This window comes from Chrysemys picta, chromosome 2 (genome assembly GCF_011386835.1).
Source record: "Chrysemys picta bellii isolate R12L10 chromosome 2, ASM1138683v2, whole genome shotgun sequence".
Classification (NCBI taxonomy): Eukaryota; Metazoa; Chordata; order Testudines; family Emydidae; genus Chrysemys; species Chrysemys picta.
In genome coordinates, this window is record NC_088792.1 from 195,353,121 (window position 1) to 195,425,209 (window position 72,089).

The 72,089-nt window shown below is 40.8% G+C and overlaps 1 protein-coding gene across 12 annotated transcripts; it reads right to left on the reverse strand.

The window, feature by feature from the left end:
• Positions 1-2,434: 2,434 nt before the first annotated feature.
• SOCS6 (suppressor of cytokine signaling 6) lies at positions 2,435-46,926 on the reverse strand. 12 transcript variants are annotated; one of them, XM_065585175.1, is made up of 5 exons: positions 46,282-46,420; positions 45,025-45,177; positions 41,332-41,406; positions 11,638-11,767; positions 2,435-8,250 (listed from the first exon to the last, which is right to left on the reverse strand). In XM_065585175.1, exon 5 carries the CDS (start codon positions 8,123-8,125, stop codon positions 6,521-6,523), a length of 1,605 nt encoding a protein of 534 aa, XP_065441247.1. In that variant the 5' UTR covers positions 8,126-8,250; positions 11,638-11,767; positions 41,332-41,406; positions 45,025-45,177; positions 46,282-46,420; the 3' UTR covers positions 2,435-6,520. The 12 variants fall into 12 exon arrangements, with proteins under 12 accessions (XP_065441247.1, XP_042716342.1, XP_005281534.1 ...); XM_042860408.2 differs by lacking the exon at positions 46,282-46,420 and adding an exon at positions 45,920-46,059; XM_005281477.5 differs by lacking the exon at positions 41,332-41,406.
• Between the last annotated feature and the right edge of the window lie 25,163 nt (positions 46,927-72,089).

The following is a 72,089-nucleotide window of genomic DNA, read 5'->3' on the forward strand; positions in this document are numbered from 1 at the left end:
CACAGCACAATGCCTCCTGAATTTTCTGGGGCAAAGCCTAACACTATTCTTGTCATAGCTCTTCCTCCTCTCTTTCCCACCCACTCCCTTTTGGATTGTGACCCCACTCTCCTCAGTCCATGGGTGGAAAGACAGCACTTTGACTACAGGATCAGCAACTGGCTCTTGCACAGGGTGGAGAATCCTTGCACAACCTGTTCACACTGGACTATTGTGAGCTGAGAGCAGGAAGTCTTATTTGCATGTCCTTCCTGATGTCAGCCAAGCAAAGCTGTGTCTGCCTCTTCTTACCCATTTTGGAAGGTATTTCTTGAATTTACTGCCTTTGCAAACAACCATAAGAAGAGGGCCAGTTAAGCAGCCAAGGAGGACCCCAGTGCTGCATTAGTACTTTAGGCGATTCAGTAAAGGTAACTGGCAAGTTGGCTAGCTGGAGTCACATGCTTCATGTTGAAGGTGCAGAATACGTAGTGTTTCTGAATCATCCTCCCTTCTTCAAGAAAATATTTAACTTATTTTCCCTACATAATCCCATTCTAACTCTGAATGGCTTTTGATGAGAGGAAACAGCAGAATCAATTTCCTAATGTATGACACACTTAGAAGACAAAGATACAAGTGCTACTGTGGACAATAGGAGTTTGATTTAAAATAAAAAACACAAAACATATTCAAGAAAGCATCCTCATTCAGGACAGAACTTAAGACTATGCTTATGTTCCCTTTAAGTCTATGGGACTTAAACTCTGTCCTGAACAGGGATGTATTTAAACACAGGCTTAAGTGCTTTGCTAAAAGAGAACCCAAAATTTAAGAAGTGAAAAACTGTTAGTGATAAGGCAAAGTGTATTAAAGAAAAACAAAAAAGTTACATGTATAGAACTAAAAACTACTATTACCATATACAAAAGAAACAGATTAAGTGAGACATATACCTCAAATGAGAGGAGAAGACCTCATGAGTGACAAAGCCACAGATCTCTTAGAAATCTTTAATACTTATGGGAGAAACAGCATTCAAAGTTAAAGCTTTATTCCTTTGGTACAAACACCATGTTTCATTTGATGAGGCATCTACACCTGAGGGTAGGCTTTCTTCATCCATTCTCCCATTTGTAAAACAGATGCTACATAATATGGACAAGACTGGGAGCATGAGCATCTCAATTATAAACATTTCAATCTTTTACAGTCATCTTCAAATTTATAATTGCACTAATAACAATCCCAACCCCATCCCTTACCCACATTTAAACACAAGTTTATCGACAAGCTGAGGCAGTTGTGATCTTATTGGACTAAATTCACCCCAGTGTAAGTGGAAATAAGTTCACTGGCTTCAGTGGAACTGAGCATGCTTAATGTTTATATTGGAGCTAAATTTGACCTGGTATTTTTAAAAGCAAAGTGTAAAGGACTTGATGTAGATAGACAACACAATCATATATCACACTATACCTTTAAAATCAACTAGAACACGTGAACAAAAACAGCAGCTGACTTAGCAGACAGGCAGAAATATGCAACTATATTTGTCAATATATAATCAAATCCCAAACGATTCTTGCAATAGCAGTGGCTAAATAGGAATTTTAAGTTCCAACCACCTTTGACCTCAACAAAGGGAAAGTTTCTTCAACCCTGCCCCACACCTGCTCAGAGATTGACAGTATTAGCTGCTACAATAATGTATTTTCTTTTAAATGGAATTTTAATAACAACAGAGAAAAAGCCATTGAAACATATATTAAAGCTATGGTTTTGGGAAACTGAGTATCAAGTCTATAGGGAGAAAACAAAAAAAAATGAAAACTTGTTATGTATATCATTTTTATAAACATACAAATTATTTATATAAAACAAATTGTTAATGCTGTAATATTTCTGGAATTATGTACGTATTCCCTGACTTGAAAACATCCTACTACCTTAATTTAACCAAAATAGCACCCAATAAACTAGTGATTATGTATTTTGTACATTTTTAACTTCAATTTTGGAGCTCACACTCCAACTACTTGATGGCTTTCCTGAAAATTATGAACTCTCACTTTTTTTAGAAAGAAAAAAAAAGGCATAGCACCTTTCAAGGCAGGCTTTTTTGGAGTGTTTATGCTAAAACATAAAAAGCAGCACAACTACAGGAAACAGTGATAGCAAAAGCGATCTAAAGTGTGCGTGTGTGAATGCTCAATAGACAGCACATTTTAATTATATACTGGCAACATTCTGGAAAGCAAAAATGATAGCCAGAGATACAAGCACTTTGTTAGGAGAGTTAGTAGCAGGAAAAATTGCAGCTATATTCTGATGGCAAGCAAATGATACATCAGTATCAGTGAGATGTTGAGCTAAGTCAGCTATCACCCCCCCCCTCCCCAATTCAATATTTGCTTCAGGATTTCATTTTGTTAATTGAATACTCCACAGATTCTTTTGTGAATGAAATTTTTATTTACACACTGTATCTAGAAGCAGATACATAAATCCTTATACAATTATTTTTCAAAAATGTGCAAGAAATTACTATAATTTTGTTTACAAACCAAAACACATTAAAATCAATGGACTTTGGATAATTCATTCTGTGGTGTGCTTAGTACAAATAACGCACACCTAGCTTGAAACATACAGAAAAATGTAAACTACAGCAATCTGGATTGCAAGTATTAATTTCATGGCACTCCATCACCACTATAAAATTCTTTAACCCAACATGTATTAATACAAAATTCTGTAAGAATTTTTTTCATTATCCGTGTGTAGGGTTTAGAACACTTTCCAGATACAGCAAACTCCATAATATTTTGTGATATTATGAGCTATTAACTATCCCATGTCTATTAATAAAGAATGGTTTTTAATATTTTTCTTTGTAGAATTTTAAAAAGTATTAAAAGAAATAAGATTGGCAATCAATATTGTACCCATCATTAAGCTTAGAATTTAAAAATTATGTAACTGAGAACCATTCCTTACTGGAATCACAGGCAATATATTGCTGGTATTATGATTTAATTTACATATCCATAATTCACTCATTATGAAATGCAGAAAAGAAAAATGGATCATATTTTGATTAGCCCAGCAGTCAATGTTCATATAAAAGCACCTCTTAGCATGATCAGAATATGAAATGTATATATTTGAAAATAAAATTTCTAATTAATAATAGCATTTCTAAGGCTACTAATGGTGGAAGCCATCTTGATAAAAAAGATGGTATTGATTTATGTCATCAGCAGCATAAGGGACCTGCAACCTGACCAAAGAATATAAATAAACTTCAATTTTGCTGTTCAATTAACTTCAATTAACACAGTTGTAAGAATCAGAAAAAAAACTTTCTGACATAGTATCAAAATACAAGCTGTAGTTTTATTCTTCTAATTAGTTAACCAGCCAGTGTCACCAATAACTTCCATCATCATCTTGTAGCTTCAGAAATCAATTTTATTTCAAAGTTTCATCCTCAAATACATTTTCCAATAATTCAGTTGCAACTCTGACTGTTGTGCTGAATAAAATAAACACTGTTTTACTTTAAAGGAACAGAATTAAGTTGTTTTTATTTTATTTTTATTTAATCTTTATCTTCTTTTAAAGGCCTGAAAATAACTTTTTTCAATCTACCATTTTTGTTTTCTTCCATTTGGCAAACACAGATTTTGTTCCTCTATTTGTTATGGAGCACAAACGAAGACCGTCTTTCCTGACTACAGTTGTTGCCCTTTAATAATTTTCAGTTGCCTTGTAACTAAACAACATTACTGTCGCGGTCACAGTAATCATTATAATAAGCAACTATAAGTCAATGTTGTCAAAACAGGGTTTCTTAATTTGTGCTCCTTCTATTAACTGGAAGACTGCTTCAGTATCAAACAGAGAGATTCTGAATCCAGCAGCATTTAAAAAAATCTGTCTTTACAGAATGGTGGATTTCAAAATATTTGAAATTTAGGACATTACAGCATCAGATTACAAAAAAATTGTAGGCAGGTCTTCTCTTAGGTCTAAATTACTTGTCAGGATCCTTTTAATCAAACCTATGGAAAGCTCATCAAAAAGAGGCAATTAGAACTGGGCCTTTTACTAAGTTTACAATTAAAGTACATAGCAAGGAAGGCAACTCAAAATGGACTGGATGAATTTAACCAAAAGTAGTATTTCAGAAGTGACCAACTCTGATAGGTGACCAAACAAATAAATGAAGACATGGAAAAGAAACTTAGCACACAAGTTCATATACATTTTCTGAATACAGCAATGAAATTGGGATATTAGAGTTTCACATGTTTAAGCCCTTATGCAAGGTCCATTAAATACTTATGCACACAGCATATTTTAAATGCATCTTTAAGTTTGTTAAACACTGGGATATATTTCACTAATTTTATATCATTGCCTAATGTACTACACCATTCTAGAGACTTTGTACAATGTACAGTCCCTCTGGATTGTGTGGGAGAAGAACTTTTAAAGTGAAAAAAATGTGAGAGGTTTCATTCCTAACAAGTATGTTTCATATTCCATAAAAATGATTTCCTCTGTCCTCCCCTCAGATAGAATCAGACCACTGTACCATGCTATAAGATTATTGTGCCTTTTTTAATAAAGTTTGTAGCCCTGATTCAAAGAAGAAGAAAAAACCTCCAGAAGAGAGAAATCTGGATTCAAGCTTGCATAAATATATATGAATGGCAAAAACAACAAATTAAACATATATACTTTGCTGAGAATATTTTTTTAAGTTTAAAAATATTATTGGACAAAAGAAGAAATCATCATCCTCTATCCCTCAGAACAGACAGGCTTTATCTGCCTTTGATTTTTTTATTTTTTTTAAATACTGTGGTCCAAAAAATAAATTAAAAAAATATATAAATTTAGCATATCAATTCAGGCAACACAAGATGTAGTGCTACTGTAGCACTTTGCAGCAATAGTGTATCCAATGCTACAAACTCATTTCAGGGGGCAAAAAAGCTAGATATAATAAGCAGAAGAAAATGATCCAAAAAGGATTTATCCCAGCCTTTTTCTATGTTGGTCTTTACTAAATTGCAACTTCTACCAACTGCTGATGGAGAAGGTGACATGCTAAAAAATATAACATTGATTTAAAAACAAAACAAAAAAACAAATTTAGTCATGGTCATCTTTAAAATTGAAAGCACAAATGTAATATAGCTATAAAGTGAAAAACCAATATGATGAATATTGCACAAGGAAAACTTTGCAATCTAGGACCCAGTCTCCCAATTCAGAAATCTCTTTTAGAAGGTCAGGCTCCCCATAGACTTTTTAAATGCCACTATCCTTGTCAGATGTTAGAAATATTTACTAAATTGATATGATACCTTTATGTCAAAACAGACAATTTTCATGACAGCGCCTGAGACTGTTAATAACAAAGCCCTTTTCTGTGGCCACTGTATTAAACCAAAACCCCTTCTCTTACTAATTTCAAATATACAAAGGTTAAAAAAAATGCAGCCTTAGGGATCATTTGTTTAAGCCCTCCCCTACTCCCCAAAAAATCCCAGAATCAAATACTAAATATCAAAATGCAAGAGGAAAAAGGGGGAGTGGAACCCAAAAACCAACTGTAGTGTAGAAATTGGTTTTCAGAAGTCTTGTCACATTACCACTTTAATTGATAGTTCCTACAATTAGGGAGATTTGTAAAAAAAAATTTCAACAATATCATCATTAGTAATCCATGTTTAGCATAATTTTAAATACTACAATTTCCATATTGATGCTCTGTACTGTTTTTCAAAACTGTTTTTAAAGGCTGTTTTTAAAAGGAGAAGAAAAAATTATAAGGAAATTCCAAGAAAAAGAAAATTCAACCCAATTTCTCAAAGGCAAAATAGCGAGTACAAACTATGAAATCATTTAGGAGAAAGGAGGTTTCCAAAGATATGCTGCATAACTATATTCCATCACACAGCTACATCAATTAATAAGTTTTAAATTAGGGCAGTTCTATGGAGATGTTTATTTAGCATGCTGGAAAATCATTTTCACTGTATACCTAAATTCTGTAATTTATCTACCTGTATGTTTTGTCCACAATTATCTTTATAAAATAGGCCATTTTAAGATGACAAAAATTCCATTCTACGAGTTTCATTTCACTTTTACTTATGGTTGAATACACATGAAATGCACTCAATGCATAAAAATCACAGTGGATAGCAGCACTTGGGGAAATTAAGGAGAATTTGATCATTCACATTGTGATTATTTTCTGCACATTGATGAAAGATAGCTATTTCACACTTCTAAAAACCTTGTGATCATTCTTTTTAAAAAAAAAAAAAAAAAGCCCCCTCAAACAAACAAAAAACACCAAACATAAACAAACAAAAAAGATGCATTACCCTTCTTTACACACAAAAATGAAACATTGTTATGGCAGCAAAAGATTTTGATAGCAATGAAAATTTGTAAACTGTATTTCAATCTTTTTTTTTTGTTCCCAAAGTGCAAGATGCAAGATTCCCATAAGCTTTCAGTAGTGCTTTTCTTGTAAATAATCCTTCATTTTGTTTGGCAAAGGCAGTTTCTGGATCAGGTCTATTCTCGTATACTGACGTATAACAAAACGACACAAGTACTGTAAGGAACGCACCTGCATAAACCGAGATACTGGGTTTGTCAATCTCACCGGGTAAGTTGCAGATCCAGGCAATCGAGACCTTGAATAGCAAAAAGCTCCATTTTCAGAGTCCCTGATTGAATGTTCAATTAGATCAACAATAGAAGTATGTCCCTCCACATCTGGTTGTTCATAAAAGCTAAACCTACCATTTGAATGTTCAATTCTAGTATGAAGAGTTTTACCATGGGAGCGAAAACTCAGGCTTAAAAGATAACGGTCATCAGAGCTATCTCGAACAAGAAATGAACCATCGGGCACATTCGCCAGCTTTCCCTCTGCCTCCCAACGTGTGATAGGACCCCAGTACCATCCTTGTTTTGCAAGTTTTTTCAGTTCCTCTGTGAGGCTCGTCACAACCATAGGACCACTATTTTGTACAGAGTCATAAACTCTTCCAACTCCTGGGGCAGAGTTAGGATCAAAATTCAAATGGCAGCGCATACTTTCAGCCACATGGGCATCTGTGCCATTCAGTCCATTAAAGTTCCTTTGGATTTGACTATTCTGCATTGGAGGTAGCAATGGTGAGAGTGGAGGGACATCACTGTGATTAACTCTTGGGCTTTGCAACATGACTCCTGTGGTACCAATCAACAAACCATTCACTGCCTGGTCCACAAAGATATCTGGAGCAACAACTACATCTTGATCCACCTGACCCTCATCTTCATGAAAAGCATTTCCGCTCACTTGAGAAGAAACAGTTGAAACTTCCATGGGTGAGGAACTATCCAGACAGTAACTACGTGATCCTTCCAAAGGATACATTCCCTCATCTAAAGGCACAGTATACTGAATGTAGTCCTGAGGCATTAGTCCAATAACTACAGGCACATGTTCATCAATATGAAGATGTAGGTCCCCATTCTGGGATTCTGTACTTTTTAATGTATTGTTTTGTTCTTGAAACACACTATCTGACTGCAAGTCATGGAAGTCCTTTCGAACACCATTCAGTGCTGGGCTTGGGTTAGAGGAGTGGACCAAGGCCTTGACTTTCACTTCCATTTTGATACAAGTCTCTTCTGAGTTTGTCGATCGAAGGGGCCATGGTGTTGGACTGTAATGGTGGTTACGGAGGGATGTGGACCTTAGAGGTCTTTGAGCTCTCACATCTTTAAAGGTTATTGGAGCAGATGAGGAAGAAAAGGTATCGTCATCAGCAGAGCTTACAGATGGCGTGCTGCCTTTCCCTTTCTGCTTTTGTTTTGCTGAAAGCCTTCTTTTTAAAGTACCCATTAGGCTTTCACTTTTTGATCTATTTTTGCCACCTTTTTCATCTTCACTGTTAACTTCACAGCTAGCCAAATCTTTACCGTAGCAGCTGCCAAACAAGGAGTCATCTTTTCCAAATTCACTTAATGATGGCTGCTGAACCACTACAAAGTCACTTTCTTCTTTGCTTTTATTTAAGTTAAAGGACTTGCGAATTGTTTTGAGACTAATTTTCTTCATTATGACAAGCTACCAAGTCTGGCTGATCAAAAACTCTTCTGGTATTTTAGCCTTAACACATGTAGAGCAGCCTCTGCTTCATGTATATATTTTATCCAGTCTCATTTAACTTCAAGAGCCATTTCCTGGAAACAAATAAAAAGACATTTAACTTCACAAAAGAAACATTTTAAATGAAAACTACAGTATTTAAGAGATGGGCACCAAATGAATGCAAAGCTGTACTTAGACAATCCAGTCAAGTTCAAGAAATGACTTAAAAGTACAACATCTGCTTTTGAGTTGCCTGCCAGTTGTTCTGGTTTTAAAATCAATTTTTAGTTTTATATATAATTTTCCTCTCTCCTTTGCTATGTGAAAGACCAACCCAAACACAGGGGAAGCTGACTAATTGTTGAGGATGATAATGGGTACAACAAGCTTCCTACTCCAGGGCTAGATTGTGACTGGTCCTAACATGGCCATGAAGAAATTTTCCTGTGTAGACAAGCCCTAAGAGACCTTCACCCACTCTGTGCGCTCAGCCTCTTTGGTTCCCACATCCCAGGTCCAGGCATGGGGGGTGGAGAGCAGAGAGAGCAAGGTGTGCCTGCTCAATACTACCCCTTATTCTCTCCTTCTTTCCCCACCCCAAGAGTATGTAGGCAGAGAGGAGTGGGGAGTAGGTGGAGCCTTGACTCCATTCCCTCTCCCACTACCCCCAACTGAGATGAAATGGTACAAGGGGCGGCACCAGGTATAGGGCTACAATAAGTTACTTCCCCCCTACTCCCTACCCAAAGAATTCTTTCCCAGGGCTCCTCCTCAAGCAGCACAGCTACATGCCTCTCTTTATATGTCTTTATAATTTGTGTACCACAATTATAGTCACTCAGTTACTAACAACCAATCTTAATTTTTTGGTATAAATGATTACAAATGGAGCTGCAGGATCATGCCCAAACATTAATTTCAGGATTTCTGTCACACTTCAAAATGCCTTTTAATTTAAAGAACACTAAGAAAAACCAGGTGGCTACAAGAAGAGATAACCATGAAAAACATTTTCTTGTTATTAAGGAGCAGTAGTTAAGAGTGAAATGAGAGTTTCATTCACAGAATTGAACTTATAAGTTATAATAAGACAATATTAATAACAATAACAAAACAGTCTCCTTCACATCTTATTACAAGGTAACTTTTTTTTATTTTATTTATTTATTTTTTTTTAAGGCAAATCAAACAAGGAAATTCAGAGAGATGGGCATTTCAAAAAATTCCTTTCATTCACTTTTCAAAGGTTCTCACAACTCCCTTTTGGGTCATTTCTTTAAAACAGGTGCATCCAGCAACATCAAATTTCACTTCTTTGAGAGACAATGTTAAGAAGGAGCTTTCACAGGTCTGAGGGAGTGCATGTAGGAATTATAGAGATATTTAAAGGTGTTGTCGTGAAAATACCTATATATTTATATGAGTAAAATACATAATGATATGGCATGGTATCATTTTTATTAGAATGAGTTTGTCATAGCAGAATTACTCATTGAGTGGCAAAGTAGGGAGTAGCAATAGAAAACTACATTGGGGCCATGGGAGAGGGAAAGCTGTATATAGAATAAAAGGCCAACGTGGGGAATAGGAAGGAGGTAGCCACTTATGGAAGTGGGAGGCTGTCTGGTCCAGTTTACATTCCAACAGGGCTTGGATCTATGACTGGCTTCCAAGGTTTACAAGTACTTCTACTACTGAGCAATTCTTAAACATTTTTTTTAAATCTAAGGAAATACTCAAGCAAAAAAACACAATGAATCTATCATTTACAGCATTTACACATTAAGTTTCTGGATTTCTTAATTCTCCTTGCCTCCTCCACTGTCAAACATTAAGAATGTTTGTAAAATGTTTGTAAATTGTAAGTTAAGGTTCTACTTTACAAAAATCAAACATATTTTAAATTATGCATATGCAGAGTACGATAACCCAAACTACCTTAACTTTGACCCCCGTGGAGCACCGTGAGAGCAGGCAATACACATCCACAAAAACTTTGTGATAAAGTTTCACTAAGTTTAAGAATAAAGTATTAATTTTGAAGCCTTTAATTAAAGGAATCGGTGGGAAGAGAGGAAAAGGTCGTCTCTGAATTTTTCTTGGTTCTGAGTGCCACTGTGGGAGCAGAGTAGTTCTTGTTTGGATTGATTTAAACTGTGCATTAGCATACTCCTGATTATTTGAGGATTTTTGCAAAATGGAACCTTACCTTGGAATTTCAGGCTAACATATCTTGAGAAAACTACAACATTATCAAATAAAACTAAAGTAACTACCGTATTGTAAAGCAGGGATCGGCAACCTTTGGCACGCGGCCCGTCAGGGAAATCCGCTGGCGGGCCGGGCCGGTTTGTTTACTTGCAGCGTCTGCAGGTTCGGCTGATCGCAGTTCCCACTGGCCGCGGTTTGCCGTTCCAGGCCAATGGGGACTTTGGGAAGCGGCGTGGGCTGAGGGATGTGCAGGGCCACTTCCCGCAGCCCCCATTGGTCTGGAACGGCAAACCGTGGCCAGTGGGAACTGCGATCAGCCGAACCTGCAGACGCTGCAGGAAAACAAACCGTCCCGGCCCGCCAGCAGATTTCCCTGACGGGCCGTGGGCCAAAGGTTGCCGATCCCTGTTGTAAAGAATACAAGAGAACTGTGTCACAAAATGACACTGCTATATTTTAAAATGCTGTAGCTGCCAATATTCTCTCATGCTAGTCCAGAAAGAAAGATCTGCCATTGCAACTGTGAACCCTATGTTTTAGCACAGAAACCTTCTGGATTATAGGTCTACAACTTTTGGTAGTGAATATATTTATCAGATTAATAAAGCATATCATGAGAATGATGGTCATGTCTTGAAGTTATAAAAACTTATGCAGTCATGTGCAGGATTAACCTTGGTATGTCCCAGGGCACTAGTTTATTCACCCATGAACAAGCAACATGATCAGATGAACTATGGTCCTGGCCTGAAGCCCACTGAATTAAACTGAAATATTGAATTTAACTGAAATTGATTTCAATGGGCTTTTTATTAAGTCCTATTACATACTGGACCATCTGCATTGAGAAGTCCAGTGACTTGGTTTAAGTTAAAAATTATATTGACCTAGCTACATCGCAGCGCTGTGAAAAATTTGGCACCCTCAACACCGCAGTTAGGTTGATCTAACGACAGTATAGATGCAACTAGGTTAATGGATGAATTCTTCTGTCAACCTAGCTACCACTTCTCAGAGAGGTGGATTTAAAAATTTTATTAAAATGATGTTAAAAAAAAAATAGTGAACAGAGTTTGAGCATAGAAGTTTCTGGTTATCAGGGAATAACATACAGATAGAAAGATCCTTTCTGTCATTGTAGGAAGCATTTACACTGCAGCACTAGAGTGGCATTCCTGCATAACCAATAGCTGTTCCTCTGTAGTGTAGACACACCCTTACCCTCTCTGTCTCAATTCTTCCAGATGTAAACTGCTAATAATGCTTACCTCTGAGAAGTAGGTAGGCCTTATATTGAGGGCTGTTAGTAAAGAACTGTACAGACATCATACAGATGTGCAAGGAATGAAGCATTTAGGAACTCATTGGGACACTTCTGCGTGCACAGATTTTTCCCACCTAGGGATGACAAAAATTAGTATATGTATTATTTCATGGAATGCATCTTGACGTAGCGTTTGTTATAAAAGTAGCAGTTAACACCAGCAGGACAACTTCATTTGGAACTCTGTAAGAATTATAGTACTGCTGAGTCCCTGTACAGAAGTGCTTTCTCAGTAGTACCTCCTGCATAGTCAATTTTAATAAGATCTCTAGAAAAGTCTGCTGCAGATATCTGCTGCTGTGAATATGCAGTAAATTATGCAGTGGTGTTCCAAAAAGTCTAGTGGACAATATAAATATTTTAGGAATACTTTGAGATCAAAGGAAGTAGAAAGCTAGACAGACAAAATGAAATTAGAGTGGAGACAGCCAGGGACCAAAGAAAGAAAGAAAAAGAAACACATAGTCTAAAAACTTTTATTTTAAAATCAGATTTTTACCAAACATAATTTAGAAGACGACATAGATAGTCAGTGTAAACAAAATGTCTCACAGCCCACCAGCAGATTACTCTGACGGGCCACAGGTTGCCCACCACTGATCTAACCTGACCTGTATAAAACGAGCCATAGGAATTCCCTGCTGTTTGAACGAGATCATGTATTTTAGAAAAACATACAATCTTGATTTAAAAATTGTTAAATTGTTCCAAGGTTAAATTACTGTCACTTAAAAAAAAAAACCTGCAACTTTTTCGAGCCTGAATTTGTCTAGTTTCAACTTTCAGCCATTGGATCTTGTTATACCTTTGTTTGCTAGACTGAGTAGCCCATTATCAATTTTTTTTCCCCATGCAGGTATTTATAAACTGTGAACAAGTCACTAGAACTATCTCTTTGTTAAATGGACTAGATGGCACTCGTTGGGTCTTACCACTGCAAGGCATGTTTTCCAATCATTTAATCATTCTCAGGGCTCTTTGCTGAACCCTATCGAATTTATCAACATCCTTCTTGAATTGAGGACCCCAAAATTGGACAAAGTATTCCAGCAGTGGTTGCACCAATGCCAAACACAGAGGTGATATAACTGCCTTACTCCTACTTGAGATTCCTCCGCTAATACATCTATGGACTGAATTAGGTCTTTTGGTCACAGCATCACACCCATGTTCAGCATATTATCCACCATGACCCCCAAGTCTGTATTGGAATCACTACTTCCTGGGAGAGAGTCCCCCATCTTGTAAGCATGACCTACACTGTTTGTTCTTACATGTGTTTCTTTAAAAGTGGCTGTATTAAAAGGCACATTGGTTGCTTAAACAAAGTTCTCCAAGTGATCCAGACCAGTGGTTCTCAAAGTAGGGCCACTGCTTGTTCCGGGAAAGCCCCTGGCGGCAGCGCCGTATTATTGCCTAGGCCGACAAGGCCTAGGCCTAGGGTGGCAAATTTGCAGGGGCGGAAGCTCTCCTCCGCGCCCCGCCCCCCTGCTCCAGCTCACCTCCGCCTCCTCTGTAAGCGTGCCGCCGCGTCCTGTTTCTCTCCCCTCCCAGTGCTTGCGCCGCAAAACAGCTGTTTCGCGGAGCAGGGAAGGAGGGGTGAGGAGGGGGAACGCCTCGCGCTGGGGGAAGAGGCGGGGCCGGGGGCAGGGATTTGGGGAAGAGATCCAATAGGGGAAGGGAGGGGGTGGAGTTGGGGCGGGGGCTGGAATGGGGGCGGGAAAAGGGTGGAGTCAGGGCGGGGCCAGGGCGGCAATTATTTCCCGGCCTAGGGGCAGCAAAATTATTAATCCGCCACTGTCTGGCGGGCTGGGCCGGGCCAGTTTGTTTACCTGCCGCGTCCGCAGGTTCGGCTGATCACAGCTCCCACTGGCCGCGGTTTGCCGCTCCAGGCCAATGGGGGCTGCAGGAAGGACGGCCAGCACGTCACTCGGCCCGTTCCGCAGCAAACCACGGCCAGTGGGAGCCACGATCGGCCGAACCTGCGGATGCGGCAGGTAAACAAACCGGCCCGGCCCACCAGGGGCTTTCCCAGAACAAGCGGCGGCCCTACTTTGAGAACCACTGATCCAGACCGCTCTGAATCAGCAACCTATCCTCTTCATTATTTACCACGCCCATAGTTTTTGTGTCATCTGCAAACTTTATCAATGGTGGTTTTCTGTATTCTTCTAGGTCACTGATAAAAATGTTAAATAAGATAGGGCCAAGAACCAATCCCTGCAGGAATCCGCTAGAAACACACTTGTTTGATGATAAAGCCCTGCTTACAATTACATTTCATGACCTGACAGTTAGCCATCTTTAAATACATTTAATGTGTGCCATGTTAATCTGTATGGGTGTAGTTTAAAATTAAAAAGTCACGTGGTACCAAGTCAAATGCCTTAGAGATGTCTAAGTATAATATATTAACACTACTGCCTTTTTCAACCAGTCTTGTAATCTTATAAAAAAACAGATATTAAGTTAGTTTGACAGGATCTATTTTCCAGAAACACGTTGATTGGAGTCGTTATGGTTATGCTGTATTTAAAATATACCATGAAAGCTAAAGAATTCATAGAATCATAGAATATCAGGGTTGGAAGGGACCTCAGGATGTCATCTAGTCCTACCTCCTGCTCAAAGCAAGACTAACACCAACTAAATCATCCCAGACAGGGTTTTGGCAAGCCTGACCTTAAAAACCTCTAAGGAAGGAGATTCCACCACTTCCCTAGGTAACATATTTCAGTGCTTCATCACCCTCCTAGTTAAAAACTTTTTTCTTAATATCCAACCTAAACCTCCCCTACTGCAACCTGAAACCATTACTCCTTGTTCTATCATCTGGTACCACGGAGAACAGTCTAGATCCATCCTCTTTGGAATCCCCTTTCAGGTAGTTGAAAGCAGCTATCAAATCCCCCCTCATTCTTCTCGTCTGCAGACTAAATAATCCCAGTTCCCTCAGCCTCTCTTCAAACTGGAACGGGTACAGAGAAAGGCCACTAGGATGATCAGAGGAATGGAAAACCTGTCGTATGAAAGGAGACCCGAGGAGCTCGGTTTGTTTACCCTAACCAAAAGAAGGTTGAGGGGGGATATGATTGCTCTCTTTAAATATATCAGAGGGATAAATACCAGGGAGGGAGAGGAATTATTTCAGCTCAGTACTAATGTGGACACGAGAACGAATGGATATAAACTGGCGGTGGGGAAGTTTAGGCTTGAAATTAGACGAAGGTTTCTAACCATCAGAGGGGTGAAATTTTGGAACAGCCTTCCGAGGGAAACAGTGGGGGCGAAAGACCTCTCTGGCTTTAAGATTAAGCTTGATAAGTTTATGGAGGGAATGGTTTGATGGGATAACGTGATTTTAGTATATTAATCAACAGCGTGCCATCGCCGGTAAATAGTATCAATGGTCAATGAGGGTCTGGCTGGAGAATCTTGCCTGCATGCTCGGGGTTCTACTGATCGCCATATTTGGGGTCGGGAAGGAATTTTCCTCCAGGGTAGATTGGCAGAGGCCCTGGAGGTTTTTCGCCTTCCTCCGCAGCATGGGGCGGGGGTCGCTAGCTGGAGGATTCTCTGCGACTTGAAGTCTTTAAATCACAGGATTTGGGGACTTCAACAGCTGAGTCAAGGGAAAGGGGGTGGGTCAGCTTTTGTGGCCTGCATCATGCGGGAGGTCAGACTAGATGATCATACTGGTCCCTTCTGACCTTAAGGTCTATGAGTCTATGAGTAAGTCATGTGCTCCAGCCCCCTAGTCATTTTTGTTGCCCTCCGCTGGACTTTTTCCAATTTTTCCACATCCTTCTTGTAATGTGGGGCCCAAAACTGGACATAGTACTCCAGATGAGGCCTCACCAATGTCGAATAGAGGGGAATGATCATGTCCCCCGATCTGCTGGGGGGACATGATCATTATACAGCCCAAAATGCCATAAGCCTTCTTGGCAGCAAGGGCACACTGTTGACTCATATCTAGCTTCTCGTCCACCGTAACCCCTAGGTCCTTTTCTGCAGAACTGCTGCCTAGACACTCGGTCCCTAGTCTGTAGCAGCGCATGGGATTCTTCCGTCCTAATCTGCATTTGTCCGTGTTGAACCTCATCAGATTTCTTTTGGCCCAATCCTCTAATTTGTCTAGGTCCCTCTGTATCCTATCCCTACCCTCCAGCGTATCTACCACTCCTCCCAGTTTAGTGTCATCTGAAAACTTGCTGAGAGTGCAATCCACACCATCCTCCAGATCATTAACGAAGATATTGAACAAAACCGGCCCCTGGACCTACCCTTGCGGCACTCTGCTTGATACCGACTGCCAACTAGGCATGGAGCCATTGATCACTACCTGTTGAGCCTGACGATCTAGCCAACTTTCTATCCACCTTACAGTCCATGCATCCAGCCCATACTACTTTAATTGCCGGCAAGAATACTGTGGGAGACCGTATCAAAAGCTTTGCTAAAGTCAAGGAATAACACATCCACTGCTTTCCCCTCATCCACAGACCAGTTATCGCCTCATAGAAGGCAATTAGGTTAGTCAGGCATGACTTGCCCTTGGTGAATCTATGCTGACTGTTCCTGATCACTTTCCTCTCCTCTAAGTGCATCAGAATTGATTCCTTGAGGACCTGCTCCATGATTTTTCCAGGGACTGAGGTGAGGCTGACTGGCCTGTAGTTCCCCAGATCCTCCTTCTTCCCTTTTTTAAAGATGGGCACTACATTAGCCTTTTTCCAGTCTTCCGGGACCTCCCCCCGATCGCCACGAGTTTTCAAAGATAATGTCCAATGGCTCTGCAATCACATCCACTAACTCCTTTAGCACCCTCGGATGCAGTGCATCTGGCCCCATGGATTTGTGCTCGTCCAGCTTTTCTAAATAGTACTGAACCACTTCTTCTACACAGAGGGCTGGCCACCTCCTCCCCATACTGTGCTGCCCAGTGCAGTAGTTTGGGAGCTGACCTTGTTAATGAAGACAGAGGCGAAAAGCACTGAGTACATTAGCTTTTTCCACATCCTCTGTTACTAGGTTGCCTCCCCCATTCAACAAGGGGCCCACACTTTCCTTGACTTTCTTCTTGTTGCTAACATACCTGTAGAAACCCTCCTTGTTACTCTTAACATCCCTTGCTAGCTGTAACTCCAAGTGTGATTTGGCCTTCCTGATTTCATTTCTGCGTGTCTGAGCAATATTTTTATACTCCTCCCTGGTCATTTGTCCAATCTTCCACTTCTTGTAAGCTTCTTTTTTGGTGCGCGTTTGATTGTTTGAAAAGTGTGAATTGGGAGTGTTTTGTTTTGTACGTGTTTGAACAAGCATGACATACACTTGCTTATTTAAAATATTTCAGAGCAGTTTCAATTAAATCATTATGTGTCAAAATGGTTTAAATAGGACATCTGCAGGGCCGGTGCTACCATTAAGGCGAACTAGGCGGTTGCCTAGGGCGCCAAGATTTGGGGGTGCCAAAAAGCAGTGCCCACAATTCCCCCCCCCCGCAGCAGCTCTCCCCCTCCCCCGGCCAGGGGAGCCGTGCGGCAGCTCCCCACCCCAGCTCACCTCTGCTCCGCCTCCTCCCCAAGCACGCCGCACCCGCTCTAATTCTCCTCCCCTCCCAGGCTTGCAGTGCCAAACAGCTGATTAGCGCCGCAAGCCTGGGAGGCGGGAGAAGTGGAGCAGCAACGGTGCGCTTGGGGAGGGGGCGTAGCAGAGGTGAGCTGGGGTGGAGAGCTGCCGCACGGCTCCCCGGGCGGGGGGCTGGGGGGAAGCTGCCACGGGGGAGTGGGCACCTCAGGGCGGGGGTGGGGGGGGCGCAAGGTGGAAGTTTCACCTAGGGCGCGATACTTCCTTTCACTGGTCCTGGACATCTGGCACGTCTGTCATAATGGTTTATGTGTGGGACTGTGTCAACAGAAAGTTTGTGTATTTGTATTATAGAGCTTTTATTCATTTTACCTATTTCATCTTGGTTAACTATAGCCATTTCCTGAGATAAACACTATTTACAGTGCTGCCAGAAGCCATTACCGTGTAACAGGCCAACTTTGGAAATTAGACACACACTTTTTCTCCTTAAAAAAGTTAATACAAAAAGCAGACACACCCATATGTGGCCAAACTTGAACAATTACAATTCAAATGATAATTCTGAAGTACTGAATAGAAACAAAAATAGAATCAGAAATTGACACAGAGCCATTCTTTAACATGTATTTATAGAATTTACGCTTTCCTATAATTTGGGCTGCAAGTCTGTCACAGAGGTGAAAGAACTCACGGATACTGTGTCTTCTCTGTTTGTCCATGTGGGAAGGCACTAGGTGGTTTGCCCCACCAGCCCAGTGGTGAGGGTGGCACTGAGGGGAGGGACAGTGACGTGTTGGAGAGCCAGACTGCTCTGCACCCACTCCACAGTGGCAGCTCCTGTGTCTCACAGGACTGGGCCCAGCTCCCCACTCCGTGTTGCACCCTGGCACACAGGGTTGCTCAGCTGCCCTTCCATCATGACAAGGTTGCAGCCTGGCCAAATTTGAATGAGTGGCACTGTAACCTGGTGAGTGTGGAGTGGGTTTGCTCTCAATGCTCAGGCACAGCCTCACAGGACCCACTGCTGCCCGGAGGGAGCCTGGGGTAGACTCTCTCTTAACCCTTGGACCCAGCCCCACAGGATGGGAGTCACTGCTGCAGGCTGAGTGCAGGGCAGGCTCACTCTCCAGCTGCCTCCCCCTGCCTAGGTTGGAATCAGGGTTTCAGTGACTGTGCAGAGCGTGCTGTTGCAGGTCATTGGTGCCCCCCAGGCAGGGGAGGAAGAGGAAGCAGTGGTTGCAGAGGAGGAGAAGGATGCTGGTCTACTATGATTTTGAAGAGGTAGGGTTCAATTTCATTTATCGGTTGCCCTTCCTATAATTAGATGTTTTAATTAATTAACTTGTCCATTTATTTCCATCAAATGGAACATGAAAACATTTAACTTGATTTTTAAACTCACAACTGCACTATTGCTGCACTTATAGTATGCTATAGGTCTCAATTTAGAAATACAAAATCTCAGCTATAACGAGTTATTAGATTTATTATAGTTTAGCATAAAGTATAAGAAGGCTTATCTACAAAGTTTACAACATAGCAGAAGCACATCCTGTTTCAGAGTATTCAGCACAACTGTGCGCAGAGATAAACTGAACAGAACGATATAGACAATACCCACAATCACCACTTAATGCATGGTTCTGGAGATTTAAAAAAGGAATTTGTTTGCTTTTTTTTTTTTAGGGGGGGGGGGGAAACGTTTCTGAAACATTTGATTAAAGCCTAATACTGAAAATTGGGAAGTACATAGTTAGCCTTGGATCTAAAAGCATCTTAATACAAATGCATAGTTACCTAAAGTAGTGTATTAATTATGATAGGTAACATGCCACTGATTTTTAATGCCAAATGTGCTATTGATTTGAAAAGGAAATTATGTTTATAGAAGAAACTGACATGACATACCCCCAATTTACTAATAAATATATACATTTAAACTTTGCACTACACATTAAAGCCACAGCCACTTAATTTCTTTTTATTCTGTATGGGATTCACACCAAATTTCCAATACATCGTTTAAATTTTTTTAATCCTAAACAATATATTAAAAGCCTTCACCTAACTGAGTCACATTTCTTTATTGATGAGGCACAACCACCGTCAGGTTTCAATGCCCTGAAAGATTCACAATAGTTTAAATATTTGCATAATTCAGATTTCTTTTCAAATTGAGTACTCAAAATTTACCTTAAAATGAATACCTCTGTGATCTAAGAAGCCGTGTCAAAGTATTATGGAATACATGAAGAAGGCTAGGGCAAATAGGAAGTACAGTTATTTTTATACATATCAATTGTTAAGAAACAGTTCTTTAAAAGCGAACATCACTTATTTTACTTAACACCTCATAACTTCCGTTGGTAAGTTGCACCTTCAGCAATATGTTAAGAGACTATGCTGTCTAATGAGTTTTTCCCACCATCCACTCTGAACACTTCAAACAGTACTGTAACAGGGCCTCCTCAGTCCTGCTTCTGTCTCAGTCGACAAACCACACAGAGACCCTTGTGCTGGTTCAACACCCTGTGCAGTTTATTTATAATTGAGTCCCACCACACCTAGCATCTTAACAAGCAGGGGGAGAGCAATCTCTCTCTCCCCCTCACTGCCATTGATTGGGAACAGCAAACCGCAGCCACTGGGAGCTGCGGGGCAGCCGTGCCTGCGGATGGTCAATGTAAAGAAACTGTCTCACGGCCCGCCAGCGGATTACCCTGGCGGGCTGTGTGCGGCCTGCAGGTTGCCCATCACTGGGCTAATGGCTTATTTAGCCTTTCTGCCCTGCCCCACCCACAAATTAGGCACAGGTCTGCCTCCTCAACTCCAATCTGCTACCCTGTTTCCCCGAAAATAAGACATCCTCCGAAAATAAGGCCTACTTACAGTTTTGCCTCTCGTTGTAATATAAGGCATCCCCCCGATAATAAGACCTCCCCGATAATAAGGCAAAAAAATGTGTACCGTATTCTTCTTCATTGAAAAATAAGACATCCCCTGAAAATAAGACCTAGCGCATCTTTGGGAGCAAAAATTAATATAAGACACTGTCTTATTTTCGGGGAAACAGGGTATGCCTGATTGGAGCTGCTGTGACCAGAGTGCTGACTCAGGGTTTCATACTTAGCACTCTGTAACAAGTACTTAAAATGTTTAATGTAGAGAGTAATGTCCATGTGCACACTAGAGACTACAAAATAAAAAATTCCAGGTGGGGAAGATTATAAACTGCACAGCAATCTTCAGTTTTTTCACTGTGTCACAAGCACATTGGAGATGCTGCCATGTTTTCTTTTTACTAAACTTGGACTACATTCCTGGGTCAAAGGTGAAAAATTCTGCTTTCAATTAAGCCATTTTAATCTGAATACTTCTTTATGTTGATGCTCTGAAGCCTTCTGAAAACAAAGAAACACAACAGACCTGTTTGGGACTGGCCTCAGCACTATTTTAAATTGTGCCAGAGCCCATCCTCTCTCCTTGCTTTTCTTTGGAGCTCCGTTGCTCAGCATGGGCCTTGTAGATCAGCATAAGAAGTGCACAAACACTCTTTCATATGCGAGATAGAGAGAGGTAAAAGCAGTTCTGAGGCCCTTATGGACTTGGTGATACAGATAATTCACCACATCTTACACTTTCACCGTTTAACAGTAATTCAGGCCCTTTCTTGTCTAACAAACAATAAATAAATAAAGACCTACCTATGCCCTGAACTTTCATTATTATGCACCAAGCATTTAAACCTTCAAAACTTTTATAAAATAACTAACAAAGGAAAAAAGTTTTCTCACATGGGTCTAACAAAGTCCCTTTTCCCAATGGCAAACAAACCACATTCAGGTACAGCATACTCTTCTCTAACTTCAAACACAAAATAGCTAGTCACATCTGTTCTACAATTCTTTTTAACAGAGATGTATAAAGCATAAGTGGAAAAACTGCCTATCAGTAATAATGCTTTATCAGCACATACAGCAAATCTGGTAACCATTATCAATCCTTAGAATAGCAGAAGTAAGGTTCATCTTTGCTAATAGAAAAGTAGGAGGAAAACCACATTAATAAAAAAAACCCTTGTGTATGAAAAGTTTCTGCATCACTAACAGCGCAATCAGTTGTACACAAAATGACAACAGAATGCAAAACCATTTAAGCTGATGCCAGAGTGCAGAGTTGGGACCTGATGATTGGCCCTACCCTCAGGCAGCATCACATTGCTTGCTAGTCTTTAGCCTCCTATAAGGAGGCCACTCTATAGCCAGACCCAACACTTCTACCACGCAACTGGTTGGCCAGCAGACAGCTGAAAATGCAAACCTGCAATGGGCTGAAACAGGCACTTTCCCTAATTCACCCACCACTGCCTGCAGGGACTCCCATATCTTTCCACATCTGTCTGGTTACAGTTCAAAGTAATACCTAGGTATCTTTTTTCTTTGTATGTGAAGTTTTGAGTTTTTTCACACAGCTACATTAGCTGAGTTGTTTAGGTATTCTTCTTCTTTCGGATGGCTTGGGTAGGTAGCAATGACTACAAATTTATATCTAAGTTTGATAGCACATTGCCGCAGCAGTGAGCTGGTGAATATCCTTCAGCCCCCTGGCAAAAGAACGAAGGGGCACTCAGATATGATGTTGTTTGTTTGTGCCTGGTATGGACTTTTAGGTATGAGTCAGATTCCATTTTGATTTCTTATTGTTTCACAGAACTGCAACTTGGGGCAGTATGTCCTAGCAGCAAGGATTAAACTTTAGCATCCTAGGTGATGATTAGATTTATAGGGAGGTGGTGTTTGGGAAAGATTAGGCTTTAATCCACCTTCCCATCCAGATGAGGATTTTAGATACAGGAATTTGAGTTCTCCTTGCATGTGGCGCTCTAATACAGTAACATACAAGACACTGTGTTTAAGACTGGAATTCTTCAGTTCTATTGAGCCCTTGGACAGTTGGGATGCTCAAAATATAAGAAGAAGTTGGGAAGTTCTAAGATTCTGTTGCTCCCCTCCCCTTTTTTTACTGCTGTTAGGACAATGTTTCCTTTAGGTATTATCTTATTAAAGCTGTTTTAATAAAAGTTACAGACACTTGGCTAGAATTACTTAACATGGTGTCTGTCTTCATAGCTAAGGGCAGGAAGCAATGTACTTTTAAAATATATTTTATCACAATGAAATAAAGGGTCTTCAGCTGGGAGACAGTTTCTAAAACTATTTATTTGGGGAGCAATAAGTCTACTACAAATGTATGTAATGAAAATGAAAGGGAGAATAGGAAAGATATTTGTAAAACCATAAAAGGACCTATGTTTCTCTAAATTAGAACAGTCTCTGCAAAAAGAAAACACATCGAAGTATCAACAAATGCTTTTAGTCCTGGAAAGCTGGAACACTTGTTGAAAAGGGCATAACCCAATCAGTCATCCACATGAAAGTACTGCCAAAGAATTTGAGACAACAGAATTTGTCTTTGAAATCCCGATGCATTTCAAAAAGTAATTTTAGAAACACAGTACAACTGTTTAAGGTGTACACTGAAAGGCTAGAAGCAATAAAATAAAGCACTTTCTCAAAGCAATTTCCTGGTCAGCATTAGTCTAATCATTCTTTTCCTAATATGACTCCAATAACATCACCTCCAGCAGCAATTTTCAAGCCTTTCCCTAAAAAGGGAAAGAAAACTGGCTGTAGAGTAACAGCAGTTGAATGCTCGTACACCATTAAAATGCTACTCCAATTTTCATGTTGGTACTGCAGTTAGTTTTTATTTTATACTGTACTGCTTTTGATTAACATTTCTGTAACAAATAAACACAGTAACATTATTCATGGTTCCTGAGTTGAAATATGCACCAATCTCAGAGAACACAAGTGCGCATGATGTGTAGCCAACTCAACAAGACTGCACCAAACTCGTACCATGAATGATATCTAAAAGAACAACCTCCACTCCAATGGCCACAAAAAAAATTGAATATGGTCAAATTCCTATACTGATTTCCGATTATTGCTGGCTACGGAATGAAATCCAGTGCCATAAGAAAAAACAATCCACAGAACATACTCTACTCAGACTTGTCTACACTAGCAACTTATGTCAATAGACCTATGTAGCTCAGGGGAGTGGAAAATCCACACCCCTGATCGACGAAGTTATACCAATCTAACTCCCAGTGTAGACAGTGCTATGTTGATGGGAGGGCTTATCTCATCGACATAGCTACCACCTCTCAGGGAGGTGGAGTACCTACCTTGACGGGAGAAGCCCTCCCGTCGGCATAAGTAGTCTCTTCACTGAAGCTACAGCGGTACACCTGCATCAGTGCAGCTGCACCGCTATAGCATTTTAAGTGTTGACAAGCCCTCAGTTAATTTGGTCTGAATCTGAAGAGAGAGTGGAGGGTTAGGAAGAAAGAAGAGAAAGTAATGGTACCATATCATTTTACACTAAAGATTATGTGGACATCAGATTTAGAAATATACCATAATTTTACTTTGTGATAGCCAACTAGATTTATTGTTGGTGTAAACTGGTAATGAGGAAAAACTGAAGGTGACTTATCGAAAAATACTAGGACCAACCACATAACACTTTTTACCCCCATTTTGTGTAGCCAAAATGAGGTTTTTTTAATTTGTATGTACTATTTGTATGTGGAGATATGCATTTTTATTGCTCAATTTTTGTAAGTTGTATTTTTCCATTTCTTAATACTTGACAAAGTAATAATTCAGATTCACAAACTGATGTAGTTTGTAATGGACAGACTGATATATGCATTATTCCTAATCAAATATAGCTCTAAAGGGGTAGTGCAGCAGAACCTCCACTTAGACAACAAGTTGTAAGAGGAGATGGTGATGTCAAAATCAAAACGAAGCAAGCAGAGTTGTAACTAGGCATTTTAACGCCCTGGGCGAGCAAGCATATTTGCACCCTTTATGGGGTTTATTTTTTTTAGATGATATGAGTTAGGATATTATAGAATAATGATAATGCATTTATTTTTGTGTATCAGTACAGTATGTAGACAATAAAAACTACCATATGATGTTTTCAGGTGCCACATTCATTTTCACACAATCCCACATCCCTATAGTATCCTCCTCATGCCTAAGTGTAGAGATATAAGAAAGTATATGGCTGTAACTGTGAAATCAGATTATGCTGTGCTTCAGTGTGAGACAATGCCAATGACATGGTTATAGTGGCTAGATGGACATATCGCTGAGGTGATGGCCCCGGTCTCGTAGAGAAGGTTTCAGGAACAGACTGGCTAGGTCACAGCCCAGAGTACTACAAGCACAGGTCACAGTGGACATGCTTTTTCACCAGTGCATATCGCACCAGCAGCCCAAATCCAGATCTGCACCCAGTGCAGATTTCCCTATTGGTCTCTTCACCTGTACAATAAATCCCCTGTATTTTTATCTGTCTAGGCACAACTGAAAATTGTCCTTAGCCCAAAATTAGAGGCCTTCTAAAAGAAAAGCCACGCCATGCATTCACCATCGTGGGCCAGTCTGCCCTGAAGGTGTCAATTCCCTGATGTGCCAGTGCACCTTGCTGACCGGTTAATGGTGCATTATAACAACGATTCAGAGGGAGGCTCCTTTTTCTTTTCTCTGTAATAATGACTAAATTAGGCTGTGGCAGCAAGAAGTAAGGGTACGTCACAGTAACAGGAAAATACAGCATGAGGAGGAAGCACAGCATGTTTTACCCCTACTGAGTGTTGACTAAAAAGGCATGTTTTACTTTTGCAATGTTTACTTTCTTTAGCTATGTCTACACCTGCACTTTTGTTGGTAACTTCTTTCAGTCAGAGGTGTGGGAAAAAAAAAACCCTTGTTACCCGGGGTTTTCAGAACCCCCAACAGGGGCAAATTAACTATTTTACTTTAGGCGGCGTTAACAGGAACACAGTAATACTGTCTGATAAGATCCATGCAAGTAAATGTGCTCTATTTAAAACTGCAGTTTATTAGATTTTTAAGCACAAACAAACAAACAAACATAGGTTTAAAACATCCCAGATAATTACCGAATATCTGGAATGGTACTGAGTAATTAACAGCAGGTTCACAGCTTAAATCCAGGGCAACACCCTGACTGACTAAATTTCACCGACAAAAACACCAGTGTGGCCAGTGCTATGTTAGCAGGCAGGCAACACTCTCCCACCCACTTGTTGGGGGTGGCTTAATTATGCTGACAAGAGACCTCCCGTCGGCATAGAGCAGCTACAAGAGAGACCTTACAGCGGCACAGCTGCAGCGGTACAGCTATGCCACTGTAAGGTCTGTAGTGCAGACATAGCTTTTGTTTCTACTGTTGCTTCCTCTACCTGCAAATCACAAGCAGCCCAGGACTTGTCTGAGCACCTCCTCCTAAACATGGAAGTACCTCTGCTCCTCACCCCCTATTTTAGCAAATAGGCCAGGTGGCTCATCCTATTGGGGTAACTGTTACCCTATTGTTACCCTCCTGCCCCTCCCCATGCCAGGGTTTTGCCCCCTGCCACCATCTGGCAGCTCCTCCATGGCCAATTTTGCTCCATGCCCCCTTTCCTGCCCCTGCCTCTACCTGTTGACACGCACGCACACACACACATATATCCCCAACACAGTCAATTTCCACTCCTTGCTCAGACCCTGCCCATCACCAGCCCCCCCCCCCCCCAATTTGCCTCCTTTAACCTTTTTAATCCCCAGCAAGGGTAGCAGCTTCAGCAGATGTTACTGAGAAATGAGCAAGCTCAGTAGGAGCCAAGCCAGAGCTCAGTGCCCTGCCTGCCTGCTGCCCCACCAGGGTCCTAGTGCCGGGGACCCTGCTCCAGCCAGGGTCACTGGGTCCACGATCCTGTGGGGATGGGGGGGGCCTAAGAACCCTAGGCTCCGACTGGACCCTTCTGGGCCCAATCCTGGGGACACCGGGCGGGTGGGGGGGAAGGAGACATTACTGGGCCTGATCCTGTGTACTGCCTCCTTTTTGCACCCTGTGTGGCAGCTGCTCCACTCTAGTTACAGCCCTGGAAGCAACAGTGTGAGAACGGTCCACAATGCCATGCTACTGTGAAGAGAACACAAGGCTGCCATTGTTCCTCACCACTTGAAGACGTTGCTTCTCTCCCTCATTTAAAAGCTGCTGAATTGTGTTTAAAAAATAATTATGCGCTGCCTGGCCAGGGCATACAACCTGAAAATTAAAACTTGCTTTCCATTTCAGTTTTCTTGTAACTGCCACCAAACAGCACTTATGTGTCTTATGCTGTACTTTGAGAGAGCACAGACATTAGTCATGTCTATACCTCAAAGTACATTATGAGGTCTTACTGGCTAAGAGGAAAGAAAGGAGGAATTTAACTATGATACAGCTCAGGTGAGCTGTCAAGTACCATTTATAAGAAAATCAAGTCAGAAACCAGCTTTCCTTTTCAACTGCCGCTTGGACATCCTACTCAGGAAAACTAACACAAGACTTTTAAGTGCAAGTTGACAACCTGACCATCACAGTTGTCTGTGCTTCAGTTTCACCTTCCCAGACTTGATTTTTATCATCTGACAGACAATGATTTCCCTGACCTGTTGAATATAGAGAAGAGTTGGGCCCTGATACTACAAATGGTTCCACTGGGTGTAGAGGTTCATCCCCATCCCACCAGTTGCAAGATCAGAACCTTAATTAGTTCATCCTCACACATACTTAATGAAACCAGATTCCATACACTGCAGTGGCTTGTTTTTTATTTATTTGAGTGATGCATTCAGTCTTGATAATTATGGTTAATGTTCCAGACAAATCAATGAGACTGTTCACAGAAGTAAAATTACTCACATTCTAAATGTTTACAAGATCAATTCTGAATGTAATGAACTGTGAACCTAGAACTGCATCCACATAGGTAGACTTCCATGTGCATGCAGGGGTCCAATGAAGTTAACTAGGGTTACCATATTTAACAAATAAAAAAAGAGGACCCTCCACGGGGCCCTGGCCCCGCCCATTTCCCCACCCCCAGCCCCCCCAACTCCGCCCCTTCCCCGCCCCAACCCCGCCCTAACTCCGCCCCTCCTCCCTCCCACTCCCAGCCACGTGAAAAGGGCTGCCTGAGCGCTACCGGCTTCACGGTTTGCCGGGCAGCCCCCAGACCCTGCGCCCCCGGCCGGCGCTTCCCCAGCGCAGCTGGAGCCTGGGAGGGGAAGCGCCCAGCCGGGGGCGCAGGGTCTGGAGGCTGCCCGGCAAACCGTGAAGCCGGTAGCGCTTGGGCTTCGGGCAGCCCCTATGCCTCCGGACCCTGCGGCCCCGTCCAGGCACTTCCCCTCCCGGGCTCTAGCGGCGCAGGGTCCGGAGGCATGGGGGCTGCCCAAAGCCCGTAGCGCTCGGCTCTTAAACAGAGCCGAAGAGTCAGGGGAGGAGCAGAGCTGCCGCGGCCGGAGGCTCTGCTCCTCCCCTGACTCTTCGGCTCTGTTTAAGAGCCGAGCTGCCCGAGCGCTACCGGCTTCGGGCAGCCCCCATGCCTCCGGACCCTGCGCCGCCGGAGCCCGGGAGGGGAAGTGCCTGGCCGGTGGCTGGGGTCCGGAGGCAAGGGGGCTGCCTGAAGCCCATAGCGCTCGGGCAGCTCGGCTCTTAAACAGAGTCGAAGAGTCAGGGGAGGAGCAGAGCAGCCGGGGGAGGGGAAGTGCCTGGCCGGCATTTTCCCAGACATGTTCGGCTTTTTGGCAATTCCCCCCGGACGGGGGTTTGATTGCCGAAAAGCCGGACATGTCCGGGAAAAACCGGACGTATAGTAACCTTAAGTTAACAGAGCTCCACATGCAGTCAAGGATCAGTAGCAACAGGGACTGAATTCACAGGTTCTGCATAGAGAAACAAATTATTTTCAAAATGTCAGAAAAAATATGGTCTTTGTAGCAGTATCCCAACAAAATCAATATAGAGGAAAAATTGTTTTCTTCATGCACTACTCAAAAGCTTTGATACCTGTTATATACTAAAATAACCAAAGAAAAGCATACAGAATGAAGTTACAACAAGAAATGATCTATTCCATTTAGGTAGTAGCTACATAGACCATGCAAACACTCATACTTATGTTGCACATGTGTGTCATTGTCCAAGAGTCTGAAACAAGTTTGCAAACTGACACCTGAGGGCAACTAGAGTCAGAATGTGTTAAACAGGAAAAGAAAAGAAAAAATATGTACAATATAGCTTCCCCAGTGTGTAGATTATATTCAGCTTCTATAATCAGAGGATTTGTACTTTATTTATTTTAATTAGAGCTTATTTTCTCCTATCAAACTTTCTTGAAGCAGGAATTGAACCAATCTACTACTGCTGTGGAGATTTTGTACACACATACCTACCTACCAGACTGCCTCAGTTCCTGCTGATTAACTATGGCGGCACCCGTGCCTCCTCAAATTAACCACAGATTGGCTGTCTTTAGACTCCAGCTAGTCTAGTGTCAGGAAATAGCTGATAGATTCCATCTGAAGAAGCTGAAATGAAGAAACTACAGTTCTCAGCACTTCTACCACTTCTCCGTCAGTTAAATGCTTCTACTTTTAGAAACAGGAGAAGAAAGAGAGAAACACTAAAACAAAGTTTGTCTTTCCTTATAAGACACTAGTCTCTCTTCCCAACTTAAAATAAGATGCAGCCATACTTCAATATTTAGTTAACCCCTTCAATAAGTCAATGGAAATTAAGTGGATTTGCTTGTGTCTTTATGAGCACAGCAAGTATGCTGCCTTGATAAAAAAAGAAAAGTAAAAGATCTTTCATACCCATCTGTGTAACACACACACACACAAGGAATTTTAGACGCAGAAGAAGTAGAAGCTGAACATTCCTCAGATTTGTAGAGAGAAATAAAAAGGAGATCCAATCTGGGGATTTTTCCACAAAATGACCAAAAGGATGACAAGAAAACCCTTTGCCTACCATTATCTAAAAATATGTGTCATCTTAAAGTAAGGCAAAGGTTAAGAAAAATTATAAACTTATATAGAGAACCACATCTACTTAAGGATTCAGACAGTTTTACTACTTTGTATTTTTGTGAAACTAGCTGGTACCTACTGTCTCTAGGGCCTTGGCTACACTTACCGGCAAGTTCGACGGCTGGAAATCGAACTTCTGGGTTCGACTTATCGCGTCTAGTCTGGACGCGATAAGTCGAACCCGGAAGTGCTCGCCGTCGACTGCGGTACTCCAGCTCGCCGAGAGGAGTACCGCGGAGTCGACGGGGGAGCCTGCCTGCCGAGTGTGGACCAAGGTAAGTTTCAACTAATTCGAAATAAGGTACTTCGAACTTCAGCTACGTTATTCACGTAGCTGAAGTTGCGTACCTTAGTTCGAATTAGGGGGGGTAGTGTAGACCAAGCCTCAGTTAACTGAAAACACCAAAAGAGTATAAACACTAAGGGCTTGTCTACACTTACCAGAGGATTGACGCACGGCGATCGATGCACTGGCAGTCAATTTAGCAGGTCTAGTGAAGACCCGCTAAATTGACCACAGATCGCTCTCCCGTATACTCCTATATGCCACCTGAACGAGAAGCGCAAGGGGAGTCGACGGGAGAGCGTCGCCTGCCAACATAACATAGTGTGTACCCCGTGGTAAGTAGATCTAAGTACGTTGACTTGAGCTATGTTATTCATGTAGCTGAAGTTGTGTAACTTAGATCGATCTCTCCCCATAGTGTAAAGAAGGCCTAACACTGAAAACTGACTATTCAATTCTTAGGCAGCCACGTTACAATGAAAGCTATTCCAATGGTATTCTTGTATTTGTTTCATTATATGACTTTACACAGAGTGGGGTGTATATGGATTTTTTCCCAAAGAAAAAACTAATCAGTTAAGCATAAATGCATATAATGAATATGCATGCAGCAATTCAGATGCTTAAAAATAAATAAGAGGTGAAATACAAATATATGAACCCATCTGGAAACCAATTAAAACCCCTGCACATACAGTAAAATTACAGAGTTAATCAATGTCTCTCCCCTCTCTGAAATAATCACGATAACACAAAACAATAAACTTCAACTCTTGTTCAGCATATAAACAAAATTAATAGGTTACTGCCCATGAACTTATCAATTCCCCAGCTGCTGCTCAAAAATCAGAGTATGAACTTGGATATTCACTGCAAAATCTTGTCTATGGTTTTTCATGTTTACTACACTTGCTTCTCAAACTGCTATATAATGTCAAAAAGGAGTTGATTTGTATCTACAATCTTTGAGATCCTGATAGTTTATGGAGTTCCATAACATAACAAGCAAATTTATTTATTTTTAAATGTGGCTAATTTAGAAAGGGGTGGTAAGGGGACAAGATGTGTGGAAGATACTTTATTCTCATTCATTATATAAAACTTCATATAAATTACCTAGAACATTAGAAACGTACATCATTTTATATCAACCTGACTTGCAGTTTTTTAGAATTTTATTCCTAAAATGATTACTGTTAAATTCCACTTGAGGTTATGGGATCTTATTTTGAAATTTTCATTGCATCACCTTGATTAAAAAATTATTAATTATTCAAAGCAAAAATACATGACTATGAACTTCTTGCTGACCTGTAAAACCCTGCTTCACATTTACTATTCAAAACATCAACATACTGAGTAAAAATCAGTTTACCTTCTTTATCTACATTGTGTAATACCTATACAAATTGCAAACAAACTACATTAAAAAAATATTCAGGTTGCAAATTCAAGAACTCAAAAGTTGAGAAATACCAGAATTAAGGGTTGCCTGAACAAGCCTTCCTCCAGGACCCCTGCCTGAGAGACGCAAGTGACTTCAACTTGGACTACTCACATGCTTAAAGTTATGCATGTATTAAGGTCTCAATACAGCAAGGTATACAAGAGAACCAAAACTGATGTACTTAGGGCCAACGATCCTGCAATGACGAGTGATGGTTGCAGGAACCGCGTGGTGGGGGGAGGGGAATGAGGAGGAGAGAGTTTGCAGAGCTTCCTACAGCCAGAGGAGAAAGTTGGGGGTGGGTCTGACATGGCCCCGGATGCTGTGCAGGAGAAGAGGAAGTCCCATCCTCCCCAGCCCAGCCGGGACTGGCATCTGAACCTGGCGCAGGGTAGGAACCACCAGCCGTGTCTTCTCCAGTCCCGTCTCCTGCCCCACAGTGATTTACCTCTCTGCCAGCTGCCCTGGGCACCTGAAACATATTGCTGGGGAGGGTCGCATGATCGCTCTTGTGGCTTCCCTTTCCTTCCCCGTCAGAAAATCATTTTTCTGTGAGGAAGGAAAGAAATCTGCACGGGGACATAAATTCTGCACATGCGCAGAGGCACAGAATTCCTCCAGGAGTAGTTAGTGAGGATTAAGGTTTTACGTAGATAGAAGGCACAGCAGAAAAGTATGACGGGACATGGTCAACTTGAAATCCATTCAGTTTTATAAAAGGAGTTAAAAGTAATGTCAGACACTTGCACCCCAAGTTTCTCCCTATAAATTCACATTATCCCATCCCTTTAAACATTTATCTCCCTTATACGGCTTTGTTAAGACCCACAGAAAAAAAAGCGGAAATGAAGGCATCGCTAGGGTCTATCTGTGTAGAATAGGTTGAAGGATCACTGTCTGACTATCCGGGGAAACAGTGAAAATAACCATACCCAACATACTGTCAAATACAGTAACTCCTCACTTAACATCGTCCCAGTTAACGTTGTTTCGTTGTTATGTTGCTGATCAATTAGAGAACATGCTCATTTAAAGCTGTGCAAAGCTCCCTTATAACGTTGTTTGGCAGCCACCTGCTGCGTTCACTGCTTGCAGAAAGAGCAGCCCATTGGAGCTAGCTGGTGGAGGCTTGGAACCAGGATCAACCAGCAGCCCCCCCATCAGCTCCCCTAAGTACCCTGTGCAGCAGCCGCCCACAGCAGGCTATCAATTGCCGGGCAGTTCAGCTGTCCCACTCCGCACTCTTTCCTCTGCCTTGGAGCTGCTCCCAGGAGCCTCCTGCTTGCTGTACCGGGAGGGAGAGGGGAGGTGGAAGAGGAGTGCTAATGTCAGGGTGTTCCCCTCCCTCCGCTCCTGTACCCCATCTCCACAGAGCAGGGACACACACGATAGAGCTCAGGATGGAGGGAGCTTGCTGGCAGCAGCTGCTGTCTCAACTTGCTGATCTACTTAAAAAGGCAATGTACTTGAGTGGGGTCAGCGTACTTAAAGGGGTAATCCGCGTCTCGCACACATATGGTGTATGTTTCTCTCTCTCTCTCACTCAGTGTGTGTCTGTGTCTTTCTCTGCCATGCTGTGTCTCCTCCCGCCATTTGTGCTGCCTTGTAGAGGCTACATTAATAACATGTTAACCCTTGAGGGCTCAGCCAAGTGCTAGTTCATCATTTAACACAGTGGTTCTCAAAGGTCAGCATATCCCTCGGCCCGCGCTGCTTCCCGCAGCCCCCATTGGTCTGGAGTGGTGAACCACAGCCAGTGGGAGCTGCGATTGGCCGAACCTGCGGACACGGCAGGTAAACAAACCAGCCCGGCCCGCCAGGGGCTTTCCCTGAACAAGTGGCAGACCGGCTTTGGACAGAATTTGGAGCACAGCCCGGAGCTGGAGCGCAGAACAGCTCCGGAGCAGTGGAGCTGCAGGTTTTTGCATGGAGCTGGAGCGGAGCCGGAGCACAGCTCCAAAGCCCTGTTTGAGAACCACTGATATAACAGTAAGGCATTCCCTGGGAAATATCCCACTCTCTTCCTCCACAATCTCAACCAAGCTTCACAATCATCATTGTTGGGTAGAGCATTAAATTGTTTAAAATTTATACTGTGTACACACAGCGTGTATATCAGAGGGTGGCCTTTGAGCTCCCGGCCCTTTAGCTCCCGGCCAGGGAGGCTAGCCCCCCAGTCCCTCCCCTGCTGTCCTCCCTCCCCCGCAGGTACGCCACCGCGCGGGCAGCGCTCTGGACAGTGGGGCTGCACGCTCCTGCAGGGCAGCACGGCAGCATGTCTGGCTCCGGCCGAGCGGCGTGGCTGCCAGACATGCTGCTCTGAGTGGCATGGTAAGGGGGCCGGGGGATTGGATAAGGGGCAGGGAGCCACGGGGGGCAGTCAGGGGACAGGGAGCAAGGGGGTTGGATGGGGCAGAGGTTCTGGGGGTGGTCAGTGGATGGGGAACAGGGGGGATTGGATAAGCGTGGGAGTCCCGGGGGGCCTTTCAGGGGGCAGGGGTGTGGATAGAGGTTGGGGCAGTCAGGAGAGAGGGAGCGGGGGGGTTGGATAAGGGGTGGGGTCCTGGGGTAGTGGTTAGGGTCAGGGGGGTCCCAGGAGGGGGCGGTCAGGGGACAAGGAGCGGGGGGGTTGGACGGGTTGGGGATTCTGAGGGGGGCAGCCAGGGGATGGGAAGTGGGAGGGGGCCAGGCACCAATGTGTTTGTCCACCGCTGGTGTATATAGTGTGTATATATTAGTCTTTTTGTCTGGCAAAAAAAATTTCCCTGGAATCTAACTCCCCCTATGTACATTAATTCTTGTGGGGAAACTGGATTCACTAAACATCGTTTCACTTAAAGTAGAATTTTTCAGGAGCATAACTACAACGTTAAGCGAGGAGTTACTGTATAGAGTAAACAAAATTGAAAAGAAAATATTCTTCTCCCTAATCTCTTAAAATTATAGAACTCTTTCATGTTTCTCATAACAGTAGATACAATTATCACAGAAGTATTTTCTCTAATTACCAGTCTTTTTAAGCCCAAAGCATGCACTTAGACAGATGTACTACATAAATATACACAACTAGTTAACGGCCCTAGCAATTCTATCTGCATTAAACTCAATGGAAGCAAGATTTTGGCCCTAAGGCCTTGATCCTGTAAACATTTCTGCATATACTTAACTTTATCCTGAATAGTCCCATGGGACTGCTAACTGGGTATAAAGTTAGGCATATGCATAAATCTTTGCAAGATTGGAGCCTTAGATATGAGTAACTATACATAAATGTGTAGTCCTAGTGCTGTTTATGTGATTACATAGTTCTGTAGTCCTTATTTGCAGGATTGGATATTAAGCATTAACTGGCTGGAAAAATTTGCAGTATAAGATTTGCACAAATCTAAAAAGATAATTAGCTTCAGAGTAATAAGCTTACAACTTCCCAAGTCAAATAGTTGCAGACCAAGGAGTCTACAAGCTCTGCTGCAGAAGCCAATGGAACTTGACAGCTTGAAGCAAAAACTACCTCAGTTTTTCCATTTCCCACCATTCTTAAATAAGCGCACCACCACCTTAGGAAATGAAAGATTGGTGGGACAAATCTCATGACTGAAATATTGGCATAAAGGAGTATACCTTGTTCAGGAAGGGCAGGTAGGGGAAAAAAGGAGGAGGTGTAGCATTAACTTTAAGCACATGAATAGTCTTAAGGCTACTCACATGCTTAACGTCAAGTATCAGAGGGGTAGCCGTGTTAGTCTGAATCTGTAAAAAGCAACAGAGGGTCCTGTGGCACCTTTGAGACTAACAGAAGTATTGGGAGCATAAGCTTTCGTGTGTAAGAACCTCACTTCTTCAGATGCAAGACTTGCATTTTCACATGCTTAACGTGTTGCTCTGTTGCTTTTCACATGCTTAACGTTAAGCATGTGCATAAGTCTTAGCAAGATCAGGGTCTAAGATTGTAATACAATTGAGGGTGGTAAACTTCAAAATGTGGTCAAGTGGTTTGTTCTTGGTGGAGTTACAGCCTTACCCACTACATAATTTTGATTTATATATAACCGGTAAAAACTATACAGATCTGAGCACTCCTGATAATATTTTTGTAAAAAGAAATCATGCCTCACCAATCTACTAGAATTCTTTGAGGGGGTCAACAAGCATGTGGAGAAAGGGGATCCAGTAGATATAGTGTATTTATATTTTTCAGAAAGCCTTTGACAAGGTCCCTCACCAAAGGCTCTTAAGCAAAGTAAGCAGTCATGGGATAAGAGGGAAGATTCTCTCATGGATTGGTAACTGGTTAAAAGATAGGGTAGGAATAAATGGTCAGTTTTCAGAATGGAGAGAGGTAAATAGTGGTGTCCCCCAGTGGTCTGTACTGGGCCCAGTCCTATTTAACATATTCATAAATGATCTGAAAAAAGGGATAAACAGTGAGGTGGCAAAATTTGCAGATGATACAAAACTACTCAAGATAATTAAGTCCCAGGCAGACTGTGAAGAGCTACAAAAGGATCTCTCAAAACTGGGTGACTGGGCAACAAAATGGCAGATGAAATTCAAAGTTGATAAATGCAAAGTAATGAACATTGGAAAACATAATCCCAACTATACATATAAAATGATTGGGTCTAAATTAGCTGTTACCACTCAAGAAAGAGATCTTGGAGTCATTGTGGATAGTTCTCTGAAAACATCCACTCAATATGCAGCCGCAGTCAAAAAAGCAAAACAGAATGTTGGGAATCATTAAAAAAGGGATAGATAAGAAGACAGAAATTATCATATTGCCTCTATCTAAATTCCTGGTATGCCCAAATCTTCAATACTGTGCAGATGTGGTTGCCCCATCTGAAAAAAGATATATTAGAATTGGAAAAGGTTCAGAAAAGGGCAACAAAAATGATTGGGGTACGGAATGGCTCCCGTATGAGGAGAGATTAATAAGGCCTGGGCTACATTAGCGGGGTGGTTCAAACTAAGATACGCAACTTCAGCTACGCTATTCGCGTAGCTGAAGTCTAAGTATCTTAGTTCGATTTACCTGGCCGTCCTCACGGCGGTGAGTCAACTGCCGCGGCTACTCCGTCGACACCGCTTACTCCTCCTGCCAAGGTGGAGTACGGGCGTCGATTCGTGGATCGATTTACCGCATCCAGACGAGACGCGATAAATCGATCCCAGTTATACCGAACTCTACCCGCCGATCTGGGACTTTTCAGCTTGGAAAAGAGACGACTAAGGGGGGATATGATAGAGGTCTATAAAATCATGACTGGTATGGAGAAAGTAAATAAGGAAGTGTTGTTATTTACTCCTCCTCATAACACAGGAACTAGGGGCCACCAAATGAAATTAATAGGCATCAGGTTTAAAACAAAGGAAGTATTTTTTCACACAACTTACTGTCAACCTGTGAAACTCCTTGCCAGAGGATGTTGTGAAGGCCAAGACTATAACAGGGTTCAAAAAATAACTAGATAAATTCATGGAGGATAGGTCCATCAATGGCTATTAGCCAAGATGGGCAGGGCTGGTGTCCCTAGCCTCTGTTTGCCAGAAGCTGGGAATGGGCAACAGAGGATGGATCACTTGATGATTACCAGTTCTGTTCATTCCCTCTGGGGTACCTGGCATTGGACACTGTCGGGAGACAGGATGCTGGGCTAGATGGACCTTTGGTCTGACCCAGTACGGCTGTTTTTATGTTATGTTCTTATGTTTAAAATATGCAAATATAAAATAAAGAAAACTCCTGCAGTCATCCCTCAGCCAACAACGTCCCAGAAATAAGAAAAGAATAAAGTATTTTAAGGCCTTTATTAGATTAGCACAATTACAACTACTCACAATCACAAGATTTAAGCTCTCCCACAAAATCCAGCAAGGGGGAGGCCTTCCAGGGTGCATCTGAAGAAGTGGTGTTTTACCCACAAAAGCTTATTCCCAAATAAATCTGTTAGTCTTTAAGGTGCCACCAGACTCCTTGTTGCTGAAGGTCAACAGATTCAGGCTATTTGGGAACAAAAGGGAAACTGAGTACTGAGTTCCGAAGCCAACATGCCCTGCCAGGAGCTTTTACACCTAAGGACACCAGCTCAGACACTCCCACTGACCACAACTAAGGCAGTATGGCATGGGGAGAGAGGTATTCTCGGATAGGCAAATCCATACCATTTTTGGAGTACAATTAAAAAAAAAAAAAAAAACTCATTCCCAGTGTGCCTCTTGACAACTATTCGTACTCTTGCTGTACCTCAAATCCACTTGACCTAATGTCACATTTTCCTTGTTCATTCATTCCACCTCTCCTAATTTGACATATTACTTTTAACAACTGTAAAGTATGTAAAAGGCAGATTTATAATTTTGAAAGAGATTGTAAAGTCTTGCTAGCGCAGAAAAAAAAATACACTCGGCCAAGGAAAGAACTGGCTAATGTCTGTCTTGGAGATACAGCCCTACTCCAGATCACTTGCCAACAATATCAAGCCTGGAGGGAAGGCTCTCCAGTTAGTGTGAATAAAACAGGAAAGCAGGCTTCAGAGCTGGACTGCCCTGCCAGAAGGATCTTCAGTCTGAGTAACCAGAAAGAGGGTGCGTTTTGATCCTACTGAAGGACTGTGCTTTAGAGCATGGAAAGTAACCTACTCAATACACTCCTACAAACTTCTATTATTCACATACAACATTAAACATGAAAATCACTCAAAGTAATTAAGAATAAATTAATTAGAGAAAAATGAAAAAGTACAAGTTGCAAAACCAAGTCTATTTGGAGTAGCTCTAGCAGCAGCTTTGTGGGCCAGAACAGCAAACAATGTATAATTTTAAAGAATCAGATCATCTTCAGCTAGTGGTAACAAAGGTAGTAACTTTGGTTGCATCCTAAGCCATAAAATCAATCAGTTGATCTAGATACCTGTGCACTGTCACTGCCACTCTGCCCTCCCCGCTCAAAAAAATAATCACCCTAAGATGTGAGTCCCTATACAAGCCCTCTGACTGATGAGCTTCTTGCAGCATCATATGACTTAAACAATGGAAATATAGCTTTTTACCATGTATTGTGTTAGAGGGCAGGAAGAAGTATTACATATATACATGGTTTTCATAGCAATATTAGTATTAGTTTCCAGTGACACTGATATTTTCCAATGTTTATATTTTTGTAACAACATTTAGAAAACATACTGAAATACCTATTATTCACACCTGCAACGTCAAAGGCAAAGTGGATCTCATCCACAATTACTTTATTGCAGGTCACAATAAATAACCATCACTGTGACAAGAACATAAACACTGTAATAAACCTGAAGTTTTCTAAAAATGTCTGACCACTACATTTAACAGATTACAGAAACAACGGAAGTTAAATCAAAATACATAATCTGTATAAAATTATTAGGGAAGCAATATTCAGAGGGAGTGTTACAGCCAACAAAGGAGCTCACTGTGCATCCCAAACTAGGCGATACTTGGACATTTCAGGATTGTTTTTATATTCCTTCAGAGAAAGTTAAAGCTTGTTTCTGTTAAATGGATCAAAAGTCCTTACAAAACAAATAACTAAAAATCTAATATTATTTGCAGGCTCACGCTGTAATAAAAATGTGAAAGCCACTTATGAACTACTTTTTAGACTTTACATAACAAATGTTTTGCCCATATAGCTATACCAGCAGAGCCCCCCGGTGTAGATGCAGCTTATGCCAACAGTTTTTCTATAGGTATAGTAATACCATCTCCCCAAATGACATTATTTATGCCGAGAGAAGCACACTTCTATTGGCATAGTTGTGTCTACACTTGTGTTTTAGCCAGCATAGCTATGTCAGCTGGGGGAATGTTGTTTTTTTCCACACTGCTGACTGACATAGCTATGCCAACCAAACTTTGTAGTCTAAACCTGGCCTAAACATAAGATTTGGCTTACATTCCTGCCCTTACATTTTTTACCCAGTTGGCTTGGGTAAAGGGTCAGAAAATGGTGGTGAATGGTTAAGAACCAACAGGAATTTGTAGAGGTGCTGAGTACTCACGAATCCTGTTGAAGTCACCTAGAATTGCAGGTGCTCAGCAGCTTTGTGGCAGGGATGACTTTTATTTAGGTGCTTAAACTTGAATTTAGGAGCCTAACTGCAATCAGCCAGGTTTGCAACTGTTAGCCTGTTTGATTTTGTTGGGTTTCCATCCCACCACCACCAGTGTAATTCTATCACCTAATAAAGGACAACATGACTGGCAGGAAGAATGCTCTAATCCAGGGGTAGGCAACCTATGGCACGCGTGCTGCTGATTTTCAGTGGCACTCACACTGCCTGGGTCCTGGCCACCAATCTGGGGGGCTCTGCATTTTAATTTAATTTTAAATTAAGCTTCTTAACCATTTTAAAAACCTTATTTACTTTACATACAACAATAGTTTAGTTATATATTATAGACTTATAGAAAAAGACCTTCTAAAAATGTTAAAATGTATTATTGGCACACGAAACCTTAAATCAGAGTGAATAAATGAAGACTCGGCACACCACTTCTGAAAGGTTGCCGACCCCTGCGCTAATCTAAAACACGATGGCTTGCAATGAGTGATGCCCTCCCCCGAAATTTCCAAAAGTTCTTTCCTCCCCCTTATCCTGGTGCGAGCAGAGGAATTTTCTTCATTCCCAAAGATAGAACCAGCTGCTGCACAGCACTCTCAAGCTGTTCAGCAGCAGTCACTGGGTCCCTCTTCACAGCAGAAGCAGCACTAGAGAATTGCTTAGTTACCTTTTTTATTTTTTATTTTTTGAGCAAAAATAATGGTATGTAGGAGCGTTAAATGTACAAAAACAAACAATATTGCTGTGTCATGTCTATCTCAGCATCTGTAATGACAGGCAAATAGCAGATCAGCAGCAACTAGCAGTGGAGGAATATTTTAAATGACCTTGATTGAATCAAGTTACTTAAAAGCAAGTACTCCCTACTCTCTTTTATAGCTCAGGATTGTAAACCCTGCTTCTGCTTTACCTTCACCCCGAATGCCTGAATAGCAATATATGATGTAGTCAAACAAGTTCACCAGTAATGCTAACACAGTCCTAAATCAACCCAGAAAAGCTAGAATCCTGGTTTTAAATTGCATGGAATTGTATACACTTGTAATCTTTCGGAATGGTGTATAGCCACATAGCCTTTCTAACACTTAGCTGCTCTAGGGATTTCCGCCCCTCCATGAAACAAGGTATTTCCATCTAAGTGTAATGAACAATTCCATAACAACAGAATTGTGAAAAATACAGTTCCTGGAATTCACTGGATTGTAGGCAATTTTTTTTAAATTTCTTCAGAACATTTGCCATAGAAAAAGAAGGATTTCATGTTTCCAGAATAAAGTAATATTTTGGATTACATACTGTACTGTGTCTCCTGAAGGCACAATACAGAATGTGCAGACCAGGGAGAGATAATGGGGAAAAGGTGGCTTTAAATGGCATCGGGTATACATTAGTGATACAGGGGCTGTTCTAATTCACAATAATCTCTTGATGGCTAATCCCATAGCCCAGTATCACCCATATCACTGTGTGCTATGGCCCCTACTGCAGGGCTTGCAAGAATGCCAGCATAGGTTGTGTCTGAACAGAAGTAATTCTCCCCGGGGTCCCTTGCAGCACAGTTCTGTCCTCTGTATCACTACAGTGACAAATAGGCACCTGATCAAGAAGCATAATCTGTCCCTTTTTTATTTTCCAGAATTTAAGCCTAGTTCTCAGAATTAGATTACTAGACCAGACTGTGCATAATGTGCTGTCTCATGATACATCTTTACTATTATTAATACTTTAATATTATTACACAGATTATCCTCTTTTTGCAGCATTGGTGAATCCAAACCTAAGGTGGAGTGTATCTATACACCTCAAAACCAGAAAAATATTGACAGACTGGAGGGTATAGAAAGACAAGCAACTAAAAGGGGGAAGAAAAAGACTGACAGGACTGATTTATGAATAAAGTAAAGATTACAAGAACAGGAGCAGAAAACAAGTTGGTAGGAATGAAATTTTAGCACAGGGGTAGGCAACCTATGGCACACGTGCCAAAGGCGGCACGTGAGCTAATTTTCAGTGGCACTCACACTGCCTGGGTCCTGGCCACCAGTCTGGGGGGCTCTGCATTTTAATTTAATTTTAAATTAAGCTTCCTAACCATTTTAAAAACCTTGTTTACTTTACATAAAACAATAGTTTAGTTATATATTATAGACTTATAGAAAAAGACCTTCTAAAAACGTTAAAATGTATTACTGGCACACGAAACCTTAAATCAGAGTGAATAAGTGAAGACTCGGCACACCACTTCTGAAAGGCTGCCGACCCCTGTTTTAGCAGATACCTGAAAAAGCAAGCAAAGAGATAACTAAGAGTACTGGGATAAAATTAAACCCAGGAATACATAGTTTAAATATCAAGAAGATGGTTCTAGCAGTAAGCTCTATTAAACTGTGAAATAATCACTCAAATAAAATAGTGGAATTAATCTAGTCACTTATAACTGGACAAACCACTAGACACTATCTAGTAAAATACAATCCTATACTTCCAGGGTATTAGCAAGCTGATCTAATAGAATTTAAAGATGGAATCTGACATCCACCAATTTCACAGAAAGCGAAATCTTAAAAATACACTGCATTTAGTATGTGTTCCATGCATTTTCAAAATTATGGCTCTAATCTCATGCTTGGATATGTGCAGGTGGATCCCTATATTCACAGGGAGACACCACTGATTTCAATCACACTCTGAATTACAAGGGTTTGACTGAGTGTATCCAATAGCAGGATCAGGGTGTAAGATACAGAGGCATACAAAGATAGCATCAAAAACACTTAAGTCTGCAAATTTTGTCTACGATTGTTAAAAGTTAAGACATGGTATTAGAGAAATATTTTGCTATTTTCCCCCCATTCTTTACTTTCTATATTTGACAACTTTGTGTATACGCAGTTTTCACTCTTTGTGGGTCTTTCACACACAGCAACAAGGAAGAAAGACTTTTTAAAAGTGTGACTGTAAAAACACCAAAATGCCAGGGAAACGAAGTAGGTGAGATGACTTTATTTTGTTAACTGAATAAATTAGGTTGTCTGAGACATTTTAAGCTTCCCTTAAGAAATCCAAAACTAAGGGGAAAATGAAATCATACTAATTTTGGACGTTTTTATCAAAATTAAACTGTTAAAAATTCTAAAGTACTTTTAAAAAAATCCCATCACTTGTCCAATTTACTTAGTTAAGAGTTTCAATTCAAACATTCCAATTACTATGAGAGAGAATATGAAACCAGTGATAAGCAGAATGGCCCCAATACCCTAGTCTCTACCTGCAGTTAAATTGGATGTATATGTTTTTGAATGGCATAAAGCTGCCTTATTTAAACATAGTTAATGAATATTCCAATATAAACACAAGTTTCCTTTTAGGGATCTTTCTTGCCTGATGCTATTATAAATTTGTTGAGCTTTGTTACTGAAACTGCAGCCCTTGGTGAGTAATAACTCAAAGGTCTTCTGGTGTTTGCTATATAATCTCACTCACACACACACACACACAAACAAAACCAACAACCTACCAAACCTACATTAAAATGGAAATCAGTTGAAATTACCTATCAGTAATTTAAGGGTAAGAAATATTACAGGAATATTGCAATTATTTCAAACAAACAATACAAACCCAGGAAATTCAAAGTTCAGGTTAAACTTAAAAGAAACCCAAACATGTTGTTGTATGGAAATGTACAGTTAAGACCCACAAAATAATCTCAACTCTGCCCTGTAGTCATCATGCCACAACCATACAATGATGATCAATGCAATTTAGTGTTTGTGGCCCTGGACTATATTAAACTGATTTGTAGATTCCCTCCCCCACCATGTGGTTTGAGGTGTGCTTGAACTGCTCCCTCTGGCACTGCTGCCTCAGGACCATCATGCAGCAAGGCAGCACCACCAGAGGAGCTGAAAAAGACATCGGTACACATAGACATCCGCACACACAGACTGGGTGAGTCTCCACCCTTCACTTCCATCCCACCTCTCTCCTCCTCTGCACACCTCCCCTTCCACCCAGACACCAAAAAGCAGCACTGTGGGGAGAGAAGGAAAATGGCAGTGGCTATAAACAGGAATGTCTCTGCACTTCTACCTCAGTTTCCCCAGCAGTGCTGCCCCCAGTGGAATCAACACAACAGTGCCATGAGGAGCCTTTCAAATGTAAAGGAGCAGTGACAGTTGGGACCAAGTAATCTATCTATGATAATTCTTAGCATGAGTTCAATCTCTTTTATGCCACTGTCTCATTGCACAAGCACAACTGTAGCATGCAAATTAGTTATAGAGGAAGGATGATTGGTTCAGTGACCTCAGCTGTCGGTCTGGCATTGTCTATAATCATAATAATTAGAAATAATAACTTAGTATACTAAGTTAATTTCTTTAAATGTAGCCTTTACACAAAATTTAAATTAGTTAACTATATGGAAAATTTGAAGACTGCATATTCTGCTAAGGGTTGATCCACACTTGTAACTTACATCAGCATAGCTATGACTCTCAAGGGTGTGAAAAATCTACATCCCCTGAGGAACGTAGCTATGCTGTCCTAACTCCCAGTGTAGACAGAGCTAGGTCGACGGAAGAATTCTTCCATTGACCTAGCTACTGCCTTTCGGGGAAGTGGATTAACTACAATGAAAGGAGAACCCCTCCCATCACTATACTGTAGTGAGTATCTACACCAGTGGTTCTCAACCTATTTACCATATGCAGCCTACAATGTGTTATGTGGGCCACATCCAATACTACCTGTATGGCCCTGAGGATGTCACATGGGCTGCAGCTATGTGCTGATTGGGCCGCAAGCAGCCCATGGGCCACAGGTTGAGGATCACTGATCTACACTGAAGCACTACAGCAGTGTCACTGTAGCATTTTAAGTGTAAACATACCCTAAGTGCTAAACTTCTTCAAGGGCTCACTTAATTTGACTCTAAAATAAATCTTAGTTAAATTCGCAGAAATCATTGTATAGGGAGGGTTTATCTGCATTTCTTAAAGAGGCTGAATACATGCTTTAAGGGAAAACAACTCAATTTTGACTACAAAGCTGTAACCACACTTCCACAATTTTATTATGAAATATGTAATAGGAAACAAGGAACCTCATTAGTGAATTGCTTAAGAGAAACTAAACATTTTATAAAAGCATTATGAAAGCTAAAGCAGATATCTTTTGCTTTAACTCATAATTTGCTTTCAGTTTATCAAATATAAATGCATATTTTCTTGTGTAATTGCTTTACTAAAAAAAGATCTATTACAAAATTAATGACTACTTGTACTTATTCTCCAACAATCTTCCAGAAAAATTTAAGACTACTAGCCAAGCAAAATACATTATTTCATGACTACTATGAAGCTTCAACATGATCTATACAATCTAAGGACATGTTTATAAATATAAACCAATAGTTATACCACTCTTCAACTCTCCAGAAGAGTTGTACACATAGTGCTGTACAACTACTTCTGGGCTATAATTCCCTAAGAAGCAGGGAGGCATGGTAGGGGGCATATTTTTACTAGGGGAATATGTACGTGATTTAGGGCAACACTGGTGGAAACATATTTGACAGCTAAAACAGAGGTATTGAGGCAGGTTAGTGGAAAAGATGCAGAGTGGTAACTGGAAGTCTGGTGGTGACACTTTGCCAGATGGAAGTGAAGTGTTTACAGCTGCCGTCCCCCTCACCCAGACAGAGTTTGATCTGCTCTGCACCAGTGTTTGCGTCCCAGAATCATGGAAGCCCAATTTAATTTTAAAACCAAAAATAATGGAATCACAGGAGCTCAACGAGGAGCTTCCCAGATTAAAGCTCCAACAACTTTGGCAGCTATGAGTTTTTTTGGCAACTTTGGTGTTTTGTTTTGTTTTTAAGTAATTGACTAACCATAGGCAAAGACTAGGCTGTAGTTTGTTTCTGGTGGAGGAGGAAATCGTTTGGGGTAAGAAGGCTGGGGTGCATAGGTGGGTCGAGTTGTTTCACAATCTCTCCTCTCCCTCTCTCACACAGCAGCATATTATTTCTGCCCTCTAATTACTCCTGGGTGAGAGAAGATTTATCAGATTTATATAATGCAATAACAACAGTATGACATTTAGATTTTAACCTTCTCCTGAGCCTCTGAGGCAGAGGCCAAAGGGGGTGACCGCAGCACTAGCACTGGGCACCTGGCCTGCAGGGAACTTGGTCGGACAGCGACTCTACCAGGTCCCTCTTATTTCTGAGAGCGGGAAGGGGGGCTACACCCGGGAAAAATCCAGCTGCGTGCTGCCCTCAGCACTGGGATTTGGAGAGGGAGGTGGGCAGAGGGAGATCCCTTCCTGCCCCGGCCTTTGTGGGGTTGAGGAGTTGTTGTTTTTGGTCAAACTCAGATCCAGCCCCCCCTCGTGGCCCGAGATTTTGGGGGGTCACGGACAGACCCAGCCCCCTTCCTGCTTTGGGATTTGGGGGCGGGGGTATCTCTGCGGCCCTGTCCCGGGCGCTGCTCGCTCCCCTGCAGGCCGCGCCGCGGCCCCGGTCTCTCCGCGAGGCCTGGCGCCGCCGCTGGTGCGGGCAGCGGAGCGAACAAAGGCAGAGCGGGGCCCGGGCCGCAGCCCGCAGTGGCCGGGGCGGAGGTGCCCGCTGCCAGGGGAGCTCACCCGGCCAAGGCCGCCGTGTCCCGTTGCTCCAGACCGCTGCCGGCACCACGGCCCAGGTTCGCGGGCGGCACCGGGGCCGGGCCGACCCCCCACCACCACCGCGGCTGCTCCCCGGCCGGGCCGGGCCGCGCAGCGGGACTCACCGAGAAGGAGCCGCCGTCGCTGCGGGCCCGGCTCCGACTCCACCAGGCTCCCTCGCCGCCGCCTCCCTGCTCCTGGTGCCGCCGCTTCCTCCGCCTCCTCCTTCCTCCTCCCCCCGGGCCTCGGAGGGGCGCAAGGGGGCAGCCAGCCCGCAGCACCCGCCACCAGCAGCCACAGGGACGGGACCGGCGGGCTCGGCCACACGCACGGCTCAGCCCTGCCAGCCCCTCATCTCAGCCCTGCCTCCGCCCGGCTGCCCTGCCCTCCGCCTGCCCTCACCGCCCTGCGCGGGAGGAGGCCGTCAAACCCGTTCCCTGGCCCGCCTGGCCCCCTCTCTCCGCTCCCTAGCGCTAGGCTCACTCACTCCGTTCCACTTCTTCCATGCCCCTTGCCGGCTGCTCTCTGCCCTTGGGTTTCCTTCCTCCCTCTGCAGCTCCAGCAGCAGGAGAAACCGCAGCAGCCTAGCCAAATCGCCCCTCACGGAGCATGATGCCAGAGCAGCGACAGAAGGGGCCAGGGCTGGCCGAGGATGCACATGGCTGCGTTGGAATATTTACAGGAGGGACCGAAAGTGAATAGCAGAAGTGCAGCTTGTATCCCCCACTAGGGCATTCTTCATTTGTACTTGTTTATTAAGGGAAGTCCTTTTGTTATCCAGTAACCTCCTTTCCTCCTAACTGGTCCACTTTTGGAATCCTCGCCTTTGTATAAGTTTATAAATAAGGCGTTTACAAGTGCAGTGTGCACGTTTATGATGCTGTCAGAATCCCAAAATGGGTACAGTTCACAGTTTACCTTCAGATGAATGCCTGGATCACACCCCCATCCTTGCAAGATGCTCAGTTCTCTTAACTCCTACTGAATTGAACACAAGCTGCAAAATACTCAATAGCAACCCTCCTGCCTCTGCTCTGTTTATGCCAGATTCTACAAGGTGCTGCTGAGAACTTCCTGTGAGGTCAATAATTTCTATGGGAGTTAAATATGCTCAACACTTCACAATATTGTGTCCCCTAGGATTTGTATCTTCATTTCTATTCTCCATTTCATCTTCTCCTCTCTTATAGACTGACTTGTATCTCCTTGGCTTTGAAATTGGCATTTTTTAAAAGGCCATTTTTATCTTTAAATTTTGCTTCAAAGAGTGCCTGCAAGAGTGTGCAACCACAACAGCTGTTAAGCTTTTTTAATGTAAATGAAATGCTAATCAAGATCAATAAATTAAAAAATCCCTGATTTAGCTTTTTTGGCAAAAAGTGACCAGAAAGAATAAAGCTGATTGAAATCTGTGGGCAGCAAGCAGCCTGAAACTTTTAAAAATATTTACCGAGTGATGAAACTTTTGACCTTTTGAGTAATATCAGTGCCATGAAATATGGCTTTCTTTCACTTCCTGTTTTGATTTATAGAGTTAATAACTAATGCAAATCAAGAACTCAATCCTGTAAATACTTTCACACTTATGTAATTTTACTCTTATGGGTAGTTTCATAGGAATCAATGAGACAATTCAGATGAAGGAAGTTATGTAGTTGCTTAACTGTTTGCAAGATAAGGGCTTAAGTTGAAATTCTTTTGGGCCATAGTCCTTTAATTATTTAAACACATGCTTAACTTATAAGCATCCAAATAGTTCTAGTGAATTCATGGAGATTTCACTCTTTTAATTCTTCTATGGCCTGGGATATGGGATTATTGTATGAATAAATTTAAGTTTTTGTAGCCCAATCATGTGAGATTCAATAAGAAATGAGGATTGACAGTATCTCTCAAGTTTGAGCTTTCAGCTTGGAAACATATGCTGTATTCTTTATCTTTCTTTAGAGAATGCCCATTTCCATTTAATCTTTTATAGCTCTTAATGTGTTTGGTACATTTCAATGGATAGTGGGCCAAATTCATCACAGAAGGCACTGACTCCAGTTACAACAGGGATGATATTTTTTTTAAATAAAAGTTTAAAATGAAAATGGTCTTTTTCAGGCATGATGCACCTAACATCAGAATAAGCATATATTTTAATGGATTTATAATATTGTTATTATGGTCTGAACAGTGGTACAACAAACAAGACTTGGATATGGTACACAATGCATGATACAAGGGTGGTCATATACAGATAAGTAACATCAAAAAGTGTATCGGGGAGGTTGTAAATATTTAAGTAACCCTCTGGGAATGTTAAAAACTGCTCCATTTGATGAGAGATGTTGGTCCAGATTGATCAGAGTCTAGTCACTCATCTTTCCATATTTACAGTTTCTAAAAATAATTAGATCTATGATCCAGTCCTGAAACCTATTGATGTGATTGGTCCTATTGAAGTCATTGAGACTATTGACAAAAAGACTATATGTCTAAGGCCGTGGAAGAATGAGACCATATTATTGGTAATGGTGTTTGTGTAGAGTGTAGTGATATTCATATCATAGAAGCTGTTTTAAAACAATATTAAATTGAGTGTTTTGTTCAAAGGTAAAATTAAAATGGAAAGTCTAATTCCAAGGCAAATCAGTAAGGGGTGCTATTCAGTGTGCTTCCTGTTTGGGAGACTTATGCACCACTTTGAGAAGTATGAGAGTAGGTTTTGGGGAGGGGCAGGAAAGCTAAACTGGAGAAGTGAGATGCAAGGACTAGTGAGGGTGTGGGGAAATGCCTGAATCCCTTAATATAGCTGGTGGTCTTTCCCCTTTACTGGGTAACTTGTTGAGCATTCAGCAATGTAATCCAAAGGGCGCTCAGGACAAATCAAGGTTTGGAAGAGATCTATGCAGAAAGAGGGGTTAAGGGACGTTAAGGAAAACCAGGAGAAACTGCAGTAAATGACTGTTTCAGTCATTACAATAAAGTCAGTTTCTCAAGTGAATGTTTTTGTGTCTATATATTTTTCACAGCCCTCCATTCTGTTCAGAGTGCAGCACTTGAATAAGTAAGGATTTTCAGAATTAGATTGTTGAATTAATGGAGATATTTTGGTGTAAACATTACACTACTTGATGGACAAAGCATCTCCAAACTGCTCATCTGACAGAACTAGTTAAACTAGATCCTGTACAAGTTACAACTGAAGTCAGTGGAAATTTTGACACTGTCTTTCATGAGAGAAGGTTCAGATCAATAATTAAGGCCAGAATAGTTTAAATGTAGACACTTTTTGAGACTCTTCATTTGTTCACACAATGAATATTGCATACATCTTTAGCATATGAGGAAAATGTTCAGTTCTGTTTTTACCAGACTTTCATTTTTGCCCCCTCCACATCAATTCTGAGTTAGCAAATAATAGTAAGTGAAGTTGAGATTATTTAACTGTATCCAGAAATAATTGCAGGAGCAAAATAGAGGCCATCTTTAAAAATCCTGGCCCATTATCAGGAATAAAATTAGGGCATTGAAATCTGATTCAAGAGGTCCAAGGGAAAATTTCACAGACTTTAAAACACCCTCTTTATTTTTAACAATGAACTGTTACAATTTAATTTTTTTAATGAGTAGGATATTTTTCCTGCCTGGGAAATATCATTTGCCATACATATTATTTCAACTTTATTTTGAGTTAATACAGGCCCCAATTCATCAAATACTTAAGCATGTATTTAATCTTGCCCACATCATTCCCTCTGATTTTTCTGACAGTATTTCTGCTGACATCTGAAGGAAGCCTGTTGCACAAAACAGCTGTTCCCTGGTACCACCACTAGTTTATATGTTATCTTTTGTGTATGTACTTCACTCAGCGTGCATAGTAAAGTTTGACTGAAACTAACTAATTCTGGTTTTAGTCAGTTTAACTTTCTTATAATAATAATTAATTGATGGAGATATCCCATTTCCTGGAATGGACCTTGAAAGGTCATTGAGTCCAGCCCCCTGCCTTCATTAGCAGGACCAAGTACTGATTTTGCCCCAGATCCCCAAGTGGCCCCCTCAAGGATTGAACTCACAACCCTGGGTTTAAGCAGGCCAATGCTCAAACCACTGAGCTATCTCTCCCCCCCATTTTTATTCCTTCACAATCCTGTTCAATGTGGATTTTCAACATTACAGGGGAGTATTAAAATTAGAAAAGAAACCGATATAATGCCTTTTAAAATGTAAACTACTTTCTTTAATGAAACATTTCTATACTTTCTAAAAATTTTAAGACACCCCCCCTTATAAATGTAAGGCTTATGCTATTTGAAAGTGTCTAGTTAAGGTGCAAGGTGGGTGAGGTAATATATTTTATTGGACCGACTTCTGTTGGTGAGAGAAAAAAGCTTTCATGCTACACAGAGCTCTTCTTCAGATCTGGGAAAGGTACAAGAAGTTTCACAGCAAAATACAAGATCAAGCAGACATTTAGCATAAATATTTAGCATATATTCTAAGGGACCATTCAAGGTGAAGTGGCCAGTGAACACCCCTATAATCATAGGACAAAAAGGGGGATTAGGGGGTTATAGATTGTTGTAATAATCCATAAATCCGGTGTCTTTATTAAAACCACGATTTTTAGTAACTAACAATGTTATTAATTTAAGCTCCCAGACTCATCTTTTGAAAGTGTTGTGCAGGTTTCCTTTGAGGATGAGGACTGAAAGGTCAGATATAGAGTGATCGCTTTATGAAAAGTGTTCACCCCCTGGTGATATCATGTTTTTATCTTACCATTTTCCTGTGTGAGTTCATTGGAGAGTGTAGTGATTGTCTGGTTTCACCCACATAGTTGTTGCTCGTGTATTTTGTACACTGGATAACGTACATATGTTTTGATATCATCACACCTACCTTCATAGAAACAGTAACCATTCCAAACACACAAGAAATCTGTTATCCACAGCCACTCAGGCACTCAGATACCACAGAATATGCTCTGAGGAGAAAGTCCAGTATATACACCATAACACACTCAAAACCGCCTTCACCAAACAAGGACAGTCCACCAGAGAAGTAGATCACATCATGGAACGTACCACACAAATATCCTGAGAGAACCTGCTTCAATATAGAAATAAAACCCCCTCTCACTGCACACCCCTGGTTTGTCACCTACCACCCCACACTAGAATCCATATAAGGTGTTATCAAATAACTACAACCAATACTTAATGGGGACTCCATCCTATAAGAAATCTTTCCTAAATCCCCTCTTCTGGCCTTCAAACAACCTCCCTCTACCCCCCCTCTCCAAGCTCATCATCAGAAACAAGCTTCCCACAGACCAGGACACACCAACTCAAAGCAGAACCTGACCCTGCCAGAACAACAGATGCAAAACCTGCAGACATATCTCCATTGCTACAATGATTAACACCTCCTCCAATACACCTCTTAAGATCCCTGAGTCCTACACATGCCTAGCACAATATGTGGTGTACCTTTCAAAAGATGATCCTGGAAGCTTAAATTCATAACTTTGCTAGACACTGGATTTATGGCTTATTGCAACAATCTGTAACCCACTAACCCCCCTTTTTGTCCTATGACTATAGGGGTGTTAACAGGCCACTTCACCTTGAATGGTCCCTTAGAATATGTGCTAAATGCTTATGAATAAACTGTCTGTTCGATCTTGTGTTGTGCTGTGACACTGACTCCTAATACCTTTCCCAGACTTGAAGATCTCTGCGTAGCACGAAAGCTTGTCTCTCTCACCAACAGAAGCTGGTCCAATAAATGATATTCTTTCAGGATTACTAACTGTGAGGCAAGCAGAACACATATGAGCACTAATCTACAGCTGACTTCCAAAAATTAAAAAAATCTAGGAAGCGATTCAGTCTTTAGAAGTGTGAATTATTTCAATATAGGAGTGTCCAATTGTGATCATTTGCCAACTGACATAATGATGTCTTTCTGACCAGAAACAAAAATGGTATGGGTTAGATTGCTCACAAGCTCTGCATGAGCAGCAGTATGAAACTGTGCAGCCACAGGGGCAGATCAGACACCAGGTTGAGTGTTTTTGAGTCAAACTCAGCTGTGCTTGTTGATGTGCAGAACCAGTGCTGAGCTACAACTCCACCCACTCATTGTACACCCACCTGTGTGAGAAGGAGAGTAATAGTCTTGTGGAGGTTGCTTCCACTTAGCATTATGATCTGCAATATGAGTAAACCCAACAGCAGATTAAGGATTCTTTACATCCACTTTTACCCTATGTGGGTATGCAACTCCCTAGTTATGATTGTGCCCAAAGGAAATATAGGCATGTATACTTCCAGCTATTTAGATGACTGCATATTGTGGAGACTTTAGCTTTATGGGATTCTAGTATCTTTAAGACATTTCAGAACCAACTATATATATTTTTTCCTCCAGAGCAATAATAACTTTACTTTGATTAATTTTGTCTTAAATTGATCTAATGGGGGGAAAAGTTAATTCAGTTGAACATGGGTTACTTAGTAAAGCATCATGTTCTTAAGTACAATACATTTTTTTCTTCTTCACTTCTGGGGAGTGTAAATTAGAAACTGCATTTGTCATACTTGATCACTGAATCAGATTTATGTTTTCTGTCTCATTTTTAAATAATTAAGCTATTTGTTACATCAAACAATTGCAGAATATTGGACAATATTGACAACTCTGTAATGATATCATCTTATGGGAATGTTTTTGTCTAATTTGGTTTCAAATTACCAATATTTTAGTATACTTAAGTTTGTGCATACCAAGATTTTCAGTGACAAAAATGTGAGGAATACTATCCATTTAAAAAGAAAATCAGTCTATTTTAGGTAATCAATATTGCAGTATTTGCTAGTTGAAATGATAAGTGGAGTCAATCCCTAATTTCCATAAACAAAGTATGTAACCATAAACAAAACCCAGAGTTTCAAAATGACTTTGGGTGCCTGAATTTTTGGATGCCCAACTTGAGACATTTACAGGGACCTGATTTTCAGAGAATGTGTGCTCAGCACTTTCTGAAAAGCAGAACCTTTAAGGAAACACAAATGCACTCACTAATGTACCAATATCATTGTTTATTTTTGAAAATTATGACCCAAGTTTTAATTTTCTAGCTCTTGTAATATTTTCCTACAACCAAGATTTTTACTGGCATAAGTAATTATCTTCCTAAATAATTTATTGAAGCAAGCAGCTGATGGTTCTACTTTATTTTTCCTAGGTTTTCTTTTTGTATTCTGTAAATAAATTCCATTTTAATAGAATATGTGAAATGACTGATAGACGTACATATTTTTCAGAACACAGTTTATTCTTTACTTGGAGAGTCTCCCATCATCACTTGATCTCATTGGGGAGGAAAACAAACACAAAGTATGTGTGACTTTTTTCACTTCTGTCTGACGTTGGCATTAAATATGCAGTTCTTACTGGTGATTCCTGGCCTCACTAAAGTCCATGGCAAAATTCACATTTACTTACAGGGGACCAGAAGTTCACCCGAGCTGCTAAAGGTAAAAGGACCATAAGACAAAATGTGGGATGTCACTGAATGAAGCATAAGCAGCAGCTTTGGAAACTACCAACCCTAGTTTGGGACAGGCCCAGTCATTCCCAGGGCTGCTGCTTATACTTCTTTTTCTATTATGTTGTGACATCCCACATCTTCTCAATTAATTTTTTTAAGAACTAACAAAAGTAAGATTATAATTTTGTCAGGGTACCTGTGATGATTAAGACTATTATCCTCTCCTTCTGTATTTGTCAGTGAGTATACAAACTGGGCCACAACATGGTTTTCTAGGCAAAGTTTATCTTTGGGTCAGCTCTGAAACAATTCACTCTTCATAAAAAGTCTTTGCTGGGCAGAGGTCAGCCATATGAAATAATAAACAACTGTTAACAGGACAATGAATAAAACTAGTTTGTCTGGGACTCTACAACATCCTCTGTCAAACACTGACAGAAAATGGTATGTTTTTCTAAATGAAGATCTGAGCAAAATTTTAGTTTTCAATTAAAATAAAAAATAAAAAACCTTGAATTAATGTTTGCACCAAAAAATTTCCTGCTAAAACATTTTTAACTACTTCTAGTTATAATGCTTAACAATTTCATTCTATGTCAAGAGGAATCATTTAAAAAAAGGAATATATTTGAAAGTAAAGTACATATGTCCAAAGCAAACATGTTTAAAGTTTCTGGTGAAGATAATGTTGCTTAGTTTCTGAAAAGAACAAAGAGAAGTGGTTTCTTAGATCAAATTGCTCTAATAATTACACTTACGGTAGACATCAAAGGCAGAACAGCAAGATAAAATGTAATAAAATTACTTCTGATGACTGCACGGAAAGACTGTTTGCCTACTGAAAATAAACAGCAGTTTTCACTGTCTATGGGCCAAAACCTGGACAAAGCCAGAGTAAACTGGGCCTTGCAAACAGGATCCTTGCCAAAGAGATGTCAGGAGAATAGTATAGAATTCTTCTTCCCTTTCAAGACACAGTAAGTCATCGGAGTAGCTGCTACAGCCTAGCATCCAGGCCCACTGTTTGACTCCACCCTCCAACCACAGGCCAAAGTATCTACATACTTCTTGAACTATTGGTCACATCCTGGCTTCTATCATCATCTGCCACAGTCTACCCCTCCAAGATGCTACAGAAACAGCTGTTGCAAAGCACTATATGGAACAGAGGAAATGCAGAAGCCCCATAAAGGCTTTTCTGCAGCCTCCTCCCTTCCTCAATAAAAATATATCCTCAATAGGACATTTTATGGCCATTGGTATCAGAATTGGGGCAGGGGGAGCAATAGTTTTTAAACAGATATTTCTCTCTCATTGGCAAACTATTAATTTTTCTGTAGTCAAGTTTATTCTATTCAGATGCTTATATCACCCTCATCACTTGGTATCTGATCCCTGCTCTGCAACCCTCGCACAAGTAGTCACACTGAAGTAATTGCCACAAGAGTTATAGAACTGGGACATTCATTTTTATAAAATTCAACTTTTTTTTAATCCAAGTGCAAAAAAGCAACTGAAATACTCCAGATGCCACTTTATGTTGTTCCAAAGCAGGCAGTTCTAAGCCTCTGGCCACACAGAGGCCATAGTTTTGGGGGGATAATTAGAATTAATGTAGCAGGTAAGAAACCTCTAGGTGTGAGTTGACTGTTGCCATAAACAGTCGCTTGTGACAGTTGCCAGTGAAAGGTGTTTCCTAATGAATGGTTCCATTTTTGAGGGAAGGCACAGACTGAGGAAGTTTTATACTTTGACCTTTCAGGCTAGAGCTGGTCAAATTTGCTTGAACAAAAATTTTTTTCATTGAAAAATGGCCTTGTTTCAAAAACAAATTTTTGTGAACATTTTCCACTTTTTCAGGATGATTTTTGACAACCCTCTTTTTTGTTCTTTTCACCCTCTTCCCCTCTTCCAGAGGGAGAAGGGGAGTGAGAAGAGTGGAAAGAATGAAAATTACATTTTTTATTTTGTGCAAGTGTTCAAATAAACCAAAAATCATTCCTTTTGAAAACTTAAACATTATTTCTACATTAATTTTGTCATGAAAAATCTCTCATTTTTCTATCAATTCCAGTCCAGACTTTGTAAAACAAAAAGGCAGGCAATTATAGATAGCACCTTTTTGTTAAACTAACTGAAAATAAAGTTGGCAATACATCACACTCAATTCACTAGACCTTGGAAAAGCGAGCAATGTAGAGCAGTAGATACACAATCAAAATGTTAGTTCACGCCTCAGGTTTATAGTCAATTCAAAAACTGCATAAAAACCACAATCAGGTACGATTGTGATCTGATGTTCTTCCACTTGCCGTACAGCAAGTAGGTGTCCCATTGGCTGCCAGAGTTGCAATCACTCACTCCAAACATGAAAAGGCCAGATGAGACATTCTTCATCTTTTTCTTCCAGCATATATTTAAAAAATAGAGTCCCAGGAGCCATAGAATATATTCAAATTTATGGGTATAAATGCTTCTAAACTTTTAAAATATATCCCCAGTCTCATGAAGCCTGCAGACTTCACAATTCTGACTGAGCTGTTGTCCTAGGGCTTGATTCTGCTTCCACTCAATTTAGTGGAAAAACCTCAAATTAATGGGTAGAATCAAGCTCCTCAGATCACATGCCACTCCCTTTGAATTCAATGGCAAAACTCCCACTGACTTCAATAAGTAGCAGAGCCAATCTTCATCATGACAGAGGGTCAGCTAGGCAAAATCTGAGTGAGAGGCAATGCAATATCATATATGGGGTTGCGGCAATACAAAACCCCATGTGCCATGTCATAGTGCCCAAAGTGGGAGCAATGCCCAGCCCTGAAGGACAAGAGCTGCTGCTGCCAGATAAGTGCAGCACAGGTTCACTCTCCAGATCTGTATGAAAAATTGTTTTATACCTCCTTTTGTCAATTGCATAATATGCTTGAAAAGGCATCACACATACAGCTAAAGGCCACCGGAGGCAGTCACATTCTCCTACCCCCATCAGCTCCACCAGTGACTTCAGGATTTATCCCCAGTGCTGCTTATAATGGGCTTGTCATGACACAAAGTACCTGCAGCTGCTACTTTTATTTTAAGGTTGTATATAAAAGAAAAGCTTCCCAGTTTCAAAACTTCTTCAGGATCTAAAACTCAAAGTCATAAAATGGTTGGATTTAAAGTAATTCCAAGTTATTTTTCAATCAAGCAATTAGGTCCACTGGCTTCTGGAATAAAAATACCTATTACAGAAGAAACCATATTTAACTCTAGGTAGCTCAGGGTATTGGGGAGATGTGGACCTATTCATGTCTAGGTCACAAATTCAAATGTGGTCCTCATTAACAGAAAGAAAATTCAGTAACAAAGACATCAGTTCTTTAGCCAATGTGCAAAGAGTTGGGAACCTCCTGCTCTTCATTGCATATAATAAACAGCAATGACAGCAGGCTGAACTTTTTCACAAGAGAAAATTGTGTTGAAAAGTGATCTTTCTTTAAAAAATGAAACTTTTCAAAAAAATATTGTCAAAATTCAGTTTTTCATGGGGTCTTCATGATAAGTTTTATTGAAACTCAAAATTGGTATTGACATTTTTAGGTTACTTGAAATTGTGTCTTCTTACTGGCAATGGAGTTTTGAGTAAATGAAAAGTTTATCCAAAAATGTCATGGAAAATTGTTGCAGAAGATGGGGAAAAGCAACTTGGTAAATTTTTGTGAAATTGTTTTCCCTTTGTTATATTTTGACCAGCTCTAATAGTACTGCTGATAGTCTCAGCAATAATATATTGATGATGGCCATTGAAATCACAGCAGGAATGAATTTGGCCCAAGGATTAAAAGGGGGATATAAACTGGACTACAAACATTCACCTAAGTGTTTCTCTCTCCATGTCCAGGGTACAGCAGATTGCCTCACCAATGTGGAAAAGCTTGCCCTACTGATCATCATCCTGTACTAGTTCTACAGACTTTGGTTTCCAGAATATGAGATCTTTAAACAGTATTATGTTCATTTGAAAATCAGTACAAAATTTCCCAGTTGTTTTTATGAAAGATACCTGTTTAGTAATGGAACTAACATCTAGATTAAAATGTGGTAAATGTGTATTTTTCAATTTTACAGATCAATTTTACAGTCCGTTTGTCAGTTATATCAGGTTATTTTGAAGGCACACTATAAAATTCATATATGATGGGTTAACACTAACAATTGGACAGTTTCAGGGGGAAAAAAAGGGAAAAAACAATATAAAGAGCTTCAGCTCATAAATAATTTCTTAGGTTATTCTTAAAATTCAGAATGCCCAGGAAACTTGCCTGCCCACGTTCCCCTAGCAGACTTTCTCCCACAGCCTCTTTTGAGATTAATATCATCTCCAAAGGGACAATGGCAAAAACAATAATCTTCTGAACAAGACTGTCCTTCACCAAACTTTCCAACTCTCTAAAAGATTTTGTCATTATTTAGTATTAAAGAGGTAGTGGATATCCTCACTGTTGTTACAGGGATCCACTTGGTGCTACAGTGTCATAACAATGGCTTTCATCATCCTTGCCATATGCATTCTTTGGTATTTTCAACACTCTTTGGTAAAGTTGCTGATCCTGGGCAGAACAATATAATCCTGGCTACATTGAAAACTATGTCAAAACTCCCACTGACTTCAGTGGGGCGGTATTTCAGCCAGGAACTCCATCAAAGCGCAGTATATAATACTTAATGTGATGTTCCATAGCTGCAAATGATTATCTGGCAGCGCAGCATCGTCTTCCACTGCACAGCAGTCAATGAGGTGGGCTTGAAGCTACTCCTCAATATGCAGCCTAAATCAACACCTCTAAACCCAGAATTGAGAATGTTATAACCCTAAATTCAGAGCTGCAAATGCTTTCAACTCAGCCTGATAGACAAGGGCAAACTTTCATAAACTGGAGGCTGATATGCCTGCAAAAGGAGCACATATAACACAATTACTTTGCAAATGCAGGCATAGACATAATTTTTTGGGTGTAAATCCATCTCTAGTTTCGTTGAAATCTTTGCCCTGTTAAATAGATAATGCTTTCCTTCAATAGAAGCTAAAATGTGCCCAATGGTAAGCCACTAAATCTCAAGAATTAATAGGTAGATATTCAAAGTCACAAAAGGCAGCAGGTGCCTGACTCCCTTTAGCCCTTAAGAGAAGGTGGATGTCTGACTGCCATTTATGCCTTTGAAAAATCTCCTCTGAAATGTGTTAGGGTTACATGAACTCAACATTTCTTTGCTTTTGTGCTCATCTGTATAATCATTTTGCTATAAATAAAATACTTTTATAAACATATTGATATGAGGCAGGGCAGAACACATTTCTCACTGTAAAGTTGAAGGCTACTTAGCAAAACTGAAGAGAATAAATAGAGAAAATCTGAATGGAGGAGCATTCAATAGCTACAAGAACCTCTGCTTACTTTGATTATGATGAGAAGAGAAAGAATATTTTATCATAGATGAAAAAAAGGAAAATCTTATGTGCCTAGTTTGCAACAGTAAAAATAGAACATTATTCAGAAAGATATTATGTAACACTATATATACCCCATCCTGAAAAACTTTATCAAATATAGCCATAACATGTTAACTTATTATGAATAATCGATCATAGATCAAAAATAAGGAATAGATCAGGACATTCATATTTATCAAGGATATGCAATGTGGGATCAATTTTTAAACTTGGCACCTAGACAGCCATTCCAGCCACTTTTAAATGCCTGAATCAACACTCTTGTTCCTAAAATGGGTATGTAGGGGTCAAATCCTGGTCCCGTTGACATCCATGGCAAAGCACCCACTGACCCATTAATAGGACTAGGATTTCACCCTAGGTGGCTAAATATAGACTTAGATGCCTGACTTTAGGTGCCCTCCCTTGAAAATTGGACTCTTTATGCAATAATTTAGAGCCTACGTCAATGGAACACATTATCTTTATAGGATCATAGTGTCCTGCTGCTTGATAAATATTCAGATGAATGTAAGCTTTTCCTTTAAAAAAATCAAATTGGTCTGTAACAATACTTCTTTGAACTGATTTGTACTGAAGCACTAACTTAGGATATTTAACATTTTGTCTAATGGATGTCAGGATATTACAGTGACGGTTGCTCACTGTCCCATAAATAAATGGAGAACAGACTGAGTGTATGATTTAGCCAACCCAAAAGAGGCCTATCTATAAAACTGTCAATGGGAAATAATGTAAAAATGACCATAAAGGAAAAAAGCTTCAGGATAGTTTACTATTAATAACTCTGAAGGGCTCCACTTTGAAAATTTCAGAGGTGACCAAGACATGGATTTAGCATTCTACATAATTAAAAACAAGAAATAACTTTATAAATTTAGCACAGTACACATGCCTCAGTAATTGAGCCTGGCTGTATTATTTGTCTCAGTCTTGCAGCTGGCTTCTGTCTCTTGATGAGACTATGAAAAAATCAGCAGGAAGTACGGCACTGTATAGTGTCTTGCAGGATACATGGTAGCTTTTAACTTCTATTGAATCTTAACTCTACACCATGTGGCCAACACTACAGCTAGGGTTGTCATTTTGCAGCCAGCTGGGGCACAGTGACTTCAGCTGCTTATAAGTCACATAGCTCCATTGTGTCCACGCAGGAGCTTTTCTGACAACACAATTAGAGCTGGTTAAAATTTTGTCAAAAAACGGGGTTTCAACAACAACAAAAATTCGTGGAAAAACTTATTTTTGTCAGTGTTTGAGAAAATTGACATGAAAAACATTGACAATTTTTTTGAAATTTCTTTTTAAAAAAATGATTATTTCCCCCCTCCACAAAAAAAAGTTTAAAAAATAATAATTAAAAAAACAGAAAATTTGTGAAAATGTTAAGGAAATTCAAGAATTTTAATTTTTCCCTCAATTTTTTCATGAAACATACACTTTTTTAGTCAGTTCTATACACCATTGTGGCGGAGTGCTTTCCATCCACACTTAGCAGGATATTTCAAGTGGGGTCCCACAGAGTTGTGTCATGGGTCCATTACTACTTAATATTTTCATTAACTATTGAAAATAGTTGGGGAGAGGGATAGCTCAGTGGTTTGAGCATTGGCCTGCTTAAACCCAGGGTTGTGAGTTCAATCCTTGAGATGGCCACTTAGGGATCTGGGGCAAAATCAGTACTTGGTCCTGCTAGTGAAGGCAGGGGGCTGGACTCAATGACTTTTCAAGGTCCCTTCCAGTTCTAGGAGATGGGATATCTCCATTAATTTATTTATTGGATGATGGAGTGGCAAGTATGCTTGTAAAACTTTTAGATGACACCAAGCAGGGAGAGGTTCCAAGCACTTTAGAGGACAAGATAAGAATTTAAAATGATCTTGATAAATTGGAGAAGTAGTCTGAAAATAAAATTAAATTAAATAAAGACAAGTGTAAATTACTGCACTTAAGGAAAGAAATGGCAAATGCACAAATACAAGATGTATTGTAATACAAGCATTGTAGAGAGTTTTCAGGAGAGAGCTTGATTTTACTGCTTATGATAGCAGGGTGAGGAATGTCATTCACACAGTAAAATACTTTTCCTAACTACTGTGACACAGATCCTGAGACACAGATCCTGGGTGTAGCATGATTAAGTTTCACCACTTAACAGTGTGTGTTTGTGCAGACCCAATAACTGGCTAGAAAGCAGTATTTCAGAAAAGGATCTGAGGGTTATAGTAGATCACAAATTGAATATGAGACAACAATATGATGAAGTGGCATAAAAAGGCAAATATCATTTTGGGGAGTGTTAACAGAAGTTATGTAACACACAGGAGGTAATTGTCCTGCTCTCTTTAGAGCTGTGAGGCCTCAACTGGAGTACTGTGTCCAGTTTTGGGTGCCACATGTTCAGGAAGATGTGGAAAAATACAAGAGAGAAAAAAAATGAAAACAGATTTAGAAAACCTAACCTACAAGGAAAGGTTTAAAAAGGAGGCATGTTTAGTCTAGAGGAGAGAAGATTGGATAGGGGGCTTCAGATATGTAAAAGGTTGTTACAAAAAGGACAGTGATCAATTGTTCTCCATGTCTACCAAGGGTAGGACAAATAGAAATCAGCCATGTCTAACCTGCCCAAGGCTTCCTCAAATTATTGACTATCGATCCTTGCCTTTCCTCCTACATATGTTTTATCATTTGCATTACAGTAATGCCTAGAGCAGTGGTTCTCAACCAGGGGTACCTGTATCCCTGGGGATACACAGAGGTCTTCCAGTGGGTACAGTAACTCATCTAGATATTTGCATAGTTTTACAACAGGCTACATAAAAAGCACTAGCAAAGTCAGTACAAACTAAACTTTCATACAGACAAAATGAGAAAGTAGGCAATTGTTCAGTAATAGTGTGTTGTGACACTTTTGTATTTTTATGTATGATTTTGTAAGCATGTAGTTTTTAAGTTTTAAGGTGGAACTTAGGGTACGCAAGATAAATTAGACTCTGAAAGAGGTACAGTAGACTGGAAACGTTGAGAACCATTGGCCTAAAGGCCTTACTCTCAGTTGGGGCCTCATTGCACTAGGCCAGTGGGTCTCAAACTTTTTTACTGGCAGCCCCTTTCACGCAGCAAGCCTCTGAGTGCGACCCCCCCTAATAAATTAAACACACTTTTTAATATATTTAACACCATTATAAATGCTGGAGGTAAGCGGGATTTGGGGTGGAGGTTGACAGCTCGCGACCCCGCCAGGTAATAACTTCGTGACCCCCTGAGGGGTCCCGATCCCCAGTTTGAGAACCCCTGCACTAGGCTTTGTACATAGGAAGAGACCGTACCAGATCCAAAGAGCTTACAGTCTAAATAGACAAGACACATAAAGTGTAAGAGACTAAACGGAGGTGAAATGACTTCACCAAGGTCACACAGTGGATCAGTGGCACAGTCAGGAGTAGACCCAGCTCGCCTGAGTGCTCTATCCACTGGACCATTCTGCTTCTCAATGCTGTTTTGTTTCCTAACTCCTCCTTTCTTAGCTTTCTTTCAGCCAGGTAAAATCTCTGTGAAAACCTTAGGCCTGCAGGACAAAGTCTGCTTATATAGAGGAACCTTCAACACAAGGGAGAAAAGCATTGTAGAGTGTTTGCAGGAGAGAGCTTGATTTTACTGGTTATGATAGCAGGGTGAGCGATACCACGTCACACAGCAAAAAAATTTGCTTAACTACTGTGACACAGATCCTTTAACAGGGGTGTTCCATGATTAAGATTCACCAATTAACAGTGTGTGTGTGCAGACCCATGCTAAGGGACTTATCCTCATCTGATGGCAATTGATTTACTTCAGTGAAGTTGCGTTGTTTTATACCAGTGATACTCAGACCATAGTGGTCCAGGAGCTACATTAGCCATCAACATTACCCAAAAGACCCATAGTAGTGTGAATTCATTGTTTCATTTACTACGGTACTACATATTCATATTTAAATAGTATGACAGGGTAAATATTTTATATATATTAGGGCTGTCGATTAATCACAGTTAACTCATGCGATTAACAAAAAATGAACTGCGATTAAAAAATTAATCACGATTAATCGCACTCTTAAACAATAGAATACCAATTGAAATGTATTAAATATTTTGGATATTTTTCCACATTTTCAAATATATTGATTTCTATTACAGCACAGAATACAAAGTGTACAGTGCTCACTTTATATTATTGTTTTTGATTACAAATATTTGCACTGTAAAAATGATAAACAAAAGAAATAGTATTTTTCAATTCACCTCATACAAGTAATGTAGTGCAATCTCTATCATGAAAGTGTAACTTACAAATGTAGATTTTGTTTTGTTATGTAACTGCACTCAAAAACAAAACAATGTAAAACTTTAGAGCAGTGATTCCCAAACTTGTTCCGCCGCTTGTGCAGGGAAAGCCCTTGGCGGGCCAGGCCGGTTTATTTACCTGCCGCATCCACAGATTCGGCCGATCGCGGCTCCCAGTGGCCGCGGTTCGCTGCTCCAGGTCAATGTGAGCTGCTGGACATGGCAGGTAAACAAACCGGCCCGGCCCGCCAGGGACTTTCCCTGCACAAGCGGCGGAACAAGTTTGGGAACCACTGCTTTAGAGCCTACAAGTCCACTCAGTCCTACTTCTTGTTCAGCCAATTGCTAAGACAAACAAATCTGTTTACATTTATGGGAGATACTGCTGCCTGCTTCTTATTTACAATGTCACCTGAAAGTGAGAACAGGCATTGGCATGGCACTTTTGTAGCCAGCGTTGCAAGGTATTTACGTGCCAGATATGCTAAACATTCGTATGCCCCTTCATGCTTTAGCCACCATTCTGGAGCAATTAATTAAATCATACAGTACTGCAAAGAGCTGCAGGAGACACATTAAAGAGCCACTTGTGGCTCTCCAGCCTCAGTCTGAGCATCATTGATTTACACCATCTGAGCATCTGCCCCATGTTCTTAAGCCAACCATCCCCCCCAACCAGTCAGTGGCCAGTAGAAAAGTTGTGTGGCCTTGAACTGAAAGCTTATAAGGTAATAGCGTGCCAACTAGTGTGATTTACTATAAGAAAATGAAGTCACTAGATTCATCAGTACCATATATTGATTGTTTATATGCGAGTGATTTTTACCGGTTCTCTAAGATCTCTTTTGTATCAAAGCTTAATTTGTATATGATAATTTACTGCTACATTTCTTACTGTGATACTCCTAAGCGGATAGGCAATGTATTTGAAATGGTCGTTTTTATCTAAGAAAGTAACTTAATAAAGCATTATTTGCAACCATTTAACATTCCTTTGTCAATCAAAACATATTTCACCCATGTCACTTTTGGATGGCATTAATTCACAGAGGAAACTTAGATGTTACACTCCAGTCTGTGACTCTCCTACACAGATTCAAAAGACAAAGGCTGCATTGTCTGCTTCTAAGGAAAAACTGCTGGAGGCACTTCTTTTGTGTTCCTAATGAACACCATATGAAAACAGTCATAGAACAACTCTTTACCCATATGCACTGGTTTATTAAGTCATGATATGTGGGCTGCCCTTCTTGGCATTCCTGGGTACATATGACAGTAGTGAGATAACAGTGGCCAATTTAGTTAAAGGATATTTTTTGTCATGAATATATTGCTACTGATATATACTACTGATATATTGCTTTGATTGGAATTTTTAACATGGAGTGTGTGAGAGAGCATACATCTATAGCTTAAAAGATCTATCAATCAGGGCAGAAATGTGAAAAGGGAATAATGTTTAGTTTCTCTAAATGTTATTAAATCAGTGTCATTCCTTCTTTAAACTGGAAAGTTAGACTTTTTAAAATAACAAATATTGTTCCTTTGAATTTAAAGTTTCTTCTATGCAGGATGTGATAGGCTGTTCAGAGGGCCAGGGAGCCTACCAGTTAGTGCACCTCACCACCAGCCCCTTGTCTTTCTGTCAGGACAGTAGAGTGCCTGTTTCTTGACCCTAAACCGGCAAGTTTTGGCATCCACCTATGTCTGGGTCTTCACCCTTAAGATTGTGAGTGGGACACAGGCCTCCCTCTCCACCACATACCAGCTCAGGGTCCTGTGGGAAGCAACACCAGCAGGGTCCTCCATGCAGAGAGTCTAAGTCCACTACTCTGAGCTACTTCCTACCTCCTCCAGATTGAGGTATGGCCCCTATTGTCCAAGTGGAAAAGTCCAAATAAGCAGAGTCCTGCAGGTTCTCAAACAGGATAGTGGTTGGAAAAAACACTGCCTGTGGGCCTTACCCACTCTGTTGTCCCCTCTAAGGCTCAACCTTCTGCATGGCTTCCTGAAGGAGGACTCACCAATTCACCACCTTTGACTGGGCTTCTGAGCTCCTTTTAACCTTCTCCTCTACCTGGAGCATGCTTGGCAGGACTGGAGAGGTGGGGCTACATGGGCCCAATATTGCCTTTTAACTCCTTCGGGCCCAGTGTGAGGTTTATATAGCCTATCTCACAGGGGTAGGAAGAATGGTCAGGGCACTAAGCTAGACTCTGGAGACCTTGGTTCACTTCCTGGTTCTACCACAGACTTCCTCCATGACCTGGTGCAAATCATACTGCCTCAATTCACCATCTATTAAATGGGGATAATGTTTCCCATTTCACAGGAGTGCTGGATGGATAAAGTCAATTAATGACTGTGATGCCCTCAGATACCTTGCAGTGAGGAGGGTTCTATAATAATACATAGGTGCTCTGTAGCACATTTTCTCCACAGACCTCAAAGATTTTACAAAGGAAGTTGGTATTGTTATCCCTATTTTACAGGTGGGGAAACGGAGGCATGGGAAGGACAGTAACTTGCACAAGATCATCCAGCAGGCCAGTGGAAAAGTTAGGAATTGAATTCAGATTTCTTGAGTCCCAGCCTAGTGCCCCATCCACTAGGTATAAGTACCTAGAGAGACAGGCTTGATAATAAAGATGTGTAAAAGGAAATTTGGGCCTTAATACAAAATAGATAAAACCCTTACATGAACTATTATGGTATAATGTCAATATAAAAGTGTATCTATTTACTATATAATCTAATCTAAGGACATTTTTTCTAGCTATATATAAACTCTGGGCTAGATAATCACTTTGCAATTAAGGCCTGGTCCACACTAACCCCCCACTTCGGATTAAGGTACGCAAATTCAGCTACGTTAATAACATAGCTGAATTCGAAGTACCTTAGTCCGAACTTACCGCAGGTCCAGACGCGGCAGGGAGGCTCCCCCATCGATGCCGCGTACTCCTCTCGCCGAGCTGGAGTACCGGCGTCGACGGCGAGCACTTCCGGGATCGATCCGGGATCGATTTATCGCGTCTAGACCAGACGCGATAAATCGATCCCAGAACATCGATTGCCTGCCGCCGGACCCGGAGATAAGTGTAGACGTACCCTTAATCTAGGGTAAGGAGCAGTGCATTACTGTATTGCCTCTGGAGCAGGCCAGGAGAGAGATTGTGATTTCTTGAGTCACAATCTCCCTCCTGGTCTCCTGCTACTTTGGGGAGGGAATAAACCCTGGCAAGTCTATATCTGTAACATCCAGTCCCCAATGCATTGGCATAATTATATAAGAAATCAAAGTTCTGTTGCCTCCCATCTTCAAAAAAAGGGGTTTTGGACACAGTGGCTGGCCCTATAGAGGAGGCCACTTATCTGTTAGAAGTAGAATACAATTACAGATATAATCATATTTGGAAACACATCCTAATTTTTTTAAATTCCTAATCCATTTTTATTTCTTCCGAAGATGCTAGTCTTCCTGTAAAGGTAACTCAAGTTTAATCCAGGTGTTCTAATGACAGAAACTATGTTTCATAATAAAACCCTTTTCTGAAGGAATGGGGTAAACCATAGAGGTTTTCCATCCAGTAAAAATGTCTCCCTACTAAATCTTAGTATAGAAAGAACAACTGACAACACAGGAGTGACAGCTTGGACAAAAGCAATAGTATAGAAAATGACTTTCTGAACATCAATTTGCCATCTTGTGTTTGAAAGTTTCAGAAGGTCTAACCACCATCAGATTGACATTACCATGCTTGCTTTTAAAGATATATAGCTTTCAATCAGTGAAGAATGGGCTGCAGGAAACTAGCATCAAAAGCCAGTGAAGTGACGATTTATTTATGTGCTACCCATGATATGACTATGACTGACATGAGAATATGACTTGCACAGCTGAGAGGGGTGTTCTGAAGAAATATTGCAACAGTTTGAAAAATGAGTGCTTGCTACTGAAAACATTATAGTAAAATAGATAATAAATCTCTCTGAAGGTGACAGTTCAACAGTTCAGCTCCACGAGGTCACAGGTCAGTGACAGCTTTCAATGTCATCATGGATTTTTCCTATAAAAGGCTTGATAATTAAACAAAGCACTGGTGAAATAGTTAGTGTTATGTTAACTTGACAGTACTTTAAGTTTAAATATTTAAACTTTCAGTGTCAGATTCTCTTTGCTTCAGTGTGAAGCAAGAATATAATCTATTTACGTTGTCAGAGGAACATTAGCAAAAGAACTGTTATGTGAGCAGTTATTTAAAGTCGTGCTTCTTCCAACTTAAATCTTACCCTATTCTGTCTGTTTAATATGGTCACTAATCGCATGACATCCTGCACCCATACCCACTTCAGGCTGTTACATTATCAGATCTTGTCAGATAGTAGAAAAAGCTTAGCAGCATCAGCTTCAAGTCTGAAATATCTTAACTCTTTGGAACCACAGGGTCAAATACAGGATACGGTCCACTCAGCCTTTTATCCTTTTTGGGTAGATAAGGCTAAAATCTGCATTCCTGGGCCAAATTCCTTTATACTATAAAGCTACATCCTTCTGTAGCCTATAAACATATGCTGCCCTATTCAGGGATTCTTCGGGACTGGTTCAGCCCTAAGGGCTGCCCTAACTGCAAGAGCCCTGGTGTTAATATATTCTACATTTTAGTGCAGAAACTGCCTCTGACTCACCCCAGCCCCACTCCTGTGTTACCCCAAACGCTTCAGAGAGAAAATACTCGAGAAATGGTAGGGGGAAAAGATAGAAAAGGAAAGCCCCTTTTCTCAGAAGAGCAGCCTCAGCTCCCTTCCGTGTCTGTTACCAGTGGATTTAGCTTACAGTAAGGGTGTCCCTCCCCCGCCCTCCCGTGTGTTGTAATAAAAAAGAAAAGAAAAGAAAAGATAATATGGTGCAAACAAAGGTAAGTGTATTAAGGGTAAAGGTACAGAAAACTGGGGAAAATGGAGGGGGGAAGAAACACAAACGTAACTGTACAGTGATTCAGTGACTGACTCTAGGAGCTTGAAGCTCAGACCCACAAAACCTCCCTTGGCACTTAAAAAAAAAAATGAAACCCCAATACAGAAACCTTTCCTACGATTTAGGCGCAGTGGACATTATGCAAGGACGCAAGGCCCAGGACCTTGTATTCTCCGGCTAATTTGAAGCCTTTGAGGACCACCGCTGGGGAATTCCGACAACTGCTGGATTTCGTTGCAGGCTGGGAGACCTTCTGGGCTGATGGACACCAGGACTCTCCACAGGTAAAATGGATTCGGTTCGCTGTGGCGGGGACAGTGATGACAGGCCTCTCCTTCCTCAACCTTGCTGCAGGATAGATGGTACTCTCCTCTCTAGCTCTGGAGAATTAGGCAGACCCAACCGTGCACGCGCTGCCACTGGAATGGGCAGCCCCAAGTTGAGCAAGATCTTATCTAATCTCTAAGGCGGGAAAAGTTTGGAGGAAATAGAATGTTGGGGATTGGCTCTGGCGGGAAAAGCTGGTTCAGTCCGGTTTTACACAGAGGACTCCAGTGTCTAAACTGTAAACAAGTTTGCTTACAAAGAGAGTCCAAGGGTCATAGTTTGTATACTCCATATTAAATTTTATTTAAGCCAGTGATTTACTTAACATTACTTTAAAAATACATTATTAAAATACCTAATTGAATATATTAAACACCAACATTTTTTTACCTAACACCTGGATGGGGGCCTTCTGCAGTGATGGTATGTAGTCAGCAGAGTGGACTCCCCTGATCCTGCATGGGGCCTTCTGTACCAGGCGTATTCCCCAGAATGGGGACCTCATGCATTAGTGACATTTCCCAGAAGGGGCTTCAGTAGAGGAGTGAATTCCCCTGCTTGTGCAATGAAAAACTCTCACTGAAGTTAGTGGGAGTTCTGGGTGCACAGGGAATGCAAGATTGGCTCCCAAACAAGTCATGCCATGCAGCTCACTGTATGGAAGTCTTTTGGGAGAGAACCTCGAATCCAAGGTCCCCTTCAATTTGTGTGGACATGGAGATCTCTCAGCACTTTTAGTATAAGTAGAGGTTTGCCATGGTACTTTGATCAACATTTCTTCTTTCATCTCACTGTATTGCAGAGGCTTGCAAGTTTCTGTCCTCCATGGCAGAGGTGGATACATTTCAGTGGTGTTTTACATATATAGTTGGGAAGTGCAAAACACATGTAAAATGTTAGTCTTGATAAATCAATACTTGGATGGGATTCAGCCGAGAAGAACCCTGATGTTATAGGAAGCTATGTTAGTGATTATAAGGGGCTGATCCTGAGAGGTGTAAGTTCAACAGGAGTTGTGAGTGCTTAAAATCAAGCCCTTAGTTGGTAGCACTCTTCCTCTTTATGAATGATATCCTTAGGGTAGGGCCATATCCTCTGTTATGAGCCAGATACACACATAGCCCAAATTGTGGGGGACAGCATCAGAAAGTTCATCTTTTCACTTGGTGCTAGTCCAGCCCCCATAGGAAAGATAGACAAACCTCCAGTCCCTTACTTCTCCTGTCTGTTCTTATGGTAGTGAGGACCTTAAGAAAGTACTGGGGCTCACTGGTGGACCCTGGATCATAATTTGAGAACCACTCATGTAATCTAGTTATTTTTAAATTAACATTTTATTGTAGGTTAACATAATTAAAATGTTCACTGTTTCTGGGTTAACACTCTTATCTCCTCCAAGCATTACACCACAGTTAATTATGTTAACCTACAATAAAATGCAAGCAGCATCACAGGGTAGCTACCCTAATTTCAAACCTGCCCAGACCATGTGGATACATACCTGGGTGGTTAGCCCATGCCACTGCCCATGCTACTGCGGCTACACTATTGAGCTAGCACAAGTATGTCTACTCGAGCTGGGAATACCTCGGCTTCAAGTGTAGAAGTAGCCCCAAACAGCATAGGAAGAGAGGTAGGCTTTTGGTCAACCAGATGGAAATGAAAAATAACAAAGACTAGTGTCAAATCATGAGACATTTTCTTTAGATTCCAGCTAGGGCTGGGTAGGAAATGGCTGTCCCATTCCACAAATATCTTTGAGAAGTTCCTCCCAAATCAGGATGGAAAAAAAAATCAATCTTGAAAAATTTTGTGACTCAGAATTTCAAAACAAAATCCAGTTCAAGTCAATCAGAACATTTTGTATTGATTTTGAACATTTAAAAAAATCACTATAATTAACTTCAATTTCTAAACAAAAAGTTGTTTAGAGACAGAAAACCTGATTATTTTTATTTAAAAAATGTTTGAAACTTTTTTCAAATTTTGTTTCAATCAAAAAATTTCACAAAAAATGACCCTTTCCCATTAGAGTTTTGGTTTCAGCAAATTGGCATTTTCCAACTGTTCACTGTCTGGAGTGGCTCATAACTGTGAGTGCCTATTTCAGGGAAGACTGACAAAAAACAAGGGCAGACACCCCAAACTAATGGTATATTCTATTATTAGATTTCACTAAGCCAGTAACAAATGTGAACTCCTGAATCACTATACCAGTCTTACCATGGAGTCACAGACAGTCCCCTGACAAACTGAACTTTCTGATAAAAGGTTATTTAACCTAAAATCACACCACATCAGGTTTCTCTCAGTCCCAAGAGACCACTCACTTACCCCAAATCAATTGGTATTCTAGATCTTACCCCAAAGACAACACTGGCTGCCAATTCTATAGCAAACTAACTATAGGTTTATTAGCTAAAAAAAAAAAAAAAAAAGAATGAGAGTTAAGAGGTTAAAGCAGATAAAATATAACAGGTGAGTTTGTAAGTCCAAAATGGTGGTAGTTTCCCAAAAGTCTTTTCAGGGCTACCCAGAATAACTCTGGGCATGTCCATCATCTTATTCAGTGATTCTCCCCTGTTAGAATCCAAATAGTCCAGATATAAAGGATCTTACTTTGAATCAATACTTATATCTTCTTCTCCAGACAACTGATAAGTGTTTGTACCCACACAATGGCCAATTGCTTTGAATTTAGCACCCTTCTTCATTTGCATTTGATTAGTTATTTAGTCATAGGGATATACATAATGTAAATGCTTGCCATTATATTATAATAGGAATAGATAAGTGAAAACAATACAAGTACATTCCAATAGTTTTCATCAAGTTCTAGCACCTGAATACACTGTTAAATAACCCTAGATCAAAGTGTGTTAATGTAATTATCAGGAATGCATAATATAAACAATGTAATAGTAAAGAACAGGATATTGATAGGTAAAAACAATAGAATTAACATCTCCTTTGATCTCTATCAACACACAAGTGAATTGGCCTGAATATATACTAATACATTTAACAACTTTGATAGTCACACACAAGTGAACTCTCAGCCCAGTTTGGAGAGAACCTGTGCTGATTTATAATTTGGTATGGAAATGGTGTGAAATTAATTGATTTTCCCCCACAGTTTCTGATGGTTTTTTATCATAATTCTTTTTCTGATTACAATGTTCCCTTCTGTTCACCAGAATAATCCCTCTAGCCTTCAAATATATGAATCTATAAACTTTAGCTGGTCACCCAAGGTTTGCTTTGAATTTCAGGGTTCAAAAGCAAAATTCAAAAAGGGCAAACTCAACATGAATTAAAAATCTTTTCATAAAATCTGTGAATCAATAACACCAAGTTCTACATAGCTCTAGTCTCTAGTACAGTCTCATTTCATGCTTCTCCTGGTGTGCAATCCAGATCTTAACCCAATAATAAAATAAAAATTGTACCCACCCAGTAAACCAACACTGAATTACATTTCCCCATGACATAAAATATATGAAAAGGGCTCGATTCTCATTCTCTTGTGGTGTGTTGTTTTTAGTTTTATCCTGTAGCTGATCAGACTTTTATAGTTTGCAGAAGTTGCATTCTTAACTTTCAGTCTCTGGAAAAAAAAATC

Coding starts and splice junctions, on each gene's coding strand:
- SOCS6 (XM_065585176.1), bottom strand. CDS start 8,125: ATGAAGAAAATTAGTCTCAAAACAATTCGCAAGTCCTTTAACTTAAAT.